This window comes from Chelonoidis abingdonii, chromosome 1 (assembly GCF_003597395.2).
Source record: "Chelonoidis abingdonii isolate Lonesome George chromosome 1, CheloAbing_2.0, whole genome shotgun sequence".
NCBI lineage: Eukaryota > Metazoa > Chordata > Testudines > Testudinidae > Chelonoidis > Chelonoidis abingdonii.
In genome coordinates this window covers 103527685-103599466 of record NC_133769.1, presented here as the reverse complement: position 1 = coordinate 103599466, position 71782 = coordinate 103527685, and the positions used below count along the sequence as shown (strand labels likewise).

Below are 71782 nucleotides of genomic sequence, written 5' to 3'. Positions count from 1 at the left end.
CTGGATGAAGCCACTCTATTGTTGGTTCATGAGTGGCTGGCAAAAGCATTCATGTAACTGAGTTGGGTATATTTCCCTGATTGTGGATGTCTATGTAAGTGCAATACCTGCCAAAAGTTTGCAGCTTGTCACAGCATCACAGTGTGAGAAGGAGCCCAGGTTGGTAAGCCAGAGGGCTCAGCGGTACCCTAGTTCCAGGTTGCACCCTGGGGAATCTGTCACAATAAGGTAATATTTAAGTGTTTGCTCTGTAACTATAAAAGTATTTCCTATGAAATGGAAACCCGCACAGTCAGGAGAGAAGTATTACCAAGCGTGAAATACTAGTTTACCACAAGAGGTGTCATCTCCTGCACAACAAAAGGCCTACAGATACCAGACAACCCATTGTGGAACATCAGTGGACAAAAGACTTTGTTGATTGTTTCCCCCATACCTGTGAAGAGGGGATGTGCACAAATGCTTGTCCCATCACAGCGTGCACTCTGGGTGAAGAGAATAAAAATCCCTGTCAAGAAGAAATTGTCACTATGTTACATGGAATTTGGAGAGGGCAGTATTTCTAATCATAAGCAAGAGAATGAATATTGCTTATGTACTTATGTCTTAAACCTGTGTTGTATTCCTGGGAGACACCCACCAGATGGACTGACATCAGGGTTAGACAACTATGTATTGATGGCCAACCAAGGACACTCAGCTCTCACAATGCACCATAGAAGAAACTCATCCTGCCCAGTAGGGCTTCCTGCTCATTCATTAGACATAGAGAAGCCAGTGGACACCCCTGTGAGGCAGCAAATGATGTAAGGACATGTGATATGCTCATGTGACCCTGAACTCCATCCTGGGCCAAAACTTTCCACAAACAGGGGCTGTGGGCTTTGTGTGGGACAATAATTTTCCATGCACGTGGCAGAGGATATAAAAAGACACCTGAGCCATCTCCATTTTGCCTCTTTCCTGCCCCAATTCTCTGGACTGTGGATTTACAACTCAAAGGAGTATTTTGAACTATGGACTGAGGACCTTCCAATCATTTGGAAGTTATCAGAGAGACTTTTGCAAACCAGCTGTTTATTCTATCACTGCTAAAAACCTGATATAAGGACTTTGCAATCACTGGTATGTATGATTCCTTTACCATTTATAATTCTCTTCTTTTATTATTAGATCTTTAGTTAGTTTACTGAGGATTGGCTGACAGTGTGATATTTGGGTAAGAACTGAGATACATATTGACCTGAGGATATGTGCCTGGGGATATGCGTTTTTGGGATAGGGTTACCAACTTTCTAATTGCACAAAACTGAACACCCTAGCCCCACCCCTTCCCTGAGGCCAACACGGAAAAATATGTAGTGCAGACTGGCCAGAAGGAAGTTGCCAGCTCGCCTTTTATTTCATCCTTGCTGTTCCTGCTTGCCTTAGGTCTCCACTGTCATTGGATATGGTCCATTTTTCATCACATGGCATGACTGGCTGACTGCCACTTTAAGTTCTACACAGCGTTAGGATGTGGTCCCCTTGAGTTGAGTTCTGCTACCTCTCCCTGGGACTCTGACTCAACAGGCCTCATTGTCCCTATTTCAGTTTCTGAGCCATTAAGTCCCAAAATCCAGGACCCTCATTCCAAGCCCACTGAGGCCAGTGGGAAAACTTCCTGTGAGAGACTGGAAATATCCTGAATGAACTTTATTGAATTAAGTTAAATTGCACTGAATTAGGTTTAGCATCTTTGGGGTACACTTTATTCAAAATTCAATTGTGTGTGTTATTGAGGCATTGTATGTACCTTCTCCAGTAGGGAGGGGAAGCTAATGTACTTCTGTTTTCAACTCTTTGAAGCCACTCCCACCCCCAAACTCCTTCCCCCGGAGATACATGGACTAGTCCATACTGGATTCTCCAGGGATCAACAGACACAGAAAGGGGTTTCAAACTGGCTCAGGACCTACATCCTGATCCAGCAAACAGACAGGATCCCTGGTCCATAGAGGGCCTGTGTCCTTGGGGAAGCATTGGAAGGACTGGACCTACTGAGGCTCCATAAGACTAGGGCTTGTTCTGAGCTGAAGCTGTGATGAACTTGTAATCACGAGGAATTCCCTGGGGTTGGGGTGTTGAAGGCCTGCTCCTGCTAGAGCCCATGTTAGGACTGGTGTGGGTCTCTAGTAAGCTTGCTTAGAAAGTGCTGTGTGGTATCTATCACTGTGCGCAGGCACACTGCTCTCTGTCTCTGAGGACAGTAAGCAAGCAGGTCTGTTTCAGCAGTTTGTCTGCGCTAGGAATAACATAGTGAAGGCCAGGAGCTTCTGCAGCCTGGAAATACCCCGGTCAGAAAGGAGGGCGACACAGGTCATGGCCAGGGGAGCTGCAAGCCTGTGAGTGGGTGCCAACTGGACCACTGAGGGAAAATACAGGCGCAGTTGCCCTGAACTGACACACTCCTATTTACCTCAATAGCCTTTGATTTATGCCCCAACATGGGATTTACATTTTACAGTATCAGAAAAGCCACCTCTCTGTCTACTAAAAAGGAGGTTCTGATCCCTGTGGCCCTAAGAACCCCTCAGTGCCAACTGGCAAAGGGGTCACTATTGTGTAATAGCAACCTCTAACAGGCCTGAAAAACTCACTACCCCAGCACACTCCTTTCATAGTATTTTTCCAGAAATGATGTCATGTGAAGTCTCCAATAAATGCTTATGTCACACTGATTATGAATATCATGGTCATATGTGTGTACTGCTACCTACTATGTATGGAGTCCTGCATATATACTGGAAATTTGTTCATATAGTCTGTATTAAGGCAGGGTTTCTGCCAAAGAATGGATGCATATTCACCTGTCTAGGGCCACATGTAAATTAAGTATTATAAGCCAACACAATAGAAGCCTCATTTACATGCAAAGTTATCAGAGGGATGGGATGTCAGCAGAGAGACAAGACACTGGAGCCTGAACCATGGTGGGTTGCCTTGTCTTTCAGGGCAGACATAACTTTGGGGAATATAAGGAGAAAGCAAAATGACACCCCTTTATCCTGCATTGAAGAAGTAAATGAACAGAATGTTTACAGTCATAAAACTGGATCTCAACCAGGCTGAACTGAAAAAGAGCAAAAGACATTTGGGGTGAGAGAAACGTCCTTAGATGGAAGGTTAGCCTGCTCGGTTAAGGTTACTCCCTAGAAAGTGTGTTATGGTTTTATGTAACCTTTCCGTCTCCATTTTCCTTACTCACTATCGCTTAAATCTTAATCTTTGATAACTGTATAGTTGTTTTCACTATAAATATAGCTCAGTGCTGTCATATTAAGTGATAATCCTGAGTTGAACCAACTAAACTGGAGTGTACACTGGCCCCTTGGGAACAGCAGACTTGGTATTACTATAGGTGTTTGGTGAATAAGGGTCACTCTAAACACCACAGGAAGAATTCTTCGAAGGGGATTGGGGACTGGAGTTTGCCAACAGGGGAAGGATGTGAGGTGAGTGAAATTTACACAGAGTTCTAGGGATCTGAAACATTTATCCTTCCTCATAAATATAAGGGAAATGAAAAAAATATATATGTTGGCCTTCTTCATAAACACCACTTTTCAGTTCATGGTAAAATTGATATAAGATCTCCTTACTCAGCTTTGTCTACAGTAGGAATTTTTTGCATTGGTGTAGATAGACCAATGTGGTTACACTAGCTCAAAACCCTAGTGGAGATATGCTGCACTGGTGTAAAAAGTAACTTGCAGCTTACTTTGGTCTGAAAATGCAGCACAGATAAGGCCTGAAACAGATGTGAATAAAAAATTGTCGGGCTGCAAATCCATGGGGCAGGTTTAAAGAGAAAAGGTCACTAGGGATAAGCGAACCTCCAAAGCTTTGGAAATTCAGAGACATCCCCAAAAGCACAGATCCTTTTTGGAACATCCTTGGGATGGAAATCCTTGGAGAATGGGCTTTCTGGAAAAATTTCCAGTCTATCTTGTTTTAGCTAGGTCATAAATACCAACAGAATTAGCACACAGGCACTTCAAAAGGGAAAAACCTTGTAGGAAAACACTGGTGGTGCATTTTGCCTGGCATACTATATATGTGAGACAACACCCTCATGGTTAAATCAAACCCTTCTTTAAAAAAAATTAAAATAAAAGTCTCAGACCCAGTGGGAGAGATTCATTCACTTATGAAAGACCTGGCAGTTCCCTCCGAGTCCTGAACCTTATCCAAATGATAATTATATCCATTTGAAATTCCACAAGCTGAAGAACTAGCCTCCAGCAATTCAAAAAAGGCTTCTCCGTACTCCGTGGAGACTTCACCAGCACTTTCCATTTTTTTGTCTGCCTCCTGCTGAAGTGCATTCTCAGGGTTTCCTGAAGACCTAGTATCTCCTTCAGCGCCATCCCCGCCAAACACAAAGGAACACCCCACAGGCACAGTGAGTGCAGTTGAACCTTAATATCCTCCCTTCTGCACAGTTGTGTATAATTAAACTTCACTCAGATTTACACATTTGATCTGTCTCTTTTAGGCATTAGGCTTTAGATGTTTTCGAAGGAAAAGGGTGAGCCTGTGATTTGATCTGGAGGATATGGGACATGCCTAGTGCTTTTATAGGTAAACCCTCCTCTCAGCAGACAGCTTGAGTTGGGAAGGGTGCTGGAAGAGCCCAGGGGATGGTGGTGGGGGACATTCTCCATAGAGCAACTCATCTAGGCTTCCTTAGTTCAATGGGTGACATGGCCTGTGTTGTGGTAGTGCACCCCGCTGCTGCTACACTAATAGGCCAGGCAGGAAAACCTTCTTAGAGCTGCCACAGTATGGAAACTGAGTGGAGATTAATCCAACTCTCACTTAAGTCAATAGGGTGGAGTGGGGTATTTACATTGGCTTTAATCAGAGTTGGAGGAGGCTTCATGAACTGGGCAGGGGCCACGCCAGTAGTTTAGCCTCTCTTGCTCCCCTGCAAAATAGTGCCCAATCTCTGTCACTCAACACCCTGGAAAATCCCTCCTCAAAACATTCTCTCTATACAATCTTTCAGCAATGCCCTCTGCAAGGTGCCTTCAATTATGGCAAATCTGTTCCTCTAGTTGATGTATTAAGTGTCTGAAGTTCTTCATCTCTGTCTCAGAGACTAAAGTGAGGGGAACGGCAGGAGAATGCAGCTCCTTCTCCTCTGAGTTCCTCCTTCTCCTGGCCTTCCCCAGAGATCCCCCTAGCCCCTGCCTGGTCACTGTGTGGTGAAATGGGGACTCATCAGGCGGAAAATATGAAGTAGGAGTTGGTTGGGGAGTTTATGAGCCTCCAAACTGTGCCTGTCACTAGATGGAATAGCGCCAGCATATGATGGGACAAGATGACAGAGTCCCAGGAAGAGGCAGCAGAATAGACAATTTACTCACAGGGAAGGGCATCCTAAAGATTGTGATTAACTTGCTATTTCTGCCTTCCTTTGGACTCCATTCTGTCACTGCCTGGGGTCCATTTTCCGCCGCTGCTTCTCACAATGTGGCAGGCCAACTCCTGCTTTAAGTGCACTTCAGTCTGGACCTGATTCTATTCCATTCCTGCCTCCCTTCTCCCCACCACCGCTCTGCCAATGAAACTCAATCCCCTGAATTATTTCATGTTGTTTCAGTCTCAGACTCCCCCACACTTCTACAGGTGCACCTTCATCCTGGTGCTAGTTCAACCCCGGCGTTGGTCTGCCAACCATAGAATTGTAGAAATGTAGGACTGGAAGGGATCTCAATAGGTCATCTAGTCCAGTCCCCTGCACCGCAGCAGGACTAAGTATTATCTAGACCACCCCGACAGGTGGTGTTCTTTAAAACCTACAAGGACAGAGAGTCCACAACTTCCCTAAGCAACTTGTTCCAGTGCTTAACTACTTTAGCAAAAACTTTGACTGTAAATGTCCAATCTGAATCTCCCATGCTTCAATTTAAGGCCATTACTTCTTGTCTTGTCCTCAGTAATTAAGAAGAACAATTTATCACCCTCTTCTTTATAAAAACCTTTTACCTACTTGAAGAATGTTATGTACCGCCTTAGTCTTCTCTCCTCCAGACTAAACAAATGCAATTTTGTCAATCTTTCCTCATAAGCCATGTTTTCTAGACATTTAATCATTTTGTGACTCTACTCTGGATTTTCTCCAATTTGTCCACATCTTTTCCAGAGTGTCGTGCCCAGAACTTGACACAATACTTCAGTTGAGGCCTAATCAGGGCTGATTAGAGTGGAAGAATGACTTTTTGTGTCTTGCTTACAACACTCCTGCTACTACATCCCAGAATGCTGTTCACTTTTTTTTGCAATAGTATTACATTGCTGGCTCATATTTAGCTTGTGATCCACTATAGGCCCCAGATCCTTTTCTGCAACACTCCTTAGACAATCATTTCCTGTTTTGCCTAACTGTGTGGTGGTTTCAGGCCTGGAGTAGCAGCAAGGTGCTACAGGCTGGATTATGGTGCATTGGCAGAGCTGTGTGTAAGGCCCAGAGCTTGAAAAGCAGAGGGGAAGACATCAGATTTGAAGCGCATTGGCAGAGTGGTGCAGGGATTCCAGGATTGGAGTAGCAGAGGAGTACTGGCACCTGCGGGAGAACCTGCGGGACAGTCACACTAATCTCTGTTTCTAGCCAGGTCTATCAGCCCCACACAGACATGAGCCGCAGGAGATAATTTACTCTCCAATGAAAACTCCAAATTGTAGATACTTACTTAAACAGCAAAAAGAAACAAAGAGGAAAATGGACTCACTTCAAAAAGGGAAATTTCCATTTGAAGAGAATTCAAAGCCAAGTTCAAGAAAAATTCTCCCCAGAGCAGCATTCTTCTCCTCAAGAGAGTGTATCAGTTTCTTCTGACAGCATTTTCATGGCTGCAGGATAAATAAGCCCCACTTTACCGGTATTACATTTTACAGCCACAGACAGAGCGAGGAGATTAAACTACTTTGAATGAGTCACCAAAGAGGAGAGGTGGGTTTTGAAAAGAGTGGTGTGAAACACGGACTGAACATAAAACAAACAGAATGTAGCCTTTCATCCAGAACTCCCTAGAGCCTGGAATTTCCCTACTGATAGGAGAAGAGTAAGTGCATAGCCTGAGGGGGAAGGGTCCAGTGGAAAGGGGAGACATACTCAAGGGGCCCAGTAATAGTCCCCAGATGTGCTAGAGGAACACTCAAAACACGCAGGGAGGGAAGAGGACACGAATGGCTCTCACACTAATCCTGGAGGCTCCTGGGGGCTGAGCCAGCCCCTGGTGTAAGTCAGAGAAGCGTCAGGGATGCTCTCACTTGTGCTGATGGAGAACTTCCAAGGAGCTGTTTTGCAGGAGCCCTACCTCTGCCCCCAATGGAGCTCCTAGCCTGTCCTAGAACATTGCCTGTGCTGGGGCCAGGAGCACTTGTTTCAGAGCTGGCTATGCCAATGCTCAAGCACTGCCTTAAGGCAGCTGTAAATCACTTTTGTGCTACTGGAGCAGGGCAAAGGGGACTTGGAAGGGGTGTGAATGTTTTGCTAGATAGTATTTGTGGGTTTGACCATGTTAGCATTGTAACCACCCCAGGCTGCAGCGTGATGATGGGAAAAGAAAATATCACCAGCTGAGCAGCCACCAGGGATCCTTTGCTATTGTGGCATCCATTAGACGTACACTGCACTAGGCAGCCTCCTACTTAGCCTATGCTTAAAATCATATGGGGGATTGTCTTTGCTAGCCTGGTGACCAGTTCATACTAGACTAGGGAGCTGCTTTGTAATCCTTTGGCTACAGTGAGCTCTAATGTGGGTGAAGAGTACAGATGTAGGAATCCAGGCCAGATAATCAGATGTTCTGTGCTTAATCTTAACTGGGTTATACATATGAATAAAATACCCTGCATCAGTTTCAAAATTCTTATGAAAGCCCAGGTTCCACTGGAATCTTACACTCCTGGAAAGATAGAATGGAGAGAAGAACCAATCTGGTCCAAATTAGAGACAGTACTGCCTTATACTCATCTGTGGTGCTTTTGATGATACAAATAATAATAATTGTATTACATAGCCTCTAAAGGCCCACACACACAGCCCCTGAACCATATCTTATAATCTAAACAGAAAGGATAGACACAAAAGGAGGGGAGAAAGGAAGTACTATCCCCATTTCGCAGCTGGGGTACTGAGGCACAGAGGGTATGTATATACAACAAAGAAAAACCTGCATGTGAGCCATGCCAGCCAACTTGGGCTGAGGGTCTGTTTCATTGCTGTGCAGACTTGGGGCTTGGACCGCAGACCCTAGGACTCTGTGGGGGCAGGAAGTTCCCAGAGCTCAGGCTCGAGCCCAAGCATCTACACAGCAATGCAACAGCCCTGTAGCCCACCAGCCTGAGTCAGCTGGCACAGGCCAGCCGGAGGTTCTTCTTTGCTGTGTCTACTTACCCAGAGAGATTAAGTGGCTTGCTGTTGGTCAGACAAGAAGTCTAGGGCAGAGCCTAGAGAAGAAGCCAGGTCTTTTGAGTTATAGTTCAATGCCTTAGCCTCAAGACCATCTTTCCTCTCAAGGAATCTTCCTTTGACAGAGGACACCAGAGCTGCCAGAAAAAACTTGGGGGGAAAGATGCTGATGGTGTTCTTGGCTGCTCTCGATAGCCATCGGATAGTTTGAATTCCTGCTGGGAAAACAATGAGGCACATGTTTTTTCTGAACAAACAAGGCTGCATGTTTCTTGATCAAGATCTTATCTTTTTTCTTGTCTGGTGACAGTTAATGGAAAAGCTGTGGGATCTGGCATGCAACGCTCACAGAAGCGCATATGTTTTCAAAACAAAAATGCTTCAGGGTCTGGCTCAGTTTGTTTGATGTTTAGGAAACAAAACAAAGGGACAATTATTCTAGACCAACACAATGATCATGTTGTAATGGGATCAGAGGTCTGCTTGTGAGAGGAAAGGTTCACTAGGATCAAGGATTCTCCCCTCCCCCTGCTCCATTTCCCTAGGCCCTGGAACCAGTGTTCACTTATCTAAACCAGACTGCATGAAGAATGACCTTCAGTCCGTTACTCCCACGTTGGTAACAAACCGCAATCTCTCTCACATCTATGAATCCCTCCTCAGAAGAATGAGCCAATTTGAAAGTCAAGTCAAATAGACTCCACCAAAGGCTCTGCCAAAACAGCTCACTGGGCCGGCTGGCAGAAGGAGATGGACAGCGACAGGTAGCCCTGGTAAATAACCACTCACGAATGGGGGATAGAGAAGAAATTGATAAATGGAGAAGATGGAAAATCCCACCTCTTACAGAGATGTCATTACCCCTGATAAACCTGTCAAAGATTCTGGAGGCACTCGCTTTTTGGTAGCCCAACTTTTGCTGAACTGGCTCTACTCAAACACAAGTTAGCCCTTTATATTAGCGCCGTTGTTGGGGGAGGGTGCCATCCAAGTGATCTACAACAGAAATAGAGTAACTCTGGGCCAGCTCTGTAGTCTGGTGGTAGCACTGGCATAGGGAGGATCCAAGTACTGGCTCCTGGTAAAGTGTCCAGGTCTCCTAGTACAGTATTTGCTGGAAAGGTACCAGGGAGTAAGAAGTTTCCCACCAATTGTTTTGGATAGTATGCTACCAATTTAATATATTGGGGGTGGGGTGGGGATTAGCTTATTGTACAAAATCTAATGTTGCAAGTATTTAATACTCAGCCATTTCCCTTTCAGTCAGACGAGAATCTTTATCAGCATGATCTGTACCACGTCCTCCCATTCATTCTTCCATGAGGCTGAGCCCAGACATACAGCACAAGAGAACAGGTTCTTGCAGTGCTCACTTCAAAAGGAGAACAGGTAGAAGTCCTGCTACCTGCTCAGTGGACTGAGGAAGAGAACCAGGAACCAGAACTCCCAAGTTCTGTGCCTCACTCTGTTAATGACAAAGGGTGGCCCCTCCACATATCATAGCTGCTTGCTGCCTCAGTTTCCCTATCTATAAAATGGCAGGGATACTTGCCCCTCTCTCTTGCATGTCATGAGGATGAAATAGTTAAAGCTTATCAAATATTAAGTGAAAATGAGCCCAACCAATTTGTTTAAGTTTTATATTTGATATGAACTGAAAATGTTGCCTCTGTTCCTTGGAAAGGGGCAGGTGTTAGTACCAGATACTTTCCAGGTTACTAATGATAGCACTGAGAAATGAGGACTGGGGATTATTTTGACAATATAGCAAGAAAACAAAGGTGTATCCATATGGGGAACTCTCAGCACTTTTCCAGGGTTGCTAACTCTCCTGTTTTAATCACAACTTTTGCGATGTGTGGTGCTTTTCTGACAGGCCCAGCTCCAGGAGGCATATGATCAGGAGAAAAGTTCAGCTTCCCCTCCCTTTTAAAAAAAAAAAAAAAAAATGTTTCCATGGAGAAAAGTTGGGAAAACGCAATCAAAGAGCATCCTAAACAAAAATAAAAAGCCACTCAAAACTTATCTTTTAAAACAAGTCTCATGATTTTTTGGCACCTGATTCATGATTTTCCAGTGCGTGGGGTTAGCAATACCATTGTTCCCACTACTAGTGCCGTCAAGGTGATGGAAATGCTAATGCTATATTTAATATAGGCATTTTTAGCAGCATCACTGCAGTCTGCTTAGGGGGGGAAAGACACCTGTGGCTTACCTACCTTAGAACTCCCACTGTTGTCTGTCCTGGCAGAGCTGCATGGGAGCTAGACCAGTGGTAAGAAAAGAGCAAGCTGAGACATGGTTAGAGAGGCAAAAGTAAATGCCAATTGCAGGCAGGGCCTTCCGATTAATTGAACTCTTCCTTCTGAAAGCAAGAGCATGTGTTGGCACATGCTCCAAGAGGGATATTGCTTTGTCGGATTGCTTTGAAGATGGCGGTGAGGGGAGAGGCTGGTTAAGTGTGTTTATGTTTGAAAGGAACAAAGGAGTGTGGAGGAGAGGCCTGGCTGCCTGCGCCAGAGATGTGTCAGAGATCACACATTCCTCCTGGGCCAGAGATGGGACCACCAGCGGAGGAGGAAGCAGCGCATGCTAGGATAGGAGCACGCTGAAAAGAGAGAGGGAGGGGACATACGAGGGAACAGAAGGGTGTTTCGATCAGCTGATAAGCTTAGTATAAAAATGTAGTTTAAATAAACTCAAGGGGAAAAAGGAACAGGAGACCAGTGGCTTGTCTACACTTACAGCACTCCAGCAGTGCAGCTGTGCCACTGTAGTACTGAGTGAAGACACTACCTATGCCAGGGGGAGAGTTTCTCCCAGCAGCATGGGTAATCCACCTCCCCAAGAGGCAGTACTGTATTGACGGGAGTGGCCCTCCCATTGACATAAGTGCTGTTTACACTGACAGGTTGCTATGACTGCATCGCTCAGGGGTGTGGATTAGTGAGTTATACCGACATAAATGTGTAGTGTTGACAAGGGCTAAAGAATAGTGCACCTGTTAGTGCACTGCAGCAGTGTTAATGATCAGCCATTTATGGCAGATCCATAGCACATGCTTTTTTTTTTTGGGCACTATGAAAGTGGATAATATTTCTCTTTGGATTTTGTCATAGTGAGGACAAACACCCTCCCTCCCAGATACCCACGCCTTGAAATCTAAGTGTTCAGGCAGCAGTCGTATTTAATAACATTTGGAGGCAAATTACATTCCCTAGCAAAGTAGGGAAATGTGGTCTAAATGAAATTGTCAAGTGGGTGCACAACTACTTGAAAAGCCATACTCAAAAAGAGTAGTACACTGTCAAACTGGAAGGACATATCTAATGCGGTGCCACAAGGGTATGGCCTGGATCCAGTACTGTTCAATATTTTTATTAATGGAGTGGAGTATGCTTATAAAATTTGCAGAGGACACCAAGCTAGGAGTAGTTGTAAACTTTTCGGAGGGCAGAATGAAAGTTCAAAACCACCTTGACAAATTGGATAACTGGTTTGAAATCAGCCAGATGAAATTAAAGACGACTGCAAAGTACGACACTTAGGAAGGAAAAAAAAAAAATCAAATCCGCAAAACAAACTAGGGAACAGAGCAGGTGGTAGTACTGCAGAAAAGGAGTTGGGGGATATAGTGGATAACAACTGGAATGAGTCAAGAATGTGACAATTGCAAAAACACTAATAGTCAAGGGTGTAACAGGAATGTTGCATGTAAGATTTAGGATAATTGTCCTGCACTAGTAAGACCTCAGCTGAACAGAGGCAGCAACAAAAACGTTTGGAAAACTGGGCATGCTTAGTCTTGAGAAATGACAACGGGGGGGATGGGGGGAAAATAGACTTGATAACTGTTTTCAAATGTGTTAAGGATTATTATAAAGAGCCTGGGGATTAGTTGTTCTCCATGTCCACTGACAGTAGGACAGGAAGTAATCAGCTTAATCTGCAGCAAGGGAGGTTTAGGTTAGATTTTGGGAAAAGCTTGCTAACAATAAGGGTAGTTAAGTAGTGGAATAGGTTACCAAGGGTGGTTGTGGAATCCTCATCCTTCAAGGTTTTTAAGAGCAGGTTGGACAAACACCTGCCAAGGATAGTCTAGGTCAGGGGTTCTCAAACTGGGGGTTGGGACCCCTCAGGGGGTCCCAAGGTCATTACATGGGGGGTTGCGAGCTGTCAGCCTCCACCCCAAACCCTGCTTGCCTCCAGCATTTATAATGGTGTTAAATATATTAACAAGTGCGTTTAATTTATTGGGGGGGGGGGGGGAGGCGTCTCACATCACAAACCTCTGAGTGAAAAGGGTCACCAGTAAAAAAAATTTGAGACCCACTGGTCTAGGTTTACTTAGTCCTGCCTGAGCATGGGGGGGTTGCACTAGCTGATCTCTTCAGTTCCCTTTAGCCCTGCATCCCATGTGTTTATTATGCCTACTCTTTGAAGGTGATTATTTTTCAGGAGTCAGCTAAGGGAGTAACAAACTGCAGTGGTTTTTTTCTTTAAGTAATTTGATTCTACAGTGGTTAATGTTGTTAGAAACAGCACCTGCCTATTGAGTGCACTATGATCAGATACTTCCTGGCAAGAACAGCAGTGTTATTTCAGCAGTGTTAGTACAGTACAGGCAGAGTTTTATATCATGAGGAATGAGTAACAGAGATGATTCTTCAAATACAACTAAGAACAGGTGTATTCCTCCATTCTACCTCTTAGAGAATTTAAATATTCATACCTTAAATCATTCTTGTATAGCTTCACTCCTGGGGGTTTCACTCTCAATAAAGGTGGGAGTGTTTGTATCTAAGCACCAGTTTTGGTGCACTGGCTCCAGCAAGACATAATGCAGACATGTGCTATGTAAGTTCTCCATAGGCCAGCTCTGCTAGAGGACTTCACAAGACATCATTAGAAGATAAAGTGAATACAGTTGGGCAGGGAATGTAGTAGTGCCAGCCGCTGGACAGATTGAGATTCCAATAGCTCCACTTATGGGGTGTAATCACCCGCCCACCAGTGGTTTCTGCAAAAAAATAAAGCCTAAAGAAAATACTGTCAGTTATTCACTTTGTGACTGTAAATGTACCAAGGCTGTCTGTCTTTTCTGGGTGGGGGGTGAGAAATATCTTTCATGCTCATCACAGAACTCTCTAACTCCTCTGTATTCCAGCAGCTCCTATGGGGACACAATGTGTGCGCTACTTACTTTTGTCACCTACCCTCTTTTTTTGATTTAACCCAACTATCTTGTTTTCTAACGTATGTTCTACTCTGTTGGGGGGGGGGGGGCGCAGAGGGACTTTTACAGCATTTAATAAATGTTTACTTCCAAAGTTGAAGACAGAGAGCTTGTATACACCTATAGTGCTGCAGAAGCTGTTATGCTTAAGTGAAGGCACTATCTGTGCTGATGGAAGAGCTTCTCTCATTGGCATAGGTACTCCATTTCCCCAAGAGGTGGTAGCTATGTCAGGGGGAGAATCCCTCCTGTCAACATAGCACTGTCTACACTGGGAGTTTGGTTGACATAAATGCATCATTTAGGGGTATGGATTTTCCACACCTCAAGGGATGTAATTATACCATATTAGTTCACTGTGTACACCAGGACAGAATCAAAAGTTTTAAACCCTAAATTTGTCCTACTCTAAAACATTATAGCCAATAGTTGCATCTAGAGAAATGCGAGTTCTTTTATACTCTTCTCCTCCCTAGCCAAGAAACTAACAAAGACAGTTCTGTACAGCTTACCAAATATTCCCAAGCCATTGGTACTAGTATGGCAGCACTTGCTGCTAACAAAATTGTCAGATCTGGCTCCATTAAGCCTCATGCATAAAAATTAAGGAAAAGGTCAAGTATAGTCACACAAAAACCAGGATGTATATTTTGTACATAAAAGTTCTGCCTGTTTCAATGTATGGTGATGGTTAAACGAAAGCTACCATTAATTTAAATTTCATTTGCAACACAGGAAAGTGGAAGTTGCAAAAGGAAAAAAAAAATATTTGTAAAACCATCATGGTTTGAATAATGAAATATGCAAAAATATTTTCAGAGGTCCCTTGAAATATGGCAATGGAAAGGAATTACATTTACATCAGCCATGTGCAAAGTATGCTGCATGGAACTCACACCACAACAGGGAATGGGGAGCAGCACAACTTAAGCTGTGGATGCTGACACTGGGTCTGATTCTGCCTGCAAAACATGCACTGAAATTCAGTGAGCTTGATTCTGATCTTATGCAGGTGAGAACTGGGAGTGATTCCACTGGAGACAATGGAGGAAGTGACATCAGAGCAAGGCCTGACAAGAGTCATACCAGTGTCTCCTAGCATAGACTGATTCTGTACCTATAAAAATAAAATTCTAATTCTTAAAATTCTAATAAAACTTGATGTTAGGTTAATTTGAATCACATTCCATTCCATATTCCAACATCAACAGGCTTCATGCGAGGCACTCTTTGAATTAATGTTTTCCATGAGTACATAGTCAGACAAGCCCAGGTTGGAGTCTCTACCAGCAGTTAGTTTCTGAACCCCTATTATGGGCATTTTTGCCAGCGTTGCACTTCTGCACTAGCTTCACGGTTTTATTTTAATATGAGTGCCACCTAGTGTTTGCATTTACAAGCAAGTTTCACCCAGGACAAATGTGAGGAGGGGGGAGGGAGAAGAACTGGTTCTGAGAAAAAAAATGCAATGTTAAACAATTCCATTAAAGTTAAGCACTTATTTGCTATATTAGCATTTCTTGGAACAAAACAGTGCTACTAAATGCAAACATTGTACAATTCATAGCCCACATGTGGACACAATAGCTTGGCTATAATCTGAAATCTTGGTAACTTCTAGACCACAGTTAAACACTTTTTTCTTTTTAATAATCAGCAGTTTCAGCAACACAATGAGGACACCATGCACACTGCAGTGATTTTGTGTTTTCCTATTTTATTTAGAAGTTCCAAGTTCCCAGAAATTCACCGCTTTTGGTGATTTGCCTCTCAAGTTTCAATTACTAAATGTAAAACAAAAATAAAGGGCTAATCTGTCAGTCTCAAAATCATACTTATCTTCAGTCATGATCCTGCATCTCAATCCACTAAGTCATCTACACAGAAACCCATTGGAGAGAGCTGCGCCAGCAGATCCAATTACAGTTGCAGACCTTTCAAGTCTTATGCTAAGCACTTCTGTCAGTTAAGTCAAGTCACACCATGTGCAAGGTAACGTTTGATCTTTTCAATAACACCCTATGGCACTAGAATTCCCATCAGCCCTCGTGGAACAACTGTGAATATCAAAGGAGTCAGTACACCCCATGAGAGAGACTAACCAGGGTTCAGTCAAACCCATGTTTTAATTATGGGGGCTGTGACTGAACCCTGGTTAGTCTCTCTCATGCTTTTTGTTAGGGTTAAGACCACTCCCTACTCATCATTTGTCACAGAACTACCACTACCGTATGTCTACACGGTAGAGACTAGTGTTTGGAAACAGAGCATCTTCCCACTGTCAGGAGTTCTGTATGTGACCTGCCAGAGGACTTCAGTTGGTGTCAGGAGCTCTGGTCACTTGGGTAAGGGTTATATATTAAATTGGCTGATGAAGGGTTTACTGCCATCTGCAGGCTTATTAGTGACAGTCTAGTTGAGCCAGGTCTGCAGTTCTACTAATTGAATTCCATGCATTTGTGGGATCATTATACATAAGGCAACAGCATTGGTTTGTTTACCCCTTCTGCATGCTACAGAGCACCATAACACAAAAAAAAAAAAAAAAAAAAAGTTACTTTTGAGACGCCTCGCCTAGTCGTATTTCCAGAATAGGGAGTGTACTATCTGAGCACTCTGCAGTCAAGAGGTATGAAAGATGACGACGACAATTTTAGTCTGTTCTATGGAAGGCATTGCTATGCCAGTGATTTCTGATGGCCTCAGTCAGTTCCTAGCCTTTAATAACAGCAATAGGTCTCAATTTAATAGCTTTCTTGCTGATGCCAGCAGCATGGCAGGTGTTAACTACATCTGTCACGTTCTTATAGGATTCTGGTGCCTAAAAAGAGAGAGACACAAAGTTAGACACATGCCTCTTGCTTTACCTTACCTTTCTACTCTGTTAAAATAGGGGAACTTACTCATTGAGGAATTAGTTATTTTTACACAACTAAAAGATTAGTGAACCACTTGAAGGACATAGCAAATTTCTGTCTTATTCTGGGAAGAGGAATCAAGCTATTTTGAAGACATTCAGGAACTGAACTAGCCACCATACTGGACTCAGCAGCAGGAGAGAGGACACCAGGTGCCTGGGCCATGGAACAAGCCACTCCAACTTTCTTCCAGAAAGAGGCAGCCTATAAAGATTAACTTTCACAGTCCTATTAGTGTCTAGAACCATCAGGGAAAACTCCATGGAGGTTTTCCTGATGCCATCATTTGGGCAAAGGACTAGATTGGGCTGGTTTCGAATGCAGGCTCTTCACGTGACACTTGGAGAATTTGACAGCTTCCATCAGGAATGCAAGAGTGGCTCCTCTAATGCCCCAGTGGACAATTTGCTGTCTATCAGAGTACACATCCAATCAGAAATTTAAAAACTTACTTCTTCCATGACCAGCTTGGGAGAAGCAACACGGATTGCGATCCCCATGTCAGCCAGCTTGTCCAACACATCCTGGAAGTCCAAGTTTCGTCGAGATTTTGCTCGGGACAATGCACGACCCTAAACAATATAGATTTAGATTATTTCACTTTGTTTTGTAGTTACCACGAGGAGTAAGAGTTGCATTACTAAGACCGACAGACAGTGGGAAAAAAAAAAAAAAAAAAAAATCACACACCTAGGTGTTTACTTCTGCAAATGCTGTCTTGCCTGGAATGAATAATGAACAAATTTTATACTTAAACTAACCAGAGACTTGATGGGATAGAATACCCAGAATGTCTTACTTGAGGTTTACTTTTGGGGATTTCTGGTGCTATGTACACAAACCCCAAGTAGCAAAATATTCAGTTTGGTGCAAAGATTACATGCCTCAGGAGAGCTGAGAAACAGGAAACAGCAGTAAAATGCATAGGTGTTCTGGGGTTCCTACATAATTAATAGCACATCCTGAAGCGTTGTTAGGGATCACTACATGCACAACAATCCACAGCATGCAGGTATCTAGGATTCCTTTAAGTCTCTCCAGTGATGAGCTCCCAAAATCCTAGGAACCGGTTCCCTGTTGGGTCCTCGGCAGGGGTGTGTGCGCGCGCACCTGCCACCGAAGACCCGGTAGGGAACTGTGGAGTGAGTATAGTACAAACCCCATATGCCTGTCTCTCTCCTCCTCCTCCCACCCACTCATCTGACCCCAACCCACATCCTACCCCTGACTGCTCCCCTCACAACCCGCAAGTTCTTCCTCTCCAACCGGGGTAGCAGCAGCAGCTCCAGGTGCTATTTAAAAAGAGGCAGGACTCCCCTGCTTCTACCACCCCAGTCCTTTAAATAGCTGCCGGAACCCTGGGGAAGCGGCAGGGCTCCAGCAGCTATTTAAAAGGACTGGGGCAGCAGAGGCAGCTAGAGCTCCAGCCCTTTAAGACGACCCTGGAGACCCCCCCGCTATCCCAGGGCTCTGGGGGCTATTTAAAGAGCCAGGGCTCCCCTGCTTCTACCACCCTGGTCCTTTAAATAGCCCCCAGAGCCCTGTTGTAGTAGCTGGGCTCTGGCGGCGATTTAAAGGGCTGGGGCAGAAGAAGCAGCAGGAGCCCCTGACTTTTTAAAATAGTCCCCAGAGCCCCACAGCCCTACCCCAGGGCTCCAGCAGTGGGGCTCTGGTGACAGTTTAAAGGGCCTGGGTCTCCAGCTCCTGCTGTGAGACCCAGGCCCTTTAAATTTCCCCCTGCGAAAGCCAGGCCACTCCTTTAGCAACTGGTTCTACACTGGCTTCTAAATTTAACAACCAGTTCTTGTGAATAGGTGCAAACCAGCTCCAGCTCATCACTGGGTCTCTCTTTTCATCCAAACTGCTAGGTAGTCAGTATCCACAATCTGGTCTTTAACTGGGTGAGGAAGCTGTAGCCATTTCTTTCCATTGTTAAAGAAGCCCTCGCCCCACCTCCTTCCACCAAGGGAAGTGTTTTGCAGGGGCATCCTCAAGGCTTCCATTCCAGTTCTTAGTCCTGGGCTGTTTGGTGGTGGGGCTCTATCCACCACACCAACCCTTTTTGTAGGCAAGGAAGCTCAATGTTAGCCAGAGAAAGACATAAATAGTGCACAAGACACACCATCTGCAGCACTCCATAGGCTGGAGATCTGGGAATCTTATCTCCCCTACCCACAAGTGTAAGAGCACACTGGCTGCCCCCTGAGCAGCTGTTCTTTGGCTATCCCATCACAATTCCTTCTTTAACTGTTTTTTGTACTTACAGCTCCATGGCATGTGGTTCCAAAGGTCTCGGTCATGCCTTGTTCAGTACCAGTAAGAACATAGCTACAAGTTCCCATTGTGCCACCAATCAGTACTGGCTGACCAGTCAGCTAGGGGCACAAACAAAAACAATAATCTCAATTTAAGATCAAAATCATTCAAGATTTAAGATAGTTTTGTTCCATAAACGATATAAGGGGACCAGGGTGCCATCAAATGAATTAGGATCACATATCCATGAAGGGATGCTGGCAAGCCTCTGGCTGTGTACCCAGGACTCCTGAGTCACTAGATGGACTGGAAAATGCAGGCAGTGTATAAAGATGCTCACCATCATGAGGAGGCCAGGCAAACAGACACAGTTTGCCCTAAGGCAGGGGTGGGTGAACTTTTTGGCCTGAGGGCCACATCTGGGTATGGAAATTTTATGGCGGGCCACGAATGCTCAAGAAATTGGGGGTTAGGATGTTAGAAGTTCATGCAGGCAATTGTAGGCTGGGGAAGAAAGGTGAATCAGGAAGTGTCCAAAAGTTTCAATACAAGCCTGAGAATAATGGCTGACACTGACAAGTGTTTCAATATAATTAATTAATATGCTACCCTGTTTGAACTGAAACATTTCAAATCTTCCTCTGTTAGTAATACAGAAACCCTTCCTATTCATCTGAAATTCCCTCCCCTGCCTCCACCTCCCTCTAAAGTTAACCGTACTTGGTAATCAACAGCAATGAGAGGATGATGAGGAGGGAAAGCCCTGGTCGATCCCTTTCTGTGCACCAGCAGGGTCCGCTCTTTTCCATCCACCACATGCTGCTCCACTTTGGCAATGTTATGCGACACATCATAGATGACATGAAGATCTAGGTCATCAGGGGTTGTGTTGAAGACTTTAGCAAAGGCCTAAGGGAGAAAGTTTGGATGTAAAACACAGGAGCAATCCCTCATAGCTATAGAAGCCTTGAAGCTCTCTCTGATTTTTAGGGGTTAAAAGCAGCAGACTCATTTGAAAATGGCCTGTCATGGGAAACTGTGTGTCAGAAAACAGACCACTGAAACTAAATGAAGAGACAGGTAAAGCAATACTTTCAGTTCAGCCTCCCTGGTTCTAGCCAAATGTAGCCCTGGCATAAGTGAATGCAACTGCATTGAAGTCAATTCAGCTGTGCAAAATTTACTCTACAACCGAATTGGACCGATTATCTGTTCACTGGCAGGTTGGATCCTTCTGAAAGTATCAAAAATCAATCAGGAAGCTGTGAAACAACATGCCTTAATATTTCCTCTTCTGCCAGTTTGAGGGTAACAATAGAGATCTCAGAACTTAGCTTTTGAAAATGGAGCGCTGGCACTTCTGAAAATTTTACCCTCTCAAACTGGCAGAAGAAGTGTTAAGATGTGTTATTCTACATCTTTTAGATGTAGCCCAGATGTAACCCAGTGAGACTTTTCTGCTGGTAAAAGGTATTGGACTGATTGCTCTTGAGACTGAAGTCTTCTCTTAAACCAAGAAGTTGATATAGCACAGGCAGCAGAAAAGTACAAGCTTCACCCAGCTGCTCATCATCATGGCTCAAAATGTTTTACTTTGTTCTAGGGACCTTTAGAAGAACTAGAATACTTCAAGCAGAACAGAAGCTCTGCTCCTACCTGTCTGGTTAGGAAAGTCATGGAAGAGCGGTTGACCCATGCATAGTTCCCAGCTGCTGCCATTCCTTTTAGGTAGTCCTGTCCCTCTGGGGAGGCAATTCTGGCGCATGCCAACTGGCGATCATTAACTATGATCTTGTCCCGTTTCATGGCTTTCTCCATAGCCACTAAAGCATCTGGGGAAAAAAAACAATACAACCAGCCTGTCACCTCTACCTTGAAAGACTTTAGATCTGGATTCACAGGCACAAAACACAGCTCCTATCTCAGAGGTACCAGAAGGTGGTTGAACCTTCAATTTCCTCTTAAAATTAAGAGTGAATGTGTGGAATGATGACTTCAGTTGTTGGTACACAAGGCCCCACAGTACCACCTTCAGAGTGAAAGTGATGGAACTAGGTGCCTGGGAGAAAAGACGTGCTCCTCAGAGCATGTGTTTTAAGTTTTAACTACCTAAGAGATACAGTTAAAGTCCTAGGAGTATGGTTTAGAGGTCTGAGCACAGCACTCACTGCAGAACTCTGATATTCTAAACACAGTTCTAACACTGACTTTTTCTGTGATCTCTGGAAAGTTACCACCTCTCTCTTTTCTCTTATTTCTATTGCAATAGTGCCTAGGGATCCCAACCAAGAATTAGAGTCTCACTGTACTAAGCAAATACAGACAAATAAAGATAGCTCCTGCCGCAGAGGGCTCACAATCTACATATCTGTTCCATTCCCCCACAATCTCAAATGGAGATAATTACCTACCTCATGAGCTGTTTAAGGATTAACTCAATTGTTTTTAAAGCACAATATAAGTACTGAATATATTCTAACAAACTTGACTGGTTAATAGGGTTTATTGTGAGCAGCAGACTATTCTGAAGAGATTTTATCTTACTTCAGCTCTCACAAAAGTAGTCTTATCACAGAATATACCTGTAGCTACTTGATGGCCCAGGCCTCTGCTGCCGCTGTGGATCATTACACACACCTGTCCCTTGTGATCAATGCCCATCTTCCTGGCAGCATACTCGTTATAAATGTCATCCACCACTTGGATCTCAGCATAATGGTTTCCTGCTCCGAGGGTCCCCAGCTGCCAATTACAACAACATATCTTAGCCATCTACTGATTAGACACTGGACAAAAAGCGAGCCTTTGGAAACAGAGGTATGGTTGTCTCTTTTGGAGGGGATTATGAATGCAGAGTCATGGGTTTATGTGCAACATGGTGAATTGTAATAGAATGTGGTTAGAAAGTGGCAGTAGTGCTGCCACTTTCAGCAAACACACTGAGGAATACTTAAAAGGAAGGAACAGATTCTAAAAACACAGATAGTAAAGAGAAGCCGCCTTTACACAGCCTTAGTAATAGGGCCGCAGCAATGTCTACACTAGAATTTACAGTGGCACAGCTGTAGCAATGCAGCTGTGCCACTGTAAGATCTCACATGTAACTGCTCTATGCAAATGGGAGAGAGTTCTCCCATTGACATAATTAAACCACCCCCAACAACTGGGAGTAGCTATATTGGTGGCAAAACCTCTATCATCAACATAGCGCTGCATACACTACCCACTTATGCCAGTATGGGGTGTGTTTTTCACACCCCAGAGCAACATAAGTTTTGTTGACATAAGTGGTAGCGTAGACATGACCAAAAAGTTCATAAATACAACAAACAAGGTGGATTTTTTTTAAAGCCACATTCCTGGAGAAGTCAGTCATCAATGATGGAGATGTGGTCTGAGCACTGGACTGGGAGCTAGAATCTCCCAACTTCTAATCCTGGTTTAGACACCAACTCTGCACATTTGGGAAATTCACTGAATTATGTGAAACAGATAATTACTTGCTCCACAGGTAATTATATGAAGGTTAATGTTTGCAAAGTTCTTTAAAGGTTAAAATGCTATGGAATTGCAATATATTCTCATTAATAATGCCCAAGAGAGTTGGAGGAAGAAGCTCCTAAAATTATAGCAATGTTATGATCTCTACTCTAGCCAGCATTACCAACCCAGACAATGGAAGTTAAATACAGTTCTCTTGCACAACAGACCAGAATTTTAGAATTAAGTCACAGGACATGTTCAAGATTGTTTTTTTTAAATACATTGTTGGCTCAGACAATTTAAGTCAATGTAACCAGGGGGGGAAAAAAAAAAAAAAAAAAAATCTAGAAAAGCTACCAATCCTAAAAGGTTGACAAGTGCTAGTAGTGATGAATTCAAACAGTCAGGGCCAGCTGTTTAACGACAGATGGGAGGGCAATTTTATATATAGGTAAGAATTAAGTTACAGTTTTTACTGTAATTTGTTTCCCCCTATTCTAGCTCTGTCAGAAAACAGATTCAAAATCCATAATCCCTCCCAAATCAAGGCTAGTCAAAGCCTATATAAACACAGAGCATGAGTTACAGAAATGAATGAAGCTAGTTTTTCTTGTTGTTGTTTTAAACCTCAAAGTGTGTACAACTACCTTACAGGTAACATTACCTGAGGCAAACCTCTTTTCTTAGCTCTTGAGGAGACCTTATTGGGATCAGCCTGCAGCATCCTTCCATACTCCTCACAGTGCTCCTTGTCCTCTGCCCAGGCATAGCCTTCCCGGAGAGACCAGTCCACACCCATCTCCAGGGCCTCCTCCAAGTCCCTGCAATCATCAAGACACTTTCCTCAAAAACTCTTAAATAAGTACTAGCACAAAGTTAACCTCACATGTTATCCAAGGGTTCACATCCATGTCTGAAACAGTGAAAAGCCCATGAGTTCACTCAACTCTTTGCTGACAATCCAAAAGCCAGTTCCACAGAGATAAAATTTGTGAATAAAGCCACTTGCAACTTCATTGCTTCCCCTCCCCTGTATCAGGGCAACAACTGACATTTTAGCAGAACTATCTGTACCAGGGTCGGCAATCTTTCAGAAGTGGTGTGCCAAGTCTTCACTTATTCACTGTAATTTAAGGTTGTGTGTGCCAGTCACACATTTTACATTTACAGAGGCCAGCAGATAGAACTCCAGACTGGCAGCGACCTGAGCGGGGCCAGCAGCCAGCCAGACAGGCAGGCCAGGCTGAGCAGGGCCTGTGGACAGAACCCCAGGCCAGCAGCAGAGTACCACTGAAAATCAGCTCATGTGCTGCCTTTGGTGCATGTGCCATAGGTTGCTGACCCCTGATCTATACAATTAAAGAAACCCTCCATTATGAGAACTGATAACCTTTAAACCACCCTTAATTAATCCTCTGACTTCTAGACGGCTTTGTACTATTATTTCTAGCTGTGTGTGTAGGGGAAAGGAATGGGCGAGGAAGTTTCTTTCCACCTCCTTCCAGCCTCCCACCTGCAAATCCCTTATCAAAACAAAGGTCAGACACTGCCCACCCCCCAGAAGTGCACACAAAGTCATTTACTTACTTGGCATTCATGGGGATGACACCCTTGGAGCCCACGCCAACTGGAATATGGTCAAACATGGCTTGGGCGAGCTGTTCCTTCACAGGTTGGACGTCACTTTCATCCAGATTCGTACGCAGCAATCGGACACCACAGTTGATGTCAAACCCGACACCACCTGAAGGTATAAAAAACAAACACATACACAAAGTTAATAGATGGGGCTGCTCAGTTGTGGGCCACAAAATGCTACACTGCAGCATTTGGCCACTTTCATCTTTAACGCTGATGTGCTTCCTGACAGAGAAAGTTTTGCATACTAGGACCTGAAGTCTTCATCAGTCCTACCATCATATTAAATGGGAGGACAGCTGCAATCTGCTCCATTTTAGTGAATTTCCATGCAGTCTGTAGGCCCCTGACAAGTTGACAATGCAATCCCCAAATAGGTCAAATCTGGCACTACTGTAATGAAAAGTATTCCATATCCACAACACCTTCACTCAGTGCTACAGGGGTACTACCCATCTCTGGATATTGTACTAAATCATGGATACAAAAACACAGTCTCCCACAAAATTCTTAACTTGTAAAGTTGCTCCTGTGATTGATATAGAAATGCCTATCCAAACTACCCAACAAGCACATTACAATTAAAATGCAGTGTTTAGTAGGGTAGAAAAATCAGTGTCTTTTCCATTTCTAATTTAAGTTATTTGAAAAAAAAAAAAAAAATCTTTTTATTTAAGGTAGCAGGCTTTTAAATTAGTGCAAAAAGTGTTCTCTGGAAGACAAAGAGCAAGCTCTCCTTGCTGTCACCTTTTGGCAGTAAAATGTGACCCAAGAGTGTTTATGTTAAGTGATACTTTATTTCACTATTACAGTGGGATTAGAGAAGAGTGATGAGAATTTTCAAGGACGTGGAGAAACTCACAAGAGCGATGGGATTATTTACCTAGAAAGGAGACAAATAAGAGGACATGAAATAATGACTGGCCTAAAACAAGATAGACTGGGAACTTCTCTTCTCCCTGTCTCATAGCACAAGAACAAGGGAAATGGGAAATTCAAAACTGATGAAAAGGAAATTCACACATTGTGAGAGAAAATAACTCTGGAACTTGGTACCACAAGAACAGCTGAGGCCAAGAACTTAAGATTCAAAAATGGATTGGTTGTTTATATAGATGTCAAGAATATCCAGACAGATTAATGAAAAATTTTTGGAAAGCATACTAATCTTGCTTTAGAGCCGGTATCTAACTATTAGAGATCAAGATGAGACCTATTTAGAGGGCAGATTAGAACCCTGTAATAGGCAGATTTAAAATAAAGCCTTCCTCTGAAACATCTGGTGCTGACCAGTGCCAGAGCAAGATACTGGTCTAGATGGACTTGGGGTCTGGTCCATTATAGCAATTCCTGTGTTCCCATACACACAGTTTAGAATAATTGCTGGCATCTGACAGCACAGAGGTGTTTCCAAATGGTTAATAAAGGTGAACTGAAAAGTTCTTTAAAAGAAAAAAAAAAAAGGCAAAACTATTTAGATCCTAAATCCTTAACATAAACGAGCAAACATTTTAAAACTAGAGTTAAAAATTAGTTCCTCTTTTACCTGCCCAAAACCAAGTTCAGGGGTTCTGGGCTCTCTTCAGAAGTTGGGAACAGACACCCAAAACATTGTGAAGAGAGCAAGGCTCCCTGCACTATTAGGTGATTTGGTTGTAATCAACTCCTGCAGAAAAAACAGAACTTAGGATGCACAAACTGGTATCTTAACAGAGAAACTTTTCAGGTCACTATTAAAAACATTTCACTTTACTTCTGTACTGTAAAAATGTGGGGATCTCAAACAGCTATTTCAAGAAAGAATTTCAGATCACCAAAGACATTTCTCTAAGTATATTAGGTCAAATTCAAGTTACTCTTACCTGGTGACACCACTGCGTCTGGATCACTCATGTCAAATGCTGCCATGTTACCAATGGCAAACCCATAGCCAGAATGTACATCAGGAAGCCCAATAGATCTCTGAAAGAAAGTTAATCAGATTTCAAAAGGGCAATGGAAACACTTCTTTTAAATTATATCCAACTTGTTCCACATACGGACAGGCATAACGTAAAGCTTACACGAAACTAGTCACCAGTAACAGCATCAGGGGCAGTTTACAGATCCACACACCAGTCATCTACTTGGATTCAGAGTTCCCACATTCCGCACTGACACAGGAAAAAACTTTTGAATTGAATTGTGGTATCTAAACTGATAAGCAATTTATCATTAGGACTCATCTGCCTCATTCAATTAAACTGGATTTTACAAGCCCACACTGAAAGGCACAGAAGTTTAAGCATGCAGAAAGTCACTCAAAATGCCAGCAAATTGCAAACAAAGGACAGAAAAAAAAAGCCATGAAGTAAGCAGGAAACAGACAGCATTTTCCAATATTGAATTGTATAATTGCACACAAACCAAGGAAGTGCTTCATCCCAATGGGTGAAACAAAACAACAACCCCCCTCTCCCCCAAGAGGTAGAGGCCCTTTTGCAGATACTTTATTTTATAGTGTCTAAAAAGAGGCCTGCCCTTCCTCTCCCCAACAACACTAGAAATTCAGATTGTCTCTGTCCTGGGAGACTCTATAGCGAAGTAGTAATGACTTCACAGCGTTCATGAAAATGAACCTGGTTAATTGATAAGGACTGATTTTTTTAGTCAGATTGTTCAAACAGTTTTAAACACTTATTTAAACACAAGCATTGGGAAGAAAAGCTATTTATTAAGAATTCAACCTTTTCCCCTGTCCTAAGAAAGCTTGGTTTACAACAAGGAAGTCCTCTAACACAGAAAAAAGTCTGGAATGGACATTTCCATGGTAAGACATAAGCTGAAAAGCAATTTTAAAAGAGCAGGCTGCAAAACAAACAAAATCTGCATCCCTGATTCTTCTCCTTTACATGTTATCTTTAATAACTTCTATAACCCCAAGGGCAGCAATTTATTGCAAAAAACAAGTTAGAGCTTTTGCTGAGTTACCATGTAAAACAATTAAAAATGAAACAACAATGTTGCTTATTGACAGTTAATAAAAACAAAAAGTATTCACCCCCTACAAAAACACTTTACTCTCAGCTTCCTGAAAAGTGACACACCCTATCATGTATAGAAGTTTCTTAAATTTATTAGAAGCAAAAGACAGACAAAGAAAAGTGTAGGTCCACTATTTAGTGGGGAAGGAGAACTAATAACAGATGACACCAAGAAGGCTGAGGTGTTTTAATGCTTCTGTCTTTACAAAAAAAAAAAAAAAAGTGACCAGATAGTTAACACAATATCAACAACAAGGGGAAGGGACACAAGCCAGAACTAGGAAAGAACACGTCCACGGATATTTAGATATATTCAAGTTGGTCAGGCCTGACAAAATTCCCCCTAGGGTAATAAAGGAACTAGCAGAAGCAGTCTTGGAACTGCTGCCAATTATTTTCAAGAATTCATGGAGGATGGGTGAGGTGAGGACTGGAGATTGGCAAACATAGTATCTATTTTTACAAAGGGGAACAAAAAGGATCCAGGGAATTACAGATCAGTTAACCTAACTTCAATACCTGGGAAGATATTTGAACAAATTATTAAAATCATCAATTTATAAGAACCTAAAGAATAACAGAGTAATAAATCATGGCCAGCATGGACACAAACAAATCATGCCAAAGGAACCTAATTTCCTTCTTTGACAGGATTACTGGCACAGTGGATAAGGGAGAGCAGTAGACCTGGTATATCTTGATTTTAGTAAGGTTTTTGACACAGTCCAATTCTCATAAGCAAATTAGGAAAATATGGTCTAGATGAAGTTACTATAAAGTGGTTGCATAATTGGTTGAAAGATTGTACTCAGTGGGTAGTTATCAAAGTTTCATTGTTAAACTGGGAAGATTTATCTAGTGGGGTACTGCAAGGGTCTGTCATGGGTCAAGATTTTCATTAAATATTTGGATAATGAGTGGAGAGAATGCTTATAAAATTTGCAGATTATAGCAAGCTGGGCGGGGTTGCAAGCACTTTGGAGGACAATATTAGAATTCAAAATGGCCGTGACAAACTGAAGAATTGGTCTGAAATAAAAAAAGATGAAATTCCATAAAGTAGTACACTTAGAATGGGAAAAAAAGTCAAGTGTGCAAATATAAAATGGGGAATAAATGACCAGTAGTACTGCAGAAAAGGATTTGGGAATTATCATGATTACAAATTGATGAGCCAACATAATGCAGCTGCAAAAAGGCTAACAGCATTCTGGGGTGTACTAACTGGAACGTTGAATGTAAGGCATGGAAGGTAATTGCTCTGGATAGGCCTCAGCTGAAGTACTGTGTTCAGTTTTGGGCGTCACCTTTTAGGAAATATATAGACAAGCATCTCCCAGAGGAGAGCAACAAAAATGATCAAATACTTCCAAAGTCTGACTTCTCAGGAAAGGTTTACTTAACCTCCCCGCCAAAACCAGGCATGTTTAGTTTCAAGAAAAGATGACTGAGGGGAGGGGTTGCTAATAACAGTCTTCAAATATGTGAAGCGCTGTTATAAAGCAACTAGTGGTAAATTGTTCTCCACACCCCATGAAGGCAAGACTAGAAATAACTGACTTAATCTGCAGCTTGGGAGATTTTAGGGAAAAAAAAAGCTTTCTAACAATAAGGATAGTTAAACACTGTAACAGGTTTCCAAAGGAGGACATGTAATTGTCCTAACTGGAGGATTTTCAGAGCAATTACACAAACCCCTGTCAGGTCTGGTCTAGGTTTACTAGGTCCTGACTCAGGGGGGTAGGGGGGCTGGATTACCATATTTACTTTTTCAATTATCTCCACTGTAACTGTTTCCTTGGGAGAGTACCAGCAGGATAACAGCTGCTGACCTTTAATCCATTCATATACAAAAGGAAAGCCATGATTTCAGGGGTGGGTCCCAAATCCACAGCTCTCTTGAAATGAAATTCTGCACTCTAGCTCCCAACATGGCCACCATTTCGAAAACATCAACCAATTGGGGAGAGGGAGAGGGAGAGGGGGAAGAGAACAATTCTTCAGAGCAGCCACTCACATGAATAATGCCAGGTAGCGCAGCCACGTTCCCAATCTGTTTCATGGCCGGCAAGAATCCACCAGCACCTGAAAGAAGAAAACTGAAAGTTTATCCAAGGGACTTGCTAACGAACAGTGCTACCATATCAGTCAAGTTGCTGACTCAAATCTAGGCAGATCAGTAGTGACCAAAAGTCATTTCAATCTGGTGGAAAATGCCTGGCACTTTGGGGAGCTACAGCTCCATTACACTGAAGAGTTTCTGAAATTCTCCCACTGTGGCTCCAGTATCAATACAGCTTCGACTGTTGCTAGCATCAAACTGCTGGCATAGGCCACCTGTCTACATTTTTACCGCCATATAATCTAGGCCTGTATAAAGGAATTAAAAATGCTGGTTCAGTGTACAACAGAGCTCCCATGAGTGCTAGATTAAAACAAGGTGGGATAATTTCTGAAAATCCTCATTAGACCATGCCTCAATGAAATAAGTCTAGTGGCATCAGTACACAGGTATCGCCATAAACACAAACCACCTCCACAATTGGCACTCTTGTTGGTAAATATCAAAAGATAAGCCAAGGACTGACTGGGGTATGGAGAATGAACTCCCTTTTCTTCCCACTTTGTGATCCTTGCCGCATTCCAGGTCAATGCGGAGGCACTGTCAGGAAGCTTGTACTCTTGATGTCCATGCTGTACCAATATCATGAAGGTAGAAACCTTCAGAGGACAGTGCCAAGTCAATTTAGGCCTATGTTTATATTTATATATAAAGAGGTTACAAAACCTAAGATCAACAGAAAAATCCCCGTGTTTGTTGTTTTAGCTTCCTCTGTATTATATATTGAATATTTCCTTCCTGCATTGTGCTATCACATGAGAACCATAAATTAACTGACAAGTTTATTTTCATAGGCAACTCTGAGTGAAATACAGGAAATAACTAAAAGGATATAATTATGAAAAGTGCAGTATGTTTTAAAATCCCTTTAATTTTCAATTATCTAAAGTTCTTAACACAAGAATTTATTTATTATTTTTTAAACTTGCTTAAGTACCTTGCAGTCACCGGGACTGGCAAGCCAACATGTTTCAGCAGCACTATTTTCAGGATAGCAGTGTTGTCAGGCACACAGGCAGTGCATAATGTCATGGCTGGACATACAAGTAGCCTTCACTCCACAATTTCACTGTTTTCTTTGATGCATGCAAGCCACATTAATTCAGGGTCAGAGGCTTTTTTAGGAAGTGAGGGTGAAAGAAGTGAAATAAGGGAAGCAAGTGTTTGAAATTTAGTGAAAACAAATGAGAACGGGATCCTCCTGTACATACCTCCGCCTCTGCAGGCATTTCGTAACTCCTCAAACATTAATTTCTCTAGCGGCTCATTTACATAAAATACTCCTTCCACCTAGAGACAAACACCACAAGCAGGGGAAGAGACAAAATAATGAATCGTTACTGGTATTACAAAAACTCACTGCCAGAAGCAAGACTACACTATAGAACGAGAACTGCCAAGATGAATGGTATTTAACAGATTACAAAGTGTATTTTTTTTGTCATTTTCCTGCCATTGTTTATTTAGAAGCATAGTATTTTACTAGGTTTTTGGTAGTGCTTAATATATACTAGGCACTTCCTAAAGACACAATCCTTGCTCCAAGAAGTTTACAATCTAAACGCTCAAGCCTGCAAACACTTAGGCCATGTCTATATCTACAGTGCTGCAGCAGCACAGCTCTACCAGTACAACTGCGCCACTGCAGCGTGTCTGGTGAAGATGCTCTATGCCAATGGGAGAGAGCTTTCCTAGCAGCATAATAAAACCACCTCTGCGAGTGGCAGAAACTATGTCAGCACGAGAAGCTCTCCTGCTGACATAGCACTGTGCACACAATCACTTATGTCAGAGTAACTTATGATACTCAGGGGTTAGTTTTTTCACACCCTGAGCAACATAATTTATGCCAACATAGGTTGTAGTATAGATATAGCTTTAGGCACAAAACTGCTGATATGCATTAGTACCTGCAGCATTAGGGCCTAAAGGCAGACAGATGCGAGGGAGAACAGAGGTGGTGTATATGTGGCCCAGGTGGTGCCTAGGTGAGGCTCCTAACTTGTACTTCTTGAATTAGACACAATTATACCTTGGAGCATTATGCCCGGCACACCAGGATGCTCTCTCAGGTTTATTTTAATATTGCCAGATTCACACTCCATGGGAACCGTTAAGTAAGGACGAAGAAAAAAAAATCCGAGCTGCACCTGAGCTCTCTGGGGTCGGGGGAAGAATTGTGCCTGAAGCCAGGAGGCCCCCACCGCCAGACCCCAGCAGCCACTTGCTTTATTTTCAAACAAGCACCTTGGTGCTGTCTCCCTGGCTGCCGCTCAGGTGGGGAAAGAGGCTTCCCCGAGAGCTGTTAGGCAAAGGCATCGCCTGGGTGCCCCTTTGGCCTGAGCCAACGCAGCACCTGCCCAGGGCGCCCCGCCACTGGGTCTGGTCCCAGGCTCAGGCCGCGGGACAGGCCTCACGGATAGCAACAGGCCACGCACCGCCACAGGCTCCGCCTCCCTCCTCACGCAGCGACGCCTGCGGCCCGAGGGCGAAGGGAGTCTCGGGGCAGCCCAACCCCCCGCTCGGGCTCCGCGCGCGCTGAACGGTCGGTCACTGCGGAGCGTGGGCCCAGGACCGCCCCGCCCCAGCTCACGTTCATGTTGGGCACGAAGCCCTTCCTGATCCTCCAGCTGGTCTTGTTCAGCTTGTCCAGGTATTGCAGCTCATCGTTGTAGCTGCGGCTCATGGCGGCGGCCTGTAGACTCCGTGTCACACACCCCCACGCACCGCTCCAACTTCCGCACGGCGCCACCGGCCAAGGTGCAACGGGCACCGCCGAGGCTCAAGCTCTCTCAGAAGGCGAAAATATAGCGAATGGGAGGGCAGTAGTAGAGGTTGGACGGGACCCGCCGAGGCTCACACTTCATCCGTTCAGTCTGAAACGTTACATTACGCCAGCCCTGCGGTGCTCTGCAGCGCCCTCTAGCGGCCGAGTACGGCGCTGAGCCGTCGGGAGGGTCGCCCCGCCCCCTGCGGTGTGATATGAGGGCGGCGCGTGGCAGGAGACCGTCCCGGCAGAGCCCCACTGCGGGGAGCCAGCGCGCGTGGCCCCCTCACAGGGGCGGTGCTGTGCAGAGCGCAGTGGCAGGGGGTTCTGCAGCCACTAGATCCTTGCAGGGAAGGGGATACTGGGGGCTAGAGTGACTAGATCATGTCCTGATTTTATAGGGGCAGTCCCGATTTTTGGGTCTTTTTCTTATAGGCTCGTATTACCCCCTACCCTCTGTCCTGATTTTTCACTTTTGCTGTCTGGTCACCCTACCGGTGGGCACTGGGGTGGGCTCTCTGGGATTCAGCCCCAGAATAGGGTCAGCTTGCTTGTGTGGGCCACCCCTTGCTGGTCTGTAAAGACTGAGCCCTAGTGCCCCCTAGCGCTTGCCCAGCCCTGCAGAGGCGCTCTGCAGTGTGATCAAGAATGAGAGTCCTGGAGGTTGCTGCCCTCCCTGGGCCACCCTTTCCTCCCCAGCAGCCTGCAATCTGCCTTGCAGACACTGATAATGCAACCAGTACATCATCTACTGGCTAGGGCATCCCAATGAATCACAACTGGCTGAAAGTTTTCACCTGCAAAACATTTCCTGCTGAAAAATAGGGGTTTGTCAAATACAGGTCAGTGGTGGTTGGGTTTTTCTGCTGGAAAATAGGATGTGCAGGGCAAGTTTGATTTTTTTGGAAATCAGAACTTTCAAAATCAAATGAAAACATTTGTTTAATTTTTCAAAAACTTTTTTTTAATTTCAAGATTTTATTCCCCCTTGCCTTTCAACAGCCCCTTTTTGTCACTGCAAACTAAAGAGCCAAGGGGAGCTAGGAACTCTTCCAGGTGGAATGAAGAGGTAGATAGCACTAGGAGTAATTGAATGAATCATTACAAAATTCTGCCTGAAGATTTTTTGAAAGTGAGATTGTGGAATAGTTTCTCAAGAAAAGTTGTTGTAGCTGGATTTCTTGGCACATCTAAAACTTAAGGATGCAGTACTAACGAAAGTGTAAAAAATAATTCTGTACTGTCGGAGCATGAACTAGACTAACGTGTCTTTTTCAGCTCTAAGTTCTATAGTTCTGGAGCCTCTTGGGTACCCACTTATTATAACAGACACCAGGGTAGTCCCTGTCCTGAAATACCACTCAGAAGAGCAATGGCAGTTGGTCCACCCCCCTAATCAAACTCTGAGGAAATCCTTTCACAAAGAACTCAGAAGATTTTAGTCCTCATAGGCACCAAGAGAGTTTTCAGCTTGAAGCACTTTTTGATAGCTCCCACTTCATATTAAACACAACAGATGCATTCAGTTGGAATCAGAATAAGAAGTTTATGCTATAACAAGACCATTAATAAAGCAGCTGCCAACGATAACTGTGTTTGCAGTTTGGTGGCATACATCCTTCCTTTTTTCTAAAGAATACTGAGCTTCCCATGAAGTACACAGAAAAGGCTCTACTTAAACAGAAAGACTTTAACCTTTAAAAACAGTAACTTTTGAGGCACCTACAAACTCCTAGGTAACAAATGCTTCCCCTACGTAACCACAAAAACACACACTGTAATATGTTTTTACATGGTTCTCTGCCAGATACATGCTATAAATATTCCACAAGTGAATTCTCTCTTTCTTTTTGGCTTTTTGCCCAAAATCAGAGCAGAAGTGCAAGACTTTGCTCATTTCCAGAATTTTGAAATTTTAAAAAAAAGGGACAGTGTTCAGCCTTCAGGGTCATGTTGTTGGTTGGAAACTTCCTGATCATTCAAATGAGCTCGTCTTCCTTAGAGTTTGTAGTCAATGTCAGTGGAAATCAGCAGATAACCCTGAGGAGAGAAGGACAATCACAAAAGTGCCTGAAATTGCTGATAGTTAAGCATCTGAATTTTCTGTCTTAATTCTGTCCTGGGGATTAAAGGTGAGAATCTTTACTGAACAGAACTGAGACTTACTAGTAGCAACCTCAAGAAGTTCACAAAGGGATGGAGTCTTCTACACACAGACCCATAAACTCCTTGGGGCTCTGCTGCTTTGCACCACACTGCCAACAGAAGCTGCACCTAAAGCTCATGTAGCCAGCCATGGGAGTATCACTCCAGCTAACAGAGAACCTCCATTGACACACGGTGTAGTGATGCTTCAGTGCCACCTCCTCACTCCTGGTACCAGTGTAGTGTGACTAGAGAGGAAGGGGTGTGAATGAGGCTTCCATGTACCTTATAATTAGCTGCTACATTGGCCCTCTTAGGGCTGTTGGCAGCCCGTGCAAGTTAGAGCAGCCTTCAGGTAGTTGCAACTTCTATCAGGGGATTGGCCTGCCACAAAGCTGTCCAAGGTTTATGGAATGCAACAGTGGCTTAAAACTATCTTCGCACTCCCTCTGCAGAGTTGTGCTTCAGCCCCAAACAAAGAACTGGGCACAGTGTTTGAACTATAAAATGACAGCAAAGTTGAGAGATGATTGGAACAATCTGATTGGCTCATTAATTTTCTACAAATTCATTTAGTATTGATTCCTGTTTCTAGCAATGCCCTGTGCACCCAAATTAAGGGCTAACTTCCTTGTGCTGCATCAACATATGACTGCAGTAAGTGATGGTAGCAGAATATTGCCCTCTGTTTTTCCATTTGATATTATATCAGCAAGAACCATTGAGGCACAGGGTATTTTGAGAGATTTATGACCAGCTGGAACACATAACCCATAGGAGCTCATTAATCCTCAGGAAATGCCCCGCATCTTTATCATTATTACTATTATTATATATATAAAGCTCCAGTTATTCACCATACATGAGGAAGGCCAAATTCTGTTTCATTTATGTTTGAGTAATCCTATTGAACTCAATGGGGTTGCACTGAGAAGATGGAGACTTGAATTTAACTAGGTGGGGCAAATTTAGACAAGATGTAAAAAGGAGTGTAACTCCTTTGACTTCCAAGGGGTTGCTCTCACTTTCACCACATTTGAATTTGACCCATTGAGTGCATTTGGCCACTGAATATCCGCACATTTGGCTCATTTTTATTTTTTCCCTCAAAGAAAGAGAAATTTGTTCCTTAAGATAAACTTTTGTGGTATGAAATTTCTCATCTTATACCAAGGACTTTTACTGTTTTAATATGCTGATAATCCAGCAAAAGAGGAGTAACTCTTTTTAAGAAGAAACCCAGTTTCTCACCTCGTTAACTTTAACAACAGGTCTGAGGAGAGTAATTTGGTCCAGGTTAGGAAGAGGGAATCCCTTCTTCAGTTTAGCTTAAAAAAAGACAAACAAAATGTATATAATACTTAATAATTATAACTTGCACTTCTGTAGCACCTTTCCAAGGATCTCAAGATGTTTACAAACGTGAATGAATAAATCCTTACAACACCCCTGGATGGTAGGTATGATCTCCATTTACAAAGGGGCAAAGAGAGGTCAAGAACATAAGAACAGCCATTTTGGGTCAGACCAAAGGTCCATCTACCCCAGTATCCTGTCTTCTGAGAGTGGCCAATGTCAGGTGCTTCAGACGAAAGAAACAGAACAGGTAATCAATCAAGTGATCCATCCCCTGTTGCCCATTCCCAGCTTTTGGCAAACAGGCTAGGGACACAATCCCTGCCCATCTTGGCTAATAGCCATTGATGGTCCTATCCTCCATAAACTTGAGCTAGTTCTTTTTTGAATGCGCTCCCATTGCCTCAGCACTTTGCAGGAAGTGTTCAGCACATTAGCTGCCCTAAGTGTCCTATCCAAAGTCACCTAGAGTTTGCAGAGGAATTGTGAACACAAGTCTTGTGCTCCAGCCACGAGCAAACACCCCCTCTCCTTTGTCCCAGAAGGGTGAAAAATACATCCTGGTGAAGAGGTCCATGCACACCTATTTTAAGGGCTTAAACGGGACTTAAGTGATGCATAGACTTTGTGCTGGTCCTCTGGATAGGGGTTATTTTCACTCAGAATGACTGGCTAGGTTAGCACACATAGTGATACAAATTTCCCCATAGAGCTTCTCCAGTGTGCCTCATCTGTTGCTTGTAGAGACCAGCTCTAGAGATAATAATAATGCTGCCCCTTTTCAATCCATGCAGCTAGTCAACGTTTGGGACTCTCGGGATGTTCCAGTAGAGAGCAGAAATTCAGGGTAGGTATTTCTTTGTTCATTTACAAAGAATGTACAAAGTGCTGTGTCTCTGAATGCAGAAGGACACAGCAGGAAACCGCTTCTTTTTCTCACAGCACCAAGTGCATTCTTTTAAGCCTGCACCTTTGACTCAAAAACCTCTTGTAATGGATACAACTGTAGACAGGATCATGACACCTCCCAACCTCCCAAGTTTCTTCCAGGGTCAAGCACTGTGTTTTCAGCTGCTCCTTCTGTCTGTCTCTCCTCTGTGTTTTGTTGAGTATTTTGTGTGTATGAGGGAGGGCAGAACTCTTTCACCCACTCAAAAACTCCTGGCCGGGTTCACAACCCCCTTTTGTTCTAGGTGAGGAGACTGTGATTAATTCATCCTGAGAGTTACATTAATTTAAGGGTGCCTTCATACTCAGTCTAAAAGAGGTTGTGATACAAGCAGTCACCTGTATCTCTGAGCATAACAACAACAACAACACTCTTGTATAGCATTTTTCATCCATAGCACTCAAAGCACTTTACCAATGAAGTCAATATCATTACCCTCATTTTACAGATGGGAAAACTGAGGCATGGAGAGGGGAAGTGATTTACCCAAGGTCACCCGCAGGGCAGTGGCAGAGCTAGGAACAGAATTCAGGTTTCTTGAGTGCCAGTCCAGTGCCCTATAATTCAGTTTCTATGCCCAGTGAGTCCTTGGTTTCTCTGATGAAACTTCAGGTTAGTGCCAGTTGTAGTAGTGGTTTGAGAATATGTTTACTTGTCCTTTAGAAATTGGCTGATACCCACAACTCATTTCACATAGGCTACCAGAAGATCATAATAATATGCGTTGATGTGAAATGGTCCCTCATGGTGAAAAGCCTCATATCACATTACCAATTCCTGGAGCCATGTAACAGTTATTTTGTTAACAGAGATCAGAGCTATTAAAGGAACTGGCCACTATCCTTACCATTGGCTGCTGGGATTACTCCATTCCGTAAAACGTAAGACAGGAAATTCTCCAAAAGTGAGACCTGCCATGGGAGAGAAAATGGATTTAGGGACCACTTCCTGATATCTACGAAGCTGCTCCATACTAAATCTTGGATGGAGTTGTAAGAAGAAGAGTCCCGCTCACATGAGCCGACCTCATTTGGGTAGACAAAACCACAAGTGACAATGACCTTTGGTTCTGGAGGCTTGGAGATGATGTAAAAGATACAGAACATGAGGATCTGGATCTCGTTACCATGCTTGCAATAATTTAATTTGAAATAATCAGTTTAATTTACTTGTGAGATAATTTATCTTTAACTGTACAGCAGTATCTGGGAGATTTTAATTCTCCTCTGCTCAGCTTCCTAGAGCTCATCAGTTGTCCTCAGGAGGAAACTGCTCTCTATGGGAGGCAGGGTTTTTCCCTATTATGTGTTTCAGGCATTTGTGACTAGTATTGGCTCCCACTCCCTACCTTAATGATGAGAATCTGTGCTGAGTCCCTGCACACCACCACTGCCTGTCTACCATTATAGGGTGCATGTTCTAACCTACAACATACTGCTCCTTCTACTGCAGCATTTCAGATTACTGTTGTATGCTTCGTGGTCATAATTTTAGTGCCTCTCTGATGAAACATGATACACAAAGAAGAGAGATTGGAAAACATCTCATTTTTAGGAGCACTGAAAAGTTGCTGAGAAGAAGTACTGCAATACATATATATACAGCAGAAAGGATATTGACAAAGTGAGTTCCAGAAAGAGAGAAAAGAACCACCCAAGGATGAAGTCTAAAGATTTAGAAATGCGTGTAGGGAAATTCTGCTCCTTACTCTTCAGACTGACATTTTCCCTGGGATTCTTGGGTCTTGCTTCCTAGGCACGGAAACCATCAACTTACCTCAAAGAACCCAACAGTGGAGTCGGCCAGGAAGAGCTGGAATCTGAAAGGAAAGCAGTAAAAGAGGAGTTATTATAAAGGATGAAGGCACATTGTTTTAGTCATGTACAGTCACCCTCAGTGACTTCAGGTCCTATGATATTCCCATGACAAGACACTTCTCTATGGCGATACGTCCTACATGCTGCCTTCCACAGAAAAGAGCAGGAGTGTTTCTGCAGGGCATTGCCTGGAATGTGCACAGAAGTGTGGCCTGGAATAAGTTTATCCAGGATTGTGGGTGCACTTCTTTCTCTATGTTTTGTTGTGTACGTCTCACTGATATATACATTTAACTGCACCAGGTCAAGCACTAAAGATCCCCTGGATCTCAGATCCTACTGAGAGAAATGTGCTACAGGAGCTAGGAGGTGAAATTCCACTTGGAGAATGTTACTGATGGTGATGGCTTAGCTGAAAAATGTTCAGAAGTTCAGTTCAGTTTGCAAGCTTTCTGAGGTTCACCTACTGCAACCTTCCTTCCTGTAGACCATTCTGAGGACTTCCTAACCACACCCTCCTCATTAGGTTCCGGACACTCGACTACTCTCCTTAGGAACTCCCTCTTGAGATTCTCTGGAGTTTGGACACCTCTAATTCTTCTTGCCTGTTACCATCTTTCTAGACAGGGTTCATATGAGCTCAGGTTCCCATCACCCTACTACATAATCCAATGGGTGCTTAGCACTCAGAGTCTGATCTTGTCAGGTGGGAGGGGCCGACCATCATCCATGCTTTTAGACACATGCATTTGAAAATCTGAGTTCTATTTTTTTAATGAAAACTTAAATTCTGTAGGAAATGTCATGACCTCAGATGACAGCTTTCTGACCAGTTGGGAGTCACAATGTCAACGCTTGGAATCACTACTGTAGCATATACATAGACCAGCCTAAATGCTTTCCTGTGTTCTGGCCCCTTTGCTCTGCACTAGTCACACAAAAGGGCTGGAAAGCAGCTGGATCAGGCGAGTTGAGAATCCACTTCCCCATGTGGGGGAGCTCTCAATGACGCAGAATCATCATAATAGGCTCCTATTCCACCCTCCTATCCAGCCTGACAGATGGGGCATGCCAGGAATGGGGAAGATATGTGACTGGGACACAATGTGCATCAGCTATCCCCAGCTGGCAGACAGTGCTTGGGAGGCTGTTGACAGCTAGCATAAGTTAGAGCAATGCCATGGCTGGTCTAACCTATGCTGGGACTGGTGCAGAATGACCACGCAAATCAGGGAATCATAATTAGCTTCCCTGATGGGCCCTGCCTTCCTCTGGTGATGAGCTGATCTAAGCACAGGAGAGAATCTGGGTGAAAGATTTTTAGACTAACAAATCCAATACAGTTTCCTTTACTAAGCCCTCCATAGAAAAGTACAGAATGAAGCAAAAGAAGATTCAGTGATCCTAAATTATGGTTGGTTGTCTTTCATCCACAGGATTTGGGCAATGTAGCCAAAAGCATCTCAGGGTCCCTACCCTTGTGAGAAAGAAGTGAAATTGCATTGGCTGCCTTTTCCTCATGCTGGACTGAATGTACAGCTAGGCTGACACAATAAAGTCCTGTTGTGTCTTAATACTGGGATCACTAATGTTGCTTCTTGAATGGCCTCAGGCCAAGCTGTCCTGTGTTTACCTGTTCAGACATAATGAGCCAATCAGCTTCTGTTCAAATATAGTCAGACTGGCACTGGTGTTCGCTATCTGCAGGAGAGAAGAGTCTTGAGTTACTGTATCCATATAGAATGGGGTCCTTTCTTAGATTCAGACACAAATATAGTCTCCTTATATCATTTAAAATGCAACAGTTCCACCTTCTTTGATAAATACTGAAGCTGTCTCATACAGTGCTACTTTCTGCCTGATTTGGGGTATGTGTACAGTTCAGCCTTGATTATCTCAATGTCACTGGCAATATTTAAAGTATGGACAACTGAGATTTTCATTAATCAAGGGCATTTTCTATGTCAGGAAGAGATGTCAGGGGACATGACCCATTGCTGTATAACAGGGAATTCTAGAGAACTAAGCTTCAGATAACTGAGGTAGTAATGTAAGTGGGGTTTTATTCCTCTTTAAGAAAACTCACCTCCCAATAGCAATATCCTACAGGCCAGACTGTGCCCCCAAACATTCATGTTCAACCCCTGGCTGAAGTTAATGGAATTTGCTTATTTAAGGGCAGAATTTTCCCCTATGTGTTGCAGGTACTGACCTCTAGGACCTTCAAATGCCTTGGTTTCTGGCAGTGTGGAAGAACAAACTTATTTTAACTCCTAGATGGAATGTAATCCTCTGGTCCATGGTACTTACTATGTTAACTGTAAAGATGGATTGGGTGGTTGAGTCTGGCAGGACAGCAAGCACCTCCATGGAAGCACAGATCTCTAGAGAAAAGGTGTCTGTCTGTAAACTGACCACAGGTGGAGCAGCAGCTCTCAGGTGCATCATTGCTGGACGTGCTTCTACATAATACTTGGCAATCTGTAGGGTTTCAAGGCAAAGAAAGAGAGTCTGAAAGTAGCTTTTATATAGAACAAATCTGAATAGTGAAGTTATAATTAAAATTAAAATTGTTATTTTGAAAGGGTTCCTGAAGATCAAACTTTAGACAAGGTGTTAACAAGATAGTAGAGTCCTTACAGCAACAGGAATAGGAATGTCTTCTGTGATGATGACCTGATCATCTTGGCCATATCAAGAATGTTGAGGAAAGTCCCCTCCATTACCAGAAGCCCCATTCCCTTCAATAGATGAAGGGAAGCAATTTCCAGAGGAATAAATTCTAGGTTGTGAACATGTCTGAGAAAAAGGAAACATGAATATGGCACTCAAGCAAGCCAACAAAGAGGCTGAGGCGCCAACGTATCACCATTAGAGTGCATGGTACTTTGGAGATAGATATGATTATGAAGAACTTGGCTTAGGAGCTTGGCTACTGCATTTATGATGGGAAAAAAATCTATTTTCACCCTGGAAATAGACAGGAACATTTAATCCCTAGAGTGCTGAGATTGTTTAGACTCATGCTCAGCATTTGGTAGTAGTTCTTATATCCATTTTCATTCCTTTAGTTTGTCTCTCCAGCCCAGCAGGAGCCGAAGCTGCCTCTTCACTGCCCTCTCCACTCCTGCTCTATCCATCTTCCTCACATAAACTAAATGAGACCCCACCATCTCCCTTGTCCTTCCGTAGACCACATGCAAATGTTAGAAGTTGGCACCTTCCTCACACAGGCAGAAAGCCCAATGATTCCTTCCTGCCTACCTGCCAGCTTTGTTTCCCAACATGCAGCCACTTTGCTATTCATTAATAGCTCTTTATCACCATCATCCTCCTCAGCTGCTGATGCACACTCTCGCCCACCTGCTGGTCTGTCAGAAGCCAGCAGCCAGGTGACCCAAGTCATGACAGTTGGACAGGAGAAAGGGGTTCTTAGGAGAGATGTCTTGAGGCCAGTTAGGACTCACTCGAAGCAAGAGTTGTGACCTAGACCTGCCTCCCACTGACTGTGCATCTTCCCCTTCTCCAACACAGTGAAACACAGTGGCTCCACCAAACTGTTGGAGATTAACCATTACTCAGATGACATCCACACTGGGACTAGCTATGGTGGTTTCTTAAGGGTTTGCAGAACTAAAGATACTCACATCAGGAATGATGCTTCCAAATGTCTCTGTTGTTACATTAAAATAACTGGAAAGCTGCAAAACAAATGAAAGAAATTATTCCATCCTGTGTGAGCTTCATGTCTAGGTTTTCTTTAAATCTGCTGTTTATTGTCATTTTATTGACCTAGCACCTTTGAACCTTGGAAAATTCCTAGGGGGAGTCCTAGAGCACTGAGTCAAATTCTTACTAACCTGCCCAAAAGAAAAAAACCTGCATACTGGAGAAACAAAGATTAAAACCTTCCGCAGAAATACAGGTGCAATATTCTGCTCACATTTGGGCCTGTAGTCGGCTGTTGCTGGAAAATACAGAATCCACTGGAGACAGGTCTCAAAGCTCTGCTCGGCCTCCTAGCTACAGGCAAAACTGCTATGCTTTGTGACATCTGCTCAGCCTACAAGTAGAGCCAGTTCAGTTCCAGGCATCCCTCCTTGTACTTTGAGTCAGAAAAGGCTTCTCAGAAAGCTGCCAGTAAGGCAGCAGAGTCCCCAGCATGAATTTCCTTGTCCTTTTCAGAGGAGAATATGGTTCAGATCTGTGACATGTCACTTTTGAAGGTGAAGTGTGCCTATTTTGTACCTTGTTTAATGGCACTTCTGAATTTGGCCTGACAAATCTAGATACTATATAATGACAAAATAAAGAATTAGTATTTGAGACCACGATCACACTCTGATAACCGCATGGCTTGATTAACACTGAGCCTGTAACTGCACTGCAAATGAGTTTGTAAAACCCCCTTCTCTGAAGGACCATACCCAGAACATTTTTAATCCCTTCATCTGCAAGTGCCACTCACCTCTTCTATCATGGTGATGTTGAAGGCCCCTGATGTGTAATAAGCCAGCGAGGCAGACTTAAAGAAATACTCAGAGATGCCGAAGTAAAGCATGGAATCACTTTTGTCTGGGAGAATGAAGGGAGCTGGTACAAAGGCAAGGTCAGTCCAATTTCCAACTGGATAGATTGCGCCCTGCAAAATATTATTGTCATGTATAAAATCAGAGCCTGTCAAAAACTCTGAATGCATTTACAATGGAGCATCTTACAGGGCCCTCCATGGAGAATGCTCTTGGCCCGTTTTTCAAAGATGCCAAGCATCCACTGAAGACACCAGAGGCTGCTCAGGGGTCAGCATTCTAGAAAATGAGGCAACTTATTTCTGTGCCTAAATATTGATTGAGGAGCCTGGCTTTAGGCTCCTATTTTTTAAAAATCTTGCCCCTTGCCTCCATCCCTAAGAATTCAAATCTGAGAACTGTCATTAAGAGCTATCCAGTGATGTCATCTGCTAGGATGGTGCATAGGGAGAGAGGTGATCTCTAAGGCAGGAGTGGGGAAACTTTAGTCTATCAGGGGCCATTGACCCACAAAAAGAATCAGTAGTGGGCAACATACAGCCTCACAAGCGGGTGGGGGGGGGTAGAGGCTCAGGGCTTCCCCTAGGCTTTGGGGTGGGACCAGAAATGAGGGCTTCAGGATGTGGGAGGGGGCTCCAGGCTGGGGCAGAGAGTTGGGGTGCGGGAGGGGGTGAAGCCTCCAGCTGGGGGCATGGGATCTGGCATAGGGTTGGGGATGAGGGGTTTGGGGTGCAGGAGGGGCTCTGGGCTGGGGCCAAGCGGTTTAGAGTGTGGGAGCAGGCTCAAAGCTGTGGCAGAAGGTTGGGGTGTGGGAGGAGGTTCAGGGTGCAGGATCTGGGCGGAGTTGGGGTGTGGGAGGAGGCTCAGGGCTGGGGCAGGGGGTTGGGATGTGGATGGGGGTGTGGGATCTGGGAAGGAGTTGGGGTCTGGGAGGGGGTTCCAACCTGAGGTGGGGGTTCGGGGTGCAGGCTCTGTCTGGGCAGTGCTTACTTCAGGCAGATGGCTCCTGGTTGGCAGTGCAGTGGGGCTAAAGCAGGCTCCTTGCCTGCCCTGGCTCTGTGCTGCTCTTGGAAGTGACTACCACGTCCGGCTCCTAGGTGGAGGGGCCAGGAGGCTCTGCATGGTGCACCCTGCCCACGCCCACAACTCCCATCAGCTGCGGGGGGCAGTTCACAGAGCTTCCCTGATTGCCCCTGCTCCTAGGGGCCTTAGGGACATGCCAGTTGCTTCCAGGAGCTGCAGCCAACCCTAGCTTCCCCCTGTGGTGGGGCAAACCAGTGCTTGTGGCTCCAGCCCTGTGTGGGAGTGCCAAGGCTCGGGGCTTCCAGCCCCACGGCGTGTAGACTTGCCGCGGGCTGGATGAAATGAAGTAGCGGGCCAGATCCAGCCCGCAGGTTCCCCAGCTCTGCTCTAAGGGTTTGTCCACAAGGATACTTAGTGAGTGGCAAGCTGGAGTCTAGATCTACAAGCATGTTAGCCTATCATGCACTAACTGGCTGTGTGAGCCCTACTATCATGCATTAAAAAGTTCTCTAGTATTCATTGACCTACTAGGTCAAAGCTGCCAGGGCTTAAACCATACAGATCAAAATCAACACCTTGAAATGCACTGAGAGACAAATTGGTAGCCAGTGCAGGCCAAGGAGCACAGGTGATGTAGAAAGAAAAAGAAATATAGGAAAAGCCAAATATACTTGGAGTAACTATTGCATGAAGTATAACATTAGCCAGGGGATAAACAATAAAGGTTTTAAACTCTGAAGTGCTGAATATTTCTGAAACTAGAATATTTTAATGAAAAAAAGCCCCTCTGTATGTTCTTACAAAACGAAATAAAATTTAAAATGATTTTTTAAATAGTGAAAATACTCAGGATATTAAAAATCCAAACTATGTATCCACATAGTAAAACTAAACTGTTTTTACACTTCACATAGCATGACAAGAAAATCTTACTACTCAGCATCACACCTAAGCAGGATGCATCATCCTTCATGTTTCCCTTAGTTGAAGGAATCTCTCAGGGTCTTGAGTCTTAGGCTTTGTCTACACTGGCACTTTGTCAGCAAAACTTTGTCATTCAAAGGCGTTAAATAAAACACCCCCCTGAATGACAAAAGTTTTACCGACAAAAAGCATTGGTGTGAACAGTGCTTTGCTGGGTGGTGGGAGGTGGAAGTTTTTTGCCACCAGGAGAGCTCTCTCCTGCCGACAAACAGCAGCTACACTGTGTGCCTTTTAGCGGTATGGCTGTAGCGGCACAGCTGTGTCACTAAAAGCCTCGTAGTGTCGCCATAGCCTCAGCAGTGCTCTTCAGACTTGGCTTGCTCTTGTTCAACAGCTCTCTCTATCTACTTCCTGGATTTGTTGCTTAATCATTGGTCCTAAACTGTACACTCTCTCTTCCTCTCTCATTCCAGGGTCCTGATCTTCTAATTCATACAACTCCCATTGAAATCAATGGACAGGATAATCAGGCCCCAGAAATCTACTTCCCTCTTTTCTCCTAGGGTGGGTTACATACTGTGTTTTCCCTCTTTTCGTTTATCTTTTTTTCCTTTTAACCTGCTCAGTCTTCTTTTACTGCTCTCTATTTGCTATGGGAAACTGAACAACAGAATCAAAATGACCTGTTCCGTTAATTTATTTAACAATCATGTCATGTTTCTACAACAGAATTGTTGGAAAAAACAAACTAAATGAGACATTGCTTTGGAGTCTCTCACTGGATTCAGATCATAATGTTGAAACAAAACCAATTATCTGTTGTCTCTTGTCTTGGATTGTAATCTCTTTGGGGCAGAGACTGTTTTTTTGTTCTGTGCTTGTACAGCACCAAGCGCAACGGGGTATTGGGCCATGACTGGGGCTCCTAGGTGCTATGGTCATACATATAAACAATAATAATAATAATAATAATAATTAATAATAATCATGCCAATCTAACAAAGGACAAGAAGTCTATCAAAAGAGCACAGTTCCAGACAACTAGCGTTAAAGGCAATTACCTTTAAGTCCAGATCAATGAATGATTGGAAGACTCCTGGAGAGTTAACTAGGGAGTAGTCTATTTGGGCAAAGGCATCGATCTGAGTTGGGACTGTAAAGGTGGTAGATAAAACAAAACAGCTATTAAGTATAACACAGCCAGTAATGTTTAATTAAGAGTGAATGCAGTTCTTGGAGGAGAAAATGCTCAAACAAGGAAGGAGGAAAAAATCAAAACAAATGTTTTTGGTTAAGAACCCAAGGTATTCCCTAGGAAACCCCACTGACCAACAGTGATTCAGTCCTAACTCTCCTCTTGTCCCACACAACAGTTAGTTGACCACTTTCCCCAAGTTCTGCTTTTGTGGGAAACTCTTCAGAACTGAAGGAGGCATTGGCAATTCTTGACACTGTCGACCACTTCTGAGCACATCCTGTCTGTAACTTCCAATTGATTTCAGTTGAAGTTCTGTGCTTACAGAGAGGGAAGAATGGACCCTTAAAATATTGTGGCAAGAAACGGGTAAGTACTACGCCTTTTGGGCTCAACCCTGCAAAGTGCTGAGTACCTCCTTCAAGATAAAGAGTGCCCTCAACTCCCACAGTCTTCAGGGATAATTGATGACATACAGCACCTCCCACGAAGCAATCAGCACCTTGCAGGTTTAGGCCATTGTAGATGAAAACCAGATTTGCAACTGTATGAAGGCATCAGGGGCTAATGAGATTTTCTAAAGCACATAAGCAACAGGTAAATTACCTAACTCCCATTGATTTCAGTGTACAGCTCCTTTGGCCTTCACTATGGTGTGTTTAGCTCCATATTGGATTGAAATTCCATCAGAGTAGTGGTATAAGGCTGATAGAAAATTGTTAAATCTGGAGTACTCTCATTGAAATTGAATAGTTTTAAACAATAGACTGGCACTCAAACAGGAGAACTGGTTTATCAGGAGAGAGGTCGCTTGGCAATACAGTCACCTGCCAGGGGTCTCCGATTGGCTGGGAAGGTTGATCCAGGAGACTCCTTCCAAAGGGACTGCAAGGTTATAAAATACAGTAGCTACTCTATTCAGAGTCTTCCCTGGCCATTTTTCATGAGCTCAAGCTGAAAGGAGCTGCATGTAGCAGGGTGATGAGAAAAGTGGAAACCTGCCTTCCTGAACACAGATGGGCCTCCAAGGATTCCAAAGGGAAGGGAGAGCTAGCGAGTGGAAAGCATTTAGGATGTTTGTTGTTTTATAAATGATCCGTACTCTCTTGGGCTTTATCTGTTACATAAAAGAGCAATGTGTAGAGTGTCTCTCTGTGTGTTTTATGCTTCACAACTGCCATGTGTCTCCTGAGAGGATAAACTATAACCCAGCAGGCTCACACCTTTTGATGGAGTTCTGGGAGAGGATGCGTTTAAACTATTGAGGTATCTTGGAGCATCAGTGCTGGTTCTGGGTGTTTAAGAGACTCCATTGCCAGTAGCAGGCTGAGAGTCAGTGCCCAAGAAATGTGCCAGAGAAGCACCGGGAGAAAACAGTGCTGCAGATTGCTGAGACCCAGGGAAGTTTAAACCAACCAGGGACCCATCACTGCCATCTGATGGGCACCCAGCAGTGGGAGCTCAACTGAGATCTGTGACAGTAGCTAACAAGAAAACAATAAAATCTGATCAGCATGAGAATTGTAAAGAAACGGCAGTGTCAGAGACTCACCCTGAAGTGTTCTGAGCTGTGCATCCATCTGCTGGATCCCTTGTCTGATGTTTGGACATGACTGTATAAAAATACAGAGAAATTACATACTGGCTAGTATATATTGTATCCTGTCTCTAATGGATGAAAATCAGATCTGCTCAAGTAACTGTGATTATCTCACTCTCTAGTGGCAGGTCCACAAATTCCTGTTTTATCTCTCACGATGTATGTATGCAGTTAACTGACAAGCATGATGTACATAGTCACAGATGTGTTGAGTATGAGGAGCATGAATGTAAAAAATAACTGATTGTCATAGAAACTCCATGAGCTAAGTTGTTGGCCCTGCTACAGCCCTTTTGGGCAAGTCAGTCAGAGGGAGAATCTGACCCTATGGTGTTTATGATTATTGCCATGACCAGGAATTGCAGAACTTATTTGGAAGTTGGTGCCTGCAAACGGATGCTGATGAATGTGCCGGTCAGTGCAGAATCAGCTTGTATTTTTTCTAGTTATCAGGTAATTCCTTAGTCAAGTTCAAGACTGTCGCCTCTGAGATGATGCAGTTCCACGTATTCCTTAAGTTTCTCCCTTTAAACAATTTATAAAGACTTACATGTGTATCCAAGCTCCTTTGAATGGGCTTCTCCAGGTATCTAGTAAAGAATTTATAGAGCCAGCTGGAGAAAAGAAAAAGAAGAGAAAGGCCATTGCTTCAGTTAGTTGAACACTATAGTCACCGTGTGTCATACATCCTAATGTACTTATAGGTGTAAACTGGACCTGTGCGAAATCTAATATCATAGCAGACAACTAATCTAAAAAGTGTTGTATTAATTTATTTGTAGGCCCCAGTATCACAACATAACCTGTATGAGGATAAAAGCCCAGTCTATATTGGACCTGTCTGTAATCTGAAAACTGCCAAAAGGCCACCTTTTGAATGGAGATCATTTCAGTGCTACGAACACTAAGAACTATGGAAATGAAAAGCACCATCAAGATTAGGAGTAATTAGACTGGGCAGCTGCATGAAGGCTTGCTCATCAGTCTCAGCTAGGGGCAGCACCAGCCCTGCCTCCTGCTCTTCAGTTAAGTGCCGGCCCCACCTCCTCCACTAGGCCATGCCCCTTATTTGGTCAAATGCCGGAAGCTGAAGGTTGACTGTGAGGAGTAGCTGCTGCTCTGGTTGGTGCCATAGTGTGTGCAGCCGTGGCACTCCCGTCTCCTCTTCCCGCTCGGAGCCCTGGGGCTACGGCTGTTCCTTAGCTCCCCACTGCCCTTCGACTGCTCACAGCTGGTAAGAGCTGCCTGAGCAGAGGGACCTGCTCTGGGGCTGATAGAGCCATCAGAGAGCAGCGACCATATGCGGCAGAGCCCAGGAGCCTGGGCTGGAGCTGGTCAATCCGGACTATAACAGGGAGCCCTGGACCCCCCACCAGCCCAGGGTGGCACACCCTTGTGGGAAGGGTCATGGACCAGGGCTGTTTTCGGGCACCTTAGTCTCCAGCCTGGGCTTACTTCTGCATTGCTGCTGGCAGCAGGTGCTGCCTTCAGAGCTGAGTAGCCGGAGAGCAGTGGCTGCTGGCTGAGAGCTGAGCTCTGAATGCAGTGGGACCATCAGCAGCAGTGGAGGAGTATCTGGATAATGTATGATGTTTGAGCTGGGAGGGGAGGGGGAGGCTAAGACAAATTTTGGGGTGGCTATAGTCCCCACAAGTCCCCTCCCCCCCCCGCCCCGTACCACCTCTGGGTTCAGCTATAGGACAGGCCTTCTCATTCTCACCTATGGTTGAGGATTAGAATATTATCTAGAAAGCAATGAATATTAGTGTTGAAATAGCAGGTGGAACAGCTCACTCATCCATGCTTTCTCTCTCACTGTCTAAAAAGGGCTCCAGCACAAACCAGATGGCTGAAGCTGTACCACCAGTATATGCTCCCTTCTGAATGACATTTATTTTAATTTTCAGGGTGAACTTCATTCAAAATTTGGGCTACATTTTCAAAGGGGCCTCAAGTTGGCCTCCAATTGTACAAGAAAGCCATGCATACAATTTTTGCTGTGCTATCATCAACAGACACTAGTGATAAACTTCACAGGCACTAAATTCATTTCCACTCAATTTGTTTGTGCAAATTACAGTTTGTGTACTCAAATCCTATCTTTTTTGTGTACACATTTTGAATTCGCAAAATGAGATCATATTTTGAAAATCTGGCCCAAGAAGACTAATTTTCAAACATGGGGACCTGGATTAGGGCCTGCATTCTGGATTTTGGTGTCCACATTACCACACAGACTCTTAAAAATGTATCTGGGCGACTCATTTTGACAAGTGGGCGTTGCACCATTGCCTCTGTTACTTTCCACTAGAGGAGTGGTTCTCAAACTTTTGTACTGGTGACCCCTTTCACACAGCAAGCCTCTGAGTGCAACCCCCCTTATAAATTAAAAACACTTTTTTATATATTTAACACCATTATAAATGCTAGAGGCAAAGCAGGGTTTGAGGTGGAGGTTGACAGTTCATGACCCCCCATGTAATAACCTCTCAACCCCCAGTTTGAGAACCCCTGCACTAGAGTATATAAAATCTCTTGCAACATACCTGATTGTTCCATTCAGCTTGACTTCCACACCCCTAATACTCATCTGGCAGCTGTCCAGTGACATTGATGGGTGACCTGTGCTATCTTGTGACATGGTAATGACTGATGTAATAAATACTCCTGAAATGGACACTGTAGCACTTCCGCTGTCTTTGCTGCACAGACAAAAACAAACTCCATTGAAAAATCTACTTACAGGGAACATCCAAGAATCTAATGGAATAAAGTGTTTCTTTCACTGAGGAGGAAATGAGATTGTTTTACCCATCTCTAATGATTAAAGCAGATTGTAGAGGAAGTTCCTGTAAATAATCAGGTTCCACGCACTAATCTCAAAAGTGTGAATGCTGGAATGATAGATTTAAAAGAGAACTGGATAAATTCATGGTGGTTACGTCCATTAATGGTTATTAGCGAGGATGGGTAAGGAATGGTGTCCCTAGCCTCTGTTTGTCAGAGGGTGGAGAGGGATGGCAGGAGAGAGATCACTTGATCATTGCCTGTTAGGTCCACTCCCTCTGGGGCACCTGGCATTGGCCACTGTCGGTAGACAGGATACTGGGCTAGATGGACCTTTGGTCTGACTCGGTACGGCCATTCTTACGTTCTTATGTTCTTATGATTTGTCAAGGTTGCCTAATGTCATAACTTCACAGAGACTGTCTGTCTGAACCATGCCAAATTGTGAATCTCTCATGATCTTTGTGATCTGTAATAACACTGTCACAAGAGCCATGGAACTACAATAGAAAGAGCTACTCAGGTTCTAGAGTGAATGTGATTGTGATTTCCCCATAGAATGCAGTAAATTTTCCTTAGCCTGGAGTCCAAACTGGTGTCATTCTACACACTAGGACCATTAACTGAAGAGAACTGAAAGCTGAGCAACAAAAATGGACTGGGAGAACTGGCCTAGATGGAACAAGTACACGATCTGAAAATACAGAGATCAGAAAAATGATGACCAAGAAGGATATGATAAATGTCTATATTAAGTATTTGTTATTATTTATACAATGCAATATGTACGCATGGCACTTTACAGACAAGTAAAAATGAAATGACAATCCTTGCTCTTACAATCTAAATCTTTCAAGAACGTAAAGAGCATGGAGGTAGAAGAATTGTACATGGTGGCCCACAGTGGTATGAATAGGAATAAAGAGATGAAATTTAGCAAAGGAAATTTAGGCTGAATATTAGGAAAAATACCTTAACTGTAAGGTCTACTAAGCCGTGGAATATTCTCATAATGGGATCAGTGGATGCCCTGTTACATGAGTGACTTCAAATTGATGAATACACTGCAGGGAACAGTTCTTCACTGGCTGGAGGAAGGGACGAGATGTGACCTAACAAGTGTTTTCCCTGTTTAATTGTGATGATTCCACAACTAACCCTTTGGAGACTGTGGATATACTCTGATTTTGACGTGCCCTGTAACATTTTCTAACAAGGCACTGTTTTACAGTGCAGCTAGACTGCAGTGACAGAGCAATTCCAGAGTAGCTATGCTTTTTGATGATTTTAATTGCCACTAATTCATGTAACTAGAAAGAGTTCACTACATGACAGAGGATAATAACAGTGTAAATACCATCAGTTCAGTCATAAGCACTCCTGTGTGCCATGCAAGATAGTAAGGGACGGGAGTATAGGAGGAGCTTTACTTTCCTGTAGGGCTATCCATATCTCTGGAGCCCATGCCAGGATAAGAACAACATCCAGCAAGCTGCTACCTGCCCTCCCCAAGCCTTAGTGCCATCCACAGAGCCCAGAGGGAAATAAACTACACCAGCGAAAAAGGCTGATGCGATTCCCTCCCTCATGGAACAAGGGGGAAGCACCAAATGGTGATTCTCATGTCTCACAAATTGATTTAGAGTCTGTTCCTGGGTCAACACAGTAATGTGGTGCTTCTTAGTGGGGCTGGATTGTAAAGTTACATGGTTCCATGTAATTAATATACCTGGATTCTAATAAGTGTATGTATGTGTGTATATTTTAAGAAGAAAACTAAAGGTGTAATACTGTGTAAATTAGGTAGCTAACCTTCCAGTTACAATGTAAATACAGTGAGTGAGATCCTCACCTTAGCTCCAGCTCTTTTCGCTGGGTAAAAGGGCCAGAGCAGTAAAGAGGCCCTAAACGCCCCATAGCTAGCTGCTGCAGCCACTGTGGAAGACAGCCATGAAGCTGTCCTTTTAACACCACCCTGCAAGCCATGGTGCAGGGGGCATGCTTTGGCTGGGAGGGGTTTGTTGAGGACATGACTGCTACATGTAGCACTTTGGAGATTCCAGTCAGCACTGTGATACAGTCATCTGAAAATGTAATATAAGTTATGGCAACCCACCCAGGGGTTGCAACAATTTAGTAATGTACACAGTGTAACTTAGAGAGACAATGTGGGTGAGGTAATATTTTTTTATTGGACCAACTTCTGTTGATGAGACAGACAAGCCTTCGAGGTTACACAGAGCTCCTCTTCGGGTCTGGGAAACTTACTCAGCATGTCACAGCTAAATACAACATGGAGCATTAACACAGATACAGGGAGGAAATGAAGCTGGGGGGAGGGAAGTTGATCAACGGGTTACAGATTGTAATAAGCCATAAATCCAGTGTCTCTGTTCCGACCATGATTTTCACTGTCTAGCAAAGTCATGAGTTTAAGTTCCCGGGCTTATCTTTTGAATAAGATAAGTGTTGTGCAAGGACTGATAGGTCAGATATAGAGTGATTGCATTGTGAAAAGTGTTCACCCACCGTGTTAGTTAGTCAACAATAATTTACATAGTCCTGGGGACCTCTCCAGAGAAGCCCAGGAGTGGGAGGGTGTAAAGATGGCTTAAAGCCACCATAGTCTGCACTTCCCCTAGGCTGTGAATTCCATCCTCTGCCTCTCGGGGTATGTCTACACTGGAGCTGGAGGTGTAATTTGGGTAGACGTACGCTAAGATAGCCGTGTAGTTGTGGCTGCATGTGCTGCAGGACAGGCTAGCCATCCTCAGTACATACCTAGGGTCTCAGATGGGATTGTACTCAGGGGGCTGCTATCCCATCCCACCTTCCACGCAGCTGCCCCTACACCGCTATTTTTTTGCACACTACTTTGATCAGGGTTACTGCGCTTTGTCTACTCAAACTGGAAATTACACCTCCAGCTCCAGTGTAGCTGTACTGGTGGAGGTGTAGCACAGAAGCTCACTCACTGTAACTGTACTTTAATTATAGTGCCCTTATTATTATAGAGTGCGAACCACTGTACAATAAATTCCCTAAACATTGAGTTAGCTAGCGGTCTGGACAATGCTAGCACACTAATAGATCTTTGATCTTTTACTTGCCACTGGCACATCGTTAGTAGTGGGATCTCTATTAACATCAGTGTGTTACTTAAAAGGGAATGTCTCACACTGGAGAGCTCTGTTAGACTGAATGGCGTATGGTAACAAATTGATGTTGTTAACTGATAAAAAGTATCTGAATTTGGAAGAAATGAGATTGGTAGCTAAACTTTGTATTTTCCATTTTAATTTTTCTTCCACAAGAAAATACTTGGGATACACAGTTCTATACTTACAACAACCAGGTCCTGATGCTCCAGTTCATACTGATGGTTGCGTAAGCACGTTGAGTTGATAGTTTAATCCCAATCCCGGGTATGAGGGATATGGAAACATCCGGGAATTCAATGGTGTTGATTCTTACCCTATAAAATCGGAAATAAGGATATTAGTTTGCATTCCAAAAGCAAACGAGAATCTGAATCAGAGTTTAAGCTTGATTCAGGGCCAAACTCTGCTTCCGAGAGAGAGAAATTCTCAGAAGTAAGACAGAGTCTTACCCCATGGCAGAAATGTCCCACTCCAGCACTGGACTGAACTCTTGTGTTCAGTGTTTGAAACTCAGTTTACCTTCTGCATTTGAGATCTCTGAACCTGGTCAGTGACATACCTGCTGGCTCTTAAGACTCATACTTCAGGTACAGCGTGATCTATTCATCTGAAGATATGGGCATTTCCTGCAAAGATTCCTACCAATAAGTAGGATACAATGTTTGCCCTTTTCTTTCTCTCTTATAACTGTGTTAGTCTGATTTGCAGTACCTATATCTTAGGTGTCAATCAGCTATGGACATTTACCCAAGTCATGCTGGTAGCACAATACTTTTAATTTACTCTCACAGCTATATTCTGAATCAGTAGCAAGTACCCCAGAGAAAACCAAAGTGCATTGTGGTCACTGGCAGTCGTTCTTTGACTTCAGTAGGATTTGCGTCCGGCCTCAAATCATACATGTGTGCATTGCCCTTTAAATTATAATCAATGTATGACATGGTGGTATCACCATGACAACACATAAGCACAGTACCTGAGATAGCATGCAGTGTGCTGACATTACATTGCAAAGAGCTATTTCATGCAATTGTTTTTAAATACCCTTTCCTACTTTGCTCACCCTGAAATTGTGTAGTCCACATCGCCAACTCCAGATTTCTCCCGGCCACTCCAATCTGGGAAGCTTTCTTCTTTTATTCTTTGCTTCAGGATCTCCAGCCCGATCTCCTTGCCTGCAAAGATACAGAGCCCTCTTCAGCTGCCCTAATAATAGTTGGAAAGTTTACACAATGTAGTTCAAGTTTAGGAGATTTCTAATGCTGCCCCCTTCCCACCATATTTGGGAGTTGCTCTTTCACTGGCCTCGCCATATCCATGGAACTTGTTCTCCCTCCCACCCAGCCATTCCCTCCTTACATTTAATCTTTAAACCTTCCTTTTCTCTATAGCGGTGAACAACTCATTCTCAAGGTGTTCTTATACTTTGCACTAAGGGCTCAATATAATAATAAAATCTATTGCAAGGTAACTATTGGAAATATTACCATAATCCAGCCCTTTCTGTGTGATCCTCACTTTGAGCCCAGGGTTAGCATCAAGCTGCTGGATGAGCAAATGTAACAAGAGGAAAAAATACCAAAACTTCAGCATCTTTCCTGTTTTCACAGTGACCTGTTGACAATATTTATAATTAAACAATGCAGATTCATGCAAAAAAGCCTCATGGCCTGAGGAGCAATTGCTCCCCTACTGTGGATTGGATATGAGTGGGCAGTGAGGATCTGGGGTCTCAGCCGGTGACTTTTCAGCATGCAGAAGAACTTCGCTGATGCTGTTCTGCTGAGCCTACAAAGGGGCGTAAGCAGGCCAAGATCCATGGGCTCAGTATTCCTGCAGATATTAACCTTCTGTGAGAAATGGTGGCTCTGCTACTCTGTCCCCCTATCTGGTCTATTCTGCCACCAGCCCCACCCCCAAGAGTGATAATGTGGCAGAGCAGGAATTACCAACGAGATGCAGATCTGTCCTCCCCTTGGGCATCTTGTAACGTCAACAGTGGAGTATGGGGAGCCACAGCCTGTACATAGATCATCACTGAAATGCAGTGGCAGGTGGCAGTAACACACAGCTCACTGAACTGTAGAGTGGAGAAGATGTTTTGGATGAGCACACCTGGGCAAACTCTTATTCTTAAAGTGCCATTTGGTCTGTATCCAGTGCATGGGGTGGTCTAGGCAGTGAAGAATCTGGTCTGTAGCGGCTCTGCACAGCTCACCACTGTTGCAGTGAATGAGTGCGGCCAACCATGTTCTTTGGGCTTCTGTGACTGGAATATTGGAAGTGGAATACATTTAGGGCAAGGCTAAATGTCAGGAAAGCTTTGCTGACAGCAAGATCTAGTAAACTCTGGAGTGGAGCGGTGGAAGCCCTGTCACTGTGGGCTTTTAAAATTAGCACTAGAAAGTGTATGGAAGTGAACAATCCCACAAGGAAGAGGACCGTATGAGCTAATGCAGAGGTTTTCTAACTGTGGTCTGTGGTCCACTGCATGGAGGGTTGGCTGGTCACATCATGTTGATTCTCCTTTCTCCCAGTGGCTATATTGCATTACTAGCGGCCAGGGCTGGGCAAACTTTTTGGCCCGAGAGCCACTTCTGGAAATAGAAATTGCATCTCGGGCCATGAATGCTCACAAAATTGGGGTTGGGGTGCAGAATGGGGTGCAGGCTCTGGGGTGGGGCTGGGGATGAGAGGTTTGGGGTGCAGGAGGGTGCTCCAGGCTGGGACTGAGGGGTTTGGTGAGCGGGAGGGGGATCAGGGCTGGAGCAGGGTGTTCGGGCTTGGGGAGAGGTTCAGGGGTGCAGGCTCTGAGCAGCATTTACCTCAAGCAGATCCCAGAAGCAGTGGCATGTCCCTTCTCTGGAGGCACAGCCAGGTAGCTCTGCACGCTGTCCCATCCACAGGCACCGGCCCTGCAGCTCCCATTGGAGTGCCAGAGGGGGCCACTAGAGCATGTAAGAGCTGGAGCAGGACCATGCTGCAGCTTCCGGGAGCCGTGTGGTGCGGGGCCTGACCCTGTGCCCTGGCTGGAGTGCTGGAGCGGGGCCGAGTTGCTGGTGCGGCTTGCGGGCTGGCTTAAAGCGGTTTGTAGGCTACATCCGGCCGGTGGGCCACAGTTTCCCCACCCATGAGCTAACCATATACATTAACTGCTTGCCTAGTTTTACTTTTCAATGTAAGCAATTCCTGTAGTGACCACAGGGATGGTATGCAAAGGTAGTTGTGAATAGTAGGGGAGGCAGGCTGCAGGACAATCTTTGCATGATGATGGCAGTCCACACTGGAAAAAAAGTTTGTGAACCCCTGATATAATGGGTCTTTCCTATTTCTAACTCAATGGTTCTCAAACTTTTTGTGCTGGCGACTCCTCTCACACAGCAAACCTCTGAGTGTGACTCCTCTTATAAATTAAAAACACATTTTTTATATTTAACACAATTTTAAAGTGGTATTTGTATTTTGTTAATACCACTTTTCACAGCAGACTTACTAGCTAGCTGGGAGGCATGTACTCGTGACCCCCACGTAATAACCTTGTGCCCCCTCCCCCAGTTTGAGAACTCCTGCTAACTCCTAGGGATCCTTTTATTTCTGGACTCATTTCACTCATAATCAAGGTTTAAACAGTCCAAAATGTAAAATTACTAGGTAGAATTAGTCTAAATTGTGTGGAAAAGGGAGTGTTCAGTCTTTAACCTGCTCCACAGAACAATTTTGTCCTTTTAGGAAAATTTGTCACATTTTCTTTAGCTGAGCATACATGGGTGAGTAAAACAAAGAAGTATCATTCCACATACAGGAATACAAAACCAAACAAACAACCTTCCCCCCCACCAAGATTCTTAAGAATATAGAGAAGAAAACACTTGTCATTTCTTTCCATTTTAAAATGTACCTACCCGATAGGCCTAGGGACTTTTATAGTAATTTAAAATCCAAAACTTAAAGACATGCCTTACCATAGCTAAACTCTGCCAACAAAATAACGCTGCAGAGTGAGACCTATCACGCTCAACTGAACAAACCATTCCTTGGCTCACCTCATCCTCAGAAGCCAAAGAAAGGAGCCTTGCAGTGTGCTCTGGAGATCAGCAAGATCAGGATGTGACAGAGCAAATGGTATAGTGAATTCCAGAGTTGAGGACTCCATACAGAAAATCCGCTGCAGCCAGGCCTGTCTCTTTTAAAGCAGGGAGTCTGGTGCTTAGTTCAAAGACCTCCACTGATTGCAGCAGCAGTGATGGTCTCTCATGTAACCAGGTCTCAAACCATTTAGGAGTTTGTAGGTCAAAACTAACACCTTAAACTCTACTCTGAAATAGAGCTGGGTAAAAATCCCAAGATTTTTTAAAAAAATTCTGTTCTACATTGTGGGGAAAAAAACCAAGGCCTTTTAACCTTTTATATTAAAAAAAGATACTGAAAGCAACCCATCCCAAAATAGCCAATAGCTTGGTGATTTGGGTACTCACGTGGGATGCAGGAGACTTGGGTTCATATGCTGCCTGCGTGGAAGCTCTCTCAATCCCTCCTCTTGGAGCTGTTCCACTTTGTATAAATGTCAATTGGCAGGGATCTGAAGCTGTCTCTCTCTTATCCTAGAGGAGTGTCTTGACCTCCAGGCTATATAGTCTTTCTCTCATTATCAAGGGGACTTGGATAATTGCTTCTAGTTGCTTCCCTCAACTAACCAACATTACCTGTCCTATCAGCACTGAAACTCAGCCAGCTAGCGCTCCTTTAACCCCCAATCTCCATTGGATATGGGGCAAATTGCTTCACTGCACCAGCTGGGTTAGCAGATAAGAAGACAATTGTAAGAGCTGGGTGTTTTTTCCTGACTGACATATACTTTAACTTAGAGTAGCTATATAATATGCAAGTTACATGCTGACTCCAGTGAGTCTCTCACATAATTACTCCGATACTTGTATCTCCAGTAACTGAGTATGATGAACAAAACTGCTCCCTCATTTACATAAACCACTCCTGTAACTATTTTTCCTTTCTCTGAAGTACAGTTTTCGTAACACCTTCAGTTCCTTAAAAGGAAGAGAAAAGGCTTCTTTGTTTCCATCTATGTAGATTTCCACGCTTTACAAGTTATTGTACGGACCAGCCTGCAGATATCTCAGCCTAGGCTCTCCTGTTTGATGTTTTATGGCTCCTTTGTGGACTAATTCCCTAAAAACCATAGATAAACCTTCCAGTACAGGTTTCCATTTAAACAAGCTTGGGAACTGACAAAGACAGACCGTACTCCAGTTTAGCAATTTGATCATTGGTTATCAGCAGGTATGCCCAGTGGTCTGTGATGGGATGTTAGATGGGGTGGAATCTGAGTTACTATAGAGAATTCTTTCTTGGGTGCTGGCTGGTGAGTCTTGCCCACATGCTCAGGGTTTAACTATCGCCATATTTGGGGTCGAGAAGGAATTTTCCTCCAGGGCAGATTGGCAGAGGCCCTGGAGGTTTTTCACCTTCCTCTGCAGCATGGGTCACGGGTCACACACTGTAGGATTCTCTGCAGCTTGAGGTCTTCAAACCACAATTTGAGGACTTCAATAACTCAGACATAGGTTAGGGGTTTGTTATAGAAGTGGATGAGTGAGATTCTGTGACCTGCATTGTGCAGGAGGTCAGACTAGATGATCATAATGGTCCCTTCTGACCTTAAAGTCTATGAGTCTATAACACAGCTTTACCATTGTCTTCTACAAGTATTACAGTAAAACACAAAGACTCAGAAGTAGCCAAATACTTGTTAATATATTACAGTGCTAATAGCCTTGAAAGCTGCCTCTACAGAAAATGCCTTGAAATCTATCAGCCAAAGTCTTCATTTGCAGTTTAGGGTGTAATCAGAAGACTCCAGACTGAACAACTTTCTTCTTCTATTATGAACTACCAAAGAGAGCTGCTCCTGCCTATACCCAAATTCAGACAAGTAATCACTGCACATAAAAATAAGACACAAAACATTTACCTGGCCCGTAACCCAGCACAGCACCTTAGCTTTACACCACTACAATGACTGCCTGCAGTACACAGCCTGGCTAAGTTTTTTCTAGTTCTCCTCTTTCTCCAATTGGTCTTTATTCGGGAGCGTCAGCATGTATGTTCTTTGCTGCTCAGTCAATAGGAAAATCACAATACTAGATTAATATAGATGCAACAGGTAGAAGAATTAACCCTTTGTGTACACTCAATTCAACCTGAAGAAATGTCCATTAATACCACTAGGGAAAAATAACTCCAAACCTATATTTACAAAGTGTGAGAGACACTAGCAGGAATAGTCCGAGATCTATGGATGATAGTCAAAACTGTGGAATAGATGAGTTTGCAATTCAAGACATAAAAAAGATGTCATTATTCCTACCCCCAGCTTAGTAGATATACCAATGGAGAGGGCCTGAGGGGAGAAAAACTCCATGAGGAGATGAGCTTCTGGCAGAGTTCCCCCAAAATCATTTCATGTGGGGGCCTGTGTTTGATCACCTCATTTTATGAGCAGCAGTTCTGCCCAAGGAAACATGTGGAGTCCCAAAATCCCAGAGGATCTACTAAAGATAAGGGTCATCTTCTTGAGTATCTTCCTCCTGTGCTTATATTTACACACCGCCCTCCACATGCTGGCAGGACTCCCCAGTGGATTGCAGCTGCCCTGGGGCATCCTTCCAGTAATCAATATTGCTAACTCTCATGCTGCATGATGCTTTTCCTTAAAAACAGTGTGTATACATGGGCACAGGAGGATGATAATGAGGAAGAAGTGTGTACAGCATCCCCTTGAGTGTTGGGAGAAGTGGAGTGGCTTCTTCACATTCTGGGTTACTTCCCATTCAGGGGACTAAAACTTAAAGTATCCATATTCCTGAAGTGTGGAGTCCTGGCTGACTGCTCTGACATGAAGCTGCATGCTGATAGAGTCAGGCCATTGCCCCATTGTCCCCACCCAGGGCAACATAGAGTCCAGGGTGGGAGAATACGTCTGCTGCATTCCTGACACACCCCTCACTGACAGGTGCCCCCCACTTTTTCTTATTCTACAGAGGACCCAGCCCTCTTTCTCCACCAGAGACAGCTCTGTGGAGGTTACTATCATTCCAGGGTTTACACGTCAGTTTACAGTGTTATGACTCTATATTCACAATGAAAAAAGATAGAACCTCAGGGATTGTTTTAATTAAAGTGCAGAATTTCAGATGATGGCAAAGTGCAGCCCAAATGGTGGGGTCTCACTAAAATCCTGAGCCCAGTGTGGAAACAGTTATATGGGCGGATTGTGCTGTGTGTGCGCGTCTGTCTGTTTTAATGAGAACTTTACAATCATACTTATGCAGATTGTCCCAGCTGTAACTCCTGGGCCTGTAAGGCTGGGCACAGAGAATGCATGTTGTGATGTTCCAAAAGAAACAGGGTGCCAACGTGTTCTACTAAAATCTTAGCAGATGCCCACTGAAAAGACAGTTACCTTTTCCGTAACTGGTGTTCTTCAAGATGTGTTGCTCATGTCTATTCCATATTAGGTGTGTGTGCTTGTCACATGCACCGGTGCTGGAAGGTTTTCCTTCAGCAGTATCTGTAGGGGACCGGCTCTGGGGCCTTCTGGAGTGGCACCTGCATGGCATGGTATACGGGGCACCCTCAGCTCCCTCCACCCTCAGTTCCTTCTTGCCAGAAACTCCAACAGAGGCGAAGGAGGGAGGGTCATGGAATGGACATGAGCAACACATCTCGAAAAACACCAGTTACGGAAAAGGTAACTGTCTTTTCTTCTTCGAGTGCTTGCTCATGTCCATCCCATATTAGGTGACTCCAAAGCAGTACCCATGGAGGTGGGTAGGAGTTCACAGACATGCAGATTGCAATACAGCTCTGCCAAACCCAATGTCATCCCTGGCTTACTGAGTAATGGCATAATGAACGGTAAACATGTGAAAGAGGACCCACGATATGGCTCTACAGATGTCCTGGATAGAGATGTGCCCCAGGAAGGCTGCCAAGGACGTTTGAGCTCTAGTCGAGTGGGCTCTGACAATTGGTGGCAGCGAGACTCCTGCCAGGTCGTAACAGGTCCTAATGCACAAGGTGATCCAATTGGAAATCTTCTGTGAGAACACTGAATGACCCTTCATCCTATCCGCTGTAGTGATGAAGAGCTGAGTTGATTTACGGAAAGGCTTGGTACATTCTAAGTCAGGGGTTCTCAAACTGGGGGTTGGGACCCCTCAGGGGGCTGGGAGGTTATTACATGGGGAGTTGTGAGCTGTCAGCCTCCACCCCAAACCCTGCTTTGCCTCCAGCATTTATAATGGTGTTAAACATATTAAAAAGTGTTTTTAATGTCTGGGGGGGGGGTTGCACTCAGAGATCTGCTATGTGAAAGGAGTCACCAGTACAAAAGTCTGAGAACACCTATTCTAAGTAAAAGTCAAGTCCCTTTGGATGTCCAGTGCATGAGGATGCCTCTCTCCAAAGAATCATAGAATATTAGGGTTGGAAGAGACCCCTGGAGGTCATCTAGTCCAATCCCCTACTCAAAGCAGGACCAACACCTACTAAATCATCCCAGCTAGGGTTTTGTCAAGCAGGGTCCTAAAAACCTCTAAGGATGGCGATTCCACCACCTCCCTAGGTAACCCATTCCAGTGCTTCACCACCCTCCTAGTGAAACAGTGTTTCCTAATATCCATCTAGACCTCTCCCACTGCAATTTGAGACCATTGCTTCTTGTTCTGTCATCTGCCACCACTGAAAACAGCCTAGCTCCATCCTCTTTGGAACCCTCTTTCAGGTAGTAGAAGGCTGCTATCAAATCCCCCCTCACTCTTCTCTTCTGCGGACTAAACAACCCCAGTTCCCTCAGCCTCTCCTTGTAAGTCATGTGCCCCAGGCCCCTAATAATTTTCGTTGCCCTCTGCTGGACTCTCTCCAATTTGTCCACATCCCTTTTGTACTGGGGAGACCAAAACTGGACACAATACTCCAGGCGTGGCCTCACCAGTGCTGAAGAGGGGAATAATCCCTTCCCTCAATCTGCTAGCAATGCTTCTACTAATACAGCCCAAAATACCGTTGGCCTTCTTGGAAACAAGTGCACACTGTTGACTCATATCCACCTTTGCTGGTCTTGTGTGATATGGGACAGAACATGGGGAGGAAGATGTCCCGGTTCATATGGAAGGTAGACATCACCTTCAGTAGGAAGGCCGGGTGGGGCCACAGCTGAACCTTGTCTTTGCAGAAGACCGTGTATGGCAGTTCTGATGTCAAGGCCATAATCTCGCCAATGTCCCTGCCACCATGAAAGCGATTTTCAGTGACAAGTGGGAAAAGGGGCGGGAGCCCAGAGCCTCAAAGGGCAGGCACATGAGCCTAGAGAGGATAAAGTTAAGATCCCACTGCAGGTCAGGGGTCTGTATCTGTGGGAAGAGTCTCTCGAAACCTCTAAAGAATCTGACCGTCATGTCATGAGAAAACATCGTCTGTTCTTGGATCAGCAGGTGAAAAGCAGAAATGGTCATGAGATGCACTCTAATGGAAGAATGTGCCAGGTCCTGGTTCCTCAAATGCAGCAGGCAGTCTAAGACAGACTGTATGGAAGAATGGAGGGAGCGATGCCCCACTTGGATGCCCAGAGGGAAGACCTTGTCAACTTGGCCAGGTAAGTCAGTCTGCTTGAGGGCTTCCTACTTCCCTGGAGGACCTGTTGGACCTCCTCTGAAGAGGTCCATTCCTCTGGGTTCAGCCACGCAGCATCCACCCCGAGAGGTGGAGGGTGTAAGAGCCAACCGTGGACCTGTGACAGCAGGTCCGGTCAGTTGGGCAGGGGCCAGGGAGGGGCCACTGACAGGTTCATGAGCATGCTGAACCAATGCTGGCAAGGCCACGCCGGGGCAATCATGATAACCTGCGCACTGTCTCTCTTGATCTTTGTCAGGACCCTTTTGATGAGTTGAATTGGAGGCAACACGTACATCAGGCTCCCTCACCACAACAGGAGGAAGGCATTGGAGAGGGAGCCCTTGCCCAGACCTTGCTGGGAACAAAACCGATGACATTTTCTGTTTTGCCTTGTGGTGAACAGGTCCACAAGGGGAGTTCGCAACCTCTGGAAGATCATGTAGACTATCTCCATGTGGAGCGACCACTTATGGTAAGAGGAGAAGGCCCTGCTGAGGTGATCCGCTAGGGTGTTCTTGATGCCAGGGAGGTGACAACTCTCCAGATGTATCTCATGGTTGGTTCAGAAGTGCCAGAGACAAAGTGCCTCTTGGCAGAGAGCCAATGGGTGTGCTCCCCTTTGCCAGTTGATGTAGAACATAGAGGCTGTATTGTCTGTCAGGACTCTCACGACCTTGCCCGACTGGTGGGGTAGGAAGATCCCGCATGCCAAGCGGACCGCCCTGAGTTCTTTAACATTTATGCGTAGCATCATCTCCTGCGGGGACCACATACCCTGGGTCTGGAGATCTCCAAGGTGCGCACCCCAACTGAGGTCTGAAGTGTCCAAAACCAACTTGATGGAGTAAGGGGGGTTGTCAAACGGAACTCCCTCTAGGATCTTCTCACGATCAGTCCACCATTGCAGCGAGGTAAGTATCGTTGGGGAGATAGTAACAATCTTTTCTAGATGATCCCTGGACTGGGAAAAGGCCGTCATCAGCAATTGCTGCAGGGGCCGCATCCAGAGCCTGGCATGGTGGACAATGTATGTGCAAGCTGGCATGTGGCCCAGCAGATGCAGGCAAACCCTAGCTGCAAACTGCCACCACCGAGATACACTTGGTAAACACCCTTGGTGCTGTAGCCAGGCCAAATGGGAAGACTGCAAATTGGTAATGGCTGTGTCCGACCATGAATAGGAAAACGTCTGTGTCCTTGGAAGATCGTTATGTGGAAGTATGCGTCCTTTAGGTTGAGGGTGGCATACTAGTCTTCCAGATCCAGGGAGGGGATGATAAAGGCCAGGGAGACCAAAACAATGGGTACGTCTACACTATGGGATTATTCCGATTTTACATAAACCGGTTTTGTAAAACAGATTGTATAAAGTCGAGTGCACGCGGCCACACTAAGCACATTAATTCAGTGGTGTGCGTCCATGGTCCGAGGCTAATGTCGATTTCCGGAGCATTGCACTGTGGGTAGCTGTTCCGTAGCTATCCCATAGTTCCCTCAGTCTCCCCCGCCCCTTGGAATTCTGGGTTGAGATCCCAGTGGCTGATGGGGCAAAAATCATTGTTGCGGCTGGTTCTGGGTAAATGTCGTCAGTCATTCCTTCCTCTGGGAAAGCAACGGCAGACAATAATTTCACGCCCTTTTTCCTTGGATTGCCCTGGCAGACGCCATAGCACGGCAACCATGGAACCAGTTCAGCTTTTTTTACTGTCACGTATGTGCACTGGATGCCGCTGACAGAGGTGATACTGCAGCGCTACACAGCAGCATTCATTTGTTTGCATGATAGCAGAGACAGTTATCAGTTTCTGTACTGTCTGCTGCCATTGTAAATGCCAATGAGATGACGGCTATCTGTCAATTCTGTACTGTCTGCTGCATCATGAGTGCCCCTGGCTAGGTTGGCCGGGGCACAAAATGGAATGACTCCCTGAGTCAATCCCTCCTTTATGGTATCTAAAAAATAGAGTCAGTCCTGCCTAGAATATGAGCAAGTGTACTAGAGAACCAGTGTATCAGAGAACCAGAGAGCACAACTGCTCCATGCCAGATCCCGCAGAAATGATGAGCCGCATGTCATTCACAGGGGTGCCCCTGCAACAACCCCACCTGTTGCTTCCCTCCTCCTCAACCTTCCTGGGCTACCGTGGCAGTGTCCCCCATTTGTGTCATGAAGCTATAAAGAATGCAGGAATAAGAAACAGTGACTTTTAGTGAGATAAATGAGGGAAGGCAGCCTCCAGCTGCTATGATAGTCCAGGCAGGACATTAAGCGGTGTGGGGAGAGGAGCCAGCATCCCACCTGCTATGATCGCCAGGCAGTACAGAATCTTTTCTTTACACATGAAAGGGAGGGGGCTGATTGAAGCTCACACCCAGTTGCTATGATGCGAACGGTTACCAGCCGTTCCTGTACCATCTACTGGAAATGACTAGGAATCATTCCATTTTTACCCTGGCGCCCCACCCCCGGTCGCCTCAACCTGAGGCCAGCCAGGGGTATTCAGCAGCTATCAAGCAATTTGTACCATCTGCCACCGAGGGAAGAGGAGCGGATACTGCTCTTTACTGCCGCAGCATCATGTCTACCAGCAGCATTCAGTATACATAGGGTGCTCTTTTTGGATTTGGGACTGCATCGCCACCCGTGCTGATCAGAGCTCCACGCTGGGCAAACAGGAAATGAAAATCAAAGTTCGCAGGGCTTTCCTGTTTACCTGGCCACTGCATCCGAGTTCAGATTGCTGTCCAGAGTGGTCACAGTGTGAACTGTGGATACCGCCTGGAGGCCAATACCATCGATGCGGCACACTAACCCTAATCTGATATGGTAATACCGATTTTAGCGCTACTCCTCTCGTTGGGGAGGAGTACAGAAACCGATTTAAAGAGCCCTTTATATCGATATAAAGAGCCTTGTAGTGTGGACGGGTACAGCGTTAAATCGGTTTAATGCTGCTAAAATTGGTTTAAACGCATAGTGTAGACCAGGCCAATGCTACCTGAAGCAGCAGACGTTTCAGCACTGGCACTGGTGGCAAGAAGGAACCTGGGGTGGGGGAGAGAGGAGAGCTGGCAGCGCCCCTTATATTGTGCCATACAGGCACCACTCCAGAAGGCACCAGAGCCGGTCCCCTACAGATACTGCTGAGGGAAAAACTTCCAGCACTGGTGCATGTGGCAAGCACACACACCTAATATGGAGCAAGCACTCGAAGAACATGCCCATGCCCAGAAATGACATTTCAGTTGCTTAAAAATTCTTTATTAGTAAAGCTCCTCCCTTGCCATGCCAAACTTAAAGGAGCACAAACTGCAAGGACAACTATATCCATGCCAACTTTCCAACTTCCTGAGTGAAATCCTGACCTCACTGAAATCAGTGGAGTTTTCCATTAACTTCTATGGGAGCAGGATTTCACTACTTGCACTTTTGCATTAACCCTGGTCAAAAGAGGGATGATTAGAATTTTATTTTTACAATAGAAAAAATGAGAGTCAATGAGTCATGTTGTCTTTTGTGACCATCTGAGCTACCAACACCTTCTTTTGTCACTTCAAACAGACTTAGGAGAGAGGCCAATAGATAGGATTTGCCAATACACTAGACAGTAATTATTGCCTATCAATGAACCAGTTTCAAAGGATGACCCCTTGTGACGGTTGGGTTCAGCACCATGTTAAAGGACTTGAAATCCTCTATTTACATCCATTTCTTCTGGCTGGGGACAGTGAAGGTTTTGATGCAAGTGTAAAGATGGTATTGGAATTATAGCCTAATATTTATGTTGGAGGATGGCCTGAGATTAAAGTTTGCTCCTGTTTACAAAGGCTCAGGGGGAGGCCTTTAAAGCCCTATACACACAATTCTGCTCCTTCTCTCAGAGATCAGGAGCAGAAGTTGGCAGGGAAAGGTGTGCCTGAGGGATTGATGGCTCTGAGTTATTTTAGTGTGGACAAGGCTTTGCAGCTGTGCAAAGCAATTCAACTTTTCCATCGTGATTGACTGTTTCTTTGTTTGGAGGTTTACCTATTAAATTATACCTAATGTTGAATGTATGCTTGCACCTTGTATTGTGCTGATCCCCTCACTTGTCTTTCAGTGAGATTAATATATATGGCTGCACAAGTTTCACTCTGTTTGGCTCTAGTTTGACCAAACACTTTTCCAGTACTGCAGAATCAGTGCTATATTCCTTAGTGCCACTACCCCGGCTGCTTAAAAACACTTCCCACAATGTCGTGATACTGTCAAGCAAAGCACAAACTGGACCCAAATAAGCAGCTGGGCTATTAGCCAGAGAGGGACATTCAACTGAAACAAACAACACCTCCCTTTCCTCTGAACTCCCCTTTTCCTGCCTCTTCTTTTCCAGCCACCCCTTTTTCTGTAGAAAAATACAATAAAATGTAGACACCAAAAAGGCGCCTCTCAGTGTCAGGAACTTTTAAGCTGCCACTCTGGACTAAAGTGAAGTGTAACAACCAGACACAGAGATGAACCGATTAAGATAAAATAAAATTGAAACTGAACTTTAGTCCAAAATTCAAACAACTTGTTGAGGTTTGAAAATTATCCGTTATGGATTTGTAATGATTATTTTTCAGTTTCATCTCGGTGGCATCTCACTTGAAAATGCTGAAGTAGCAGAGGTAAAACTTGCTCCCATGAGCTTTCCAGCCCAATTTTGCTGAAGTACTTCGGGACAGATATGCAAACTAAGGCCCTGATCCTGCATTGAGGTGCATCCACACAAAGACCCATTGACTTCAACGGGGGTTCCACTCATATGAAGCTCATTACAGAATCAGGATCTAAAATATTTTGACATTTACCCACCATTGCTATACTTTTCATACCCTTGTGAGTGGCCCAGGTTTGCTGCACCTCTCTCATGGTCTTTCCCTTACTGCAACACTGTAAAGCCTGTTCTTTCTTTTTATAAACAGAAAGTCAGCTTGGCCAGCTTCCTAGGGAAAACATCCCATACCTGCTGTTCGCCCCAGGCAGCAGACAGCTTCCTGCAGGTGAAATTGTTCAAAGAGAAATAAATCAAGGGATTTTTTTAGAAGAGAATTTTATTCTATTGAACATTTATGAACATCCATCCCATTGACTTCAGTGGGAGCAGAACTGGGCTGTGATTCAGCCTGGGGTGAAGTACAACATTGTCATATAGATCACAAACAAAGGATTATGACTAACAGCAAGTTCTTCAGCAGTGAATTTCTTCCTCTTTGCTTGTCTTCCTTACAGCCTGACTGAGGCTATGTCTACACTTAAATAGCTACAGCTAGGCTGTTCTAGAACTTCTGGGTAGACGCTCACTACAGTGATGGGAGGGGTCCTCCCATTGCTGTAGTTAATCTACCTCCCCAAGAGGCAGTGGCTAGGTCAATGGAAAATACGTCACACCCCTGAGCAACGTACCTAGGTCAACCTAACTTTATAGTGTTGGCTTAAAGCAAAACCGTCTCTGACAGGCCCTAATCCCCACCAGCAATCCCCTTGTTTTGCCCCACCATCCAAACTGATGCTGGTATTTGTATTCTAATCGTGCACTACAGTTGTCTCTGATTTGGCAAACACTTATGCATGTACTTTAAGCATTTGATTTGTCTCACAGATTTCAAAGGGAATACTCATGTGAGTCAAGTTAAATGTGTGTTAGTGTTTGCACGATTGGCAGCTTACACTGTAAGTTCTTTGGTGCAGGGATTGTGTCTCTATTTGTACAGCCCCTAGCACAATGGAGCCCAGATGAGCGTCTTTGGGTGCTACTGTCACACAAATAAACTAACAATTTATAGTTGAGTGCGTGGGGGGAGGTTTATTTTTAAAATTTTTAAATCTTTAGAAAAAAGACTGGAAAGCAAATACTCAATTTCTCAGCTCTCAGGATCTGTATTAGAACCCTACTAATCCAGCTCACTGATTGCTGCCCTATCCTGAGAAGGGAAATAGTTCTGATTATGTTAGGGTTTGAGCTCAGATAATTCAGGAAGGGAGGCATTTTACTCAGAGTAAAAAAATGATGTTTTGTTTGGGACATCCATATGATATAGTGATTAAGGCCCTGTAAGTGCCCTGGGCAATCTTAATTGATTTAGAAAGTATAGTTAAAAGACACACTGCATACTCTTTAATTAGCTTTCAAGGCTCGACCCTAATAGGCTGCTCCCATCCTTGAGGAGCCCTTGTTCCAGAGCAGACTACAGTCTACCTTGCCCATTCAGGTGAAATTGCCAATACAACTAAAACCAAAGTGTTGTTCACCAGGGTGCCCACATCTATCCTTGATTTGCTGCCGGTGATGTGGTGAGGAGAAGGAGCCCATGTTCCCCACCTGTGCAAACTTCTCTTCTCAAGGATGCTTGAGTTATTCATAAAAGAATTAAGGTGGACCCACAGCTGTAATAATCCTGTAAGAGCCCAGATATGACCCTGGAAAGGCTAAGGCCTCTTTCTTCTCCATCAGGTAAAATAAACATTCAATTACTGGGATGAAACTACCAGTTTCTATGACCATTCTCTGTTTGCACTTTCTTCCTGTGCCCAGTTTGGGGTCAAAGGAAAACAGTCTCTCCACTTGCCTGGCTTTAATCTTATTCTCGAGATAAATGCAAATCAGTTTGGGCTGGAGCCCTGTCAGAAACTGAAAACCAGCTCAATGTCTGTACTAAAGGGTAGTGGTAAATGGCCACATACCCTTAGCCAATGACAAATGGCCTCCCCAGTTGGGAAGAAGACAACAGTGTCTGGAAGGAGTCTAAGGAGGAAGTGGGTTTAGATTCATATGTTATTTAATCTCTGAATTAACTAGCTAAAGACCTCATCCAAAGCCCATTGAATTTAATTGAAAGCCACTGGCTTCTATAATCTTGGGATCAGGTCCTATAAAAGTACAGGGTTAAGCATTAATGAAATTCTCAACTGATACTAAATTGGGAAGAGTTGTAAACAGCAGTGAACACAGAGAAATTATTCAGTGACCCAGAGAAAGATTAGAAACATGGAGCTAACAATTCCTCCTGACGGTAGGAGAGAGATGGGCTTGTGATCCAGGTAGTGAGGTTAAAGGCAGGAGCTCATGGATCTATTCCTGGCTTGGCCATAGCTTTCCTTAATCTCTCTGTGCCTCAGTTTTCCATCTACACAACAGGGATGATAGTACTCAGATGACTGTTGCAATCTGGGAAGTGCTCACACGTTATGTTGATGGAGCCCTGTGATGGTACGCAAATCTCACACTGGAGAGCAAGGGGTTACGGAACAAACTGGGCCCAGGCAGCCTCACCCAGGCGCACCTGCACAAGCCAGGCAGGGCTCTAAAAGGTGAAGCAGAGCAGTAGCTCAGAGGCAGGCAGTGGAAGGGAGTAGACAGCTGCTCTGAAGGGAAAGTACTGCCCAGGAGCTCACTGCCTAGGGTAGCGGTGGGCAAGAATGCAGGACTTGTGTGGCCTGCGGGCCGCAGGTTGCCCACCATTGGCCTAGGGCCTGACAACCACAGACCTGTACAAACTCACAAAGGAGAAGCAGGGGATATAGTGTGTGGGTCAGAAACTTGATCAGACTGATTTACTCAGAGAAGCTGAAGAGACTGGAGCAGGAAGTGGTCCAGAGGGGCAGCAGCTTAGCACCCCAAGGTGTTGGGCATAGCTGTCCACCACTGGGCCCTCGATTGGAGCCGGGGGGTGGGAGGGTGTGCCTGGGCTCCCCTACCCACTCCTATAACACAATAAAACAACACAAGCCTTCACCACCGGTGAGAGGCCGGCAGGAAAAGATTATCTGTTCAAGCCCTGTGCTGAAAGGGAGGACTGGAAATCCCTGGGACAGGGGCACTGAAGGACAAGACTGTGCTTCAACAGGGAGACGTCCTGCCACCTTCCTGTCTGATCACTAGGTAGCACTGTTGGCAGTTGTGCACCTTCTGTAGGCCCCTATAAGCACCTAGTAGATTCAACTTGGAGAAATGTAAGCTACTGTTTCTCGGATAAAAATTCAAAACACTGACTTCCATGAGATGACTGACCTTCCATGAAAGTGAAACACGTGGAGAACAAAAGTGCTGACAGAGGTGACAATCAAATACTGGACAAGACATGCAATATGGTAGTAAAAATGGCCAGTGTAATTTTGGGCTAGATACACAGAGACATCACATTATTTAGCAAGTGGATAATTGATATGGCTCTGGGCTTTATAATACTTCTTTTCTGGGCAACTCATTGCTAGAAAGAAAAGCAACAAAAATGAGCATAGTACAAAAATACATCAGCAGTACTCCACTGTCCCGAAACGCCACTAAGAAGAGCCATGAGAGGATTCTGTCCCACCCTCTAATCAAACTCCAAGATCCCTTTTTCATTACAAAGAACCTTGAAGATTTCAGCCCTCACAGCGAGCAGTAGAGTTTCCAGTTTTAAGCACTTTGATAGGCCCCACTTCACACTCAATAGAACAGATGAATTCAGCAGGAAGCAGAATAAGAAGTTTATACTAGTCCTCTAGGCCAGCGGTTCTCAAACTTTAGCAACCTGAGGACCCCCATTTTGATTTAATTTTTTTTGTGGACCCCCCCCCAAGCCCTCCACTCAGCCCCATGTCCCACCCCCACTCCCACTCCACCCCTTTCTCCAAGGCTCCACGCTACCTCTTCCCGCCCCACCACTGCCCTTCCTCTTTCCGCTCCCTCTCC

The 71782-nt window shown here is 44.4% G+C and overlaps 2 protein-coding genes across 2 annotated transcripts; both read right to left on the bottom strand.

Moving 5' to 3' along the window:
* Positions 1 to 15394: 15394 nt before the first annotated feature.
* Positions 15395 to 32052, bottom strand: RTCB (RNA 2',3'-cyclic phosphate and 5'-OH ligase). Its single transcript, XM_032786143.2, has 12 exons — positions 31731 to 32052; positions 30349 to 30427; positions 29033 to 29100; positions 25855 to 25954; positions 23942 to 24098; positions 23019 to 23175; positions 21454 to 21613; positions 20528 to 20703; positions 19592 to 19780; positions 18880 to 18990; positions 17068 to 17187; positions 15395 to 16518 (listed from the first exon to the last, which is right to left on the bottom strand). Exons 1-12 carry the CDS (start codon positions 31821 to 31823, stop codon positions 16411 to 16413), a joined length of 1518 nt encoding a protein of 505 aa, XP_032642034.1. The 5' UTR covers positions 31824 to 32052; the 3' UTR covers positions 15395 to 16410.
* Positions 32053 to 33507: 1455 nt separating this feature from the next.
* BPIFC (BPI fold containing family C) lies at positions 33508 to 54983 on the bottom strand. The gene is made up of 15 exons (XM_032786142.2): positions 54878 to 54983; positions 54454 to 54565; positions 53576 to 53704; positions 49989 to 50144; positions 47993 to 48056; positions 47395 to 47455; positions 45709 to 45800; positions 42640 to 42813; positions 41819 to 41872; positions 40482 to 40652; positions 39805 to 39872; positions 38131 to 38173; positions 37202 to 37265; positions 35301 to 35377; positions 33508 to 33944 (listed from the first exon to the last, which is right to left on the bottom strand). Exons 1-15 carry the CDS (start codon positions 54981 to 54983, stop codon positions 33903 to 33905), a joined length of 1413 nt encoding a protein of 470 aa, XP_032642033.1. The 3' UTR covers positions 33508 to 33902.
* Between the last annotated feature and the right edge of the window lie 16799 nt (positions 54984 to 71782).

Coding starts and splice junctions, on each gene's coding strand:
- RTCB (XM_032786143.2), bottom strand. CDS start 31,823: ATGAGCCGCAGCTACAACGATGAGCTGCAATACCTGGACAAGCTGAAC. Junction 18,991..19,591: donor TCATTGCTGTTGATTACCAA/GTACGGTTAACT, acceptor TTGTGCCCCTAG/CTGACTGGTCAGCCAGTACT. Junction 16,519..17,067: donor CCAAGCTGGTCATGGAAGAA/GTAAGTTTTTAA, acceptor CTCTCTTTTTAG/GCACCAGAATCCTATAAGAA.
- BPIFC (XM_032786142.2), bottom strand. CDS start 54,983: ATGCTGAAGTTTTGGTATTTTTTCCTCTTGTTACATTTGCTCATCCAG. Junction 53,705..54,453: donor GTGGACTACACAATTTCAGG/GTGAGCAAAGTA, acceptor CCGATTTTATAG/GGTAAGAATCAACACCATTG. Junction 37,266..38,130: donor CCACTGTTGGGTTCTTTGAG/GTAAGTTGATGG, acceptor CTCCCATGGCAG/GTCTCACTTTTGGAGAATTT.